Raw genomic sequence first — 72089 nt, 5'->3', positions numbered from 1 at the left:
TTTTGGGCTCCCCCTGTGGCCACTGGTGGAATTGAACTGGTGTGCATCATCCTCTCTGTTCACCTGTTTCCATCAGGAGGTGGGAGTCGCTATTTAGCCTTGCTCCTCTGTCACTTCCATGCCGGTCAACATTGTAATCAGAAGCCTTTCTGTGCATGTTCCTGCTGCTAGACAACTCCCAGCTAAGTTGGACTTTAGTCCTTGTTTGTTTTTGCATTTTGTTCCAGTTCACAGCTGTAGTTTTGTTTCTGTGTCTGGAAAGCTCTTGTGATCTGAAATTGCCACTCTGATGTTATGAGTTAATACTAGAGTCTTAAAGTAATTTCAGGATGGTGTCTTGATAGGGTTTTCAGCTGACCATGAAAGTGCCCTTTCTGTCTTCCTGCTATCTAGTAAGCGGACCTCAATTTTGCTAAACCTATTTTCATACTACGTTTGTCATTTCATCTTAAATCACCGCCAATATTTGTGGGGGCCTCTGTCTGCCTTTCGGGGAAATTTCTCTAGAGGTGAGCCAGGACTATATTTTCCTCTGTCAGGATTAGTTAGTCCTCCGGCCGGCGCTGGGCGTCTAGGGATAAAACGCAGGCTACGCTACCCGGCTACTGTTAGTTGTGCGGCAGGTTTAGTTCATGGTCAGTTTAGTTTCCATCCTTCCAAGAGCTAGTTCTTATGTTTGCTGGGGCTATGTTCTCTTGCCATTGAGAACCATAACAGTTTGACCGGCCAAAAAAGGGTTAAATTAATTAACAGAGAAAGGAGAGAAAAGAGAAGTCTGCTGAAGATTTTTTTTTTTTTTTTTTTTTTCCTCAGTTCTGAGTGTGCTTGTAATTGAATCTCTTGCAAGTCTGCCTATATTGCAGCTTTTCTCTCTCTCTCTCCTTCTAATCCTGGAATGGCTCTGTGTTCACCTGTTTAAAATGGATATTCAGAGTTTAGCTGCAGGTTTGAATAATCTCGCCACGAAAGTTCAAAATTTACAAGATTTTGTTGTTCATGTTCCTATATCTGAACCTAGAATTCCTTTGCCTGAATTTTTCTCGGGGAATAGATCTTGCTTTCAAAATTTCAAAAATAATTGCAAGTTGTTTTTGTCCCTGAAATCTCGCTCTGCTGGAGATCCTGCTCAGCAGGTCAGGATTGTGATTTCCTTGCTCCGGGGCGACCCTCAGGATTGGGCTTTTGCATTGGCTCCAGGGGATCCTGCGTTGCTCAATGTGGATGCGTTTTTTCTGGCCTTGGGGTTGCTTTATGAGGAACCTCAGTTAGAACTTCAGGCGGAAAAGGCCTTGATGTCCCTATCTCAGGGGCAAGACGAAGCTGAAGTATACTGCCAGAAATTCCGTAAATGGGCTGTGCTTACTCAGTGGAATGAGTGCGCCCTGGCGGCGAATTTCAGAGAGGGTCTCTCTGATGTCATTAAGGATGTTATGGTGGGGTTCCCTGTGCCTGCGGGTCTGAATGAGTCCATGACAATGGCTATCCAGATCGATAGGCGTCTGCGGGAGCGCAAACCTGTGCACCATTTGGCGGTATCTACTGAGAAGACGCCAGAGAATATGCAATGTGATAGAATTCTGTCCAGAAGTGAACGGCAGAATTTTAGACGAAAAAATGGGTTGTGCTTCTATTGCGGTGATTCAACTCATGTTATATCAGCATGCTCTAAGCGTACTAAGAAGCTTGATAAGTCTGTTTCAATTGGCACTTTACAGTCTAAGTTTATTCTTTCTGTGACCCTGATTTGTTCTTTATCATCTATTATCGCGGACGCCTATGTCGACTCTGGCGCCGCTTTGAGTCTTATGGATTGGTCCTTTGCCAAACGCTGTGGGTATGATTTGGAGCCTCTTGAAACTCCTATACCCCTGAAGGGGATTGACTCCACCCCATTGGCTAGTAATAAACCACAATACTGGACACAAGTAACTATGCGGATTAATCCGGATCACCAGGAGATTATTCGCTTTCTTGTGCTGTATAACCTACATGATGTGTTGGTGCTTGGATTGCCATGGCTGCAATCTCATAACCCAGTCCTTGACTGGAAAGCTATGTCTGTGTTAAGCTGGGGATGTAAGGGGACGCATGGGGACATACCTGTGGTTTCCATTTCATCATCTATTCCCTCTGAGATTCCTGAATTCTTGACTGAATATCGTGACGTTTTTGAAGAACCTAAGCTTGGTTCATTACCTCCGCACCGGGAGTGCGATTGTGCCATAGATTTGATTCCGGGTAGTAAATACCCTAAGGGTCGTTTATTTAATCTGTCTGTGCCTGAGCATGCTGCTATGCGAGAATATATAAAGGAGTCCTTGGAAAAGGGACATATTCGTCCTTCGTCATCTCCCTTAGGAGCCGGTTTTTTCTTTGTGGCTAAGAAAGATGGCTCTTTGAGGCCGTGCATTGATTATCGGCTTTTGAATAAAATCACGGTTAAATATCAATATCCGTTGCCACTGCTGACTGATTTGTTTGCTCGCATAAAGGGGGCCAAGTGGTTCTCTAAGATAGATCTCCGTGGGGCGTATAATTTGGTGCGAATTAAGCAGGGGGATGAGTGGAAAACCGCATTTAATACGCCCGAGGGCCACTTTGAGTATTTGGTGATGCCTTTTGGTCTTTCAAATGCCCCTTCAGTCTTTCAGTCCTTTATGCATGACATTTTCCGTGATTATTTGGATAAATTTATGATTGTGTATCTGGATGATATTTTGATTTTTTCGGATGACTGGGACTCTCATGTCCAGCAGGTCAGGAGGGTTTTTCAGGTTTTGCGGTCTAATTCCTTGTGTGTGAAGGGTTCTAAGTGCGTTTTTGGGGTTCAAAAGATTTCCTTTTTGGGATATATTTTTTCCCCCTCTTCCATCGAGATGGATCCTGTCAAGGTTCAGGCTATTTGTGATTGGACGCAACCCTCTTCTCTTAAGAGTCTTCAGAAATTTTTGGGCTTTGCTAACTTTTATCGTCGATTTATTGCTGGTTTTTCTGATGTTGTTAAGCCATTGACTGATTTGACTAAGAAGGGTGCTGATGTTGCTGATTGGTCCCCTGCTGCTGTGGAGGCCTTTCGGGAGCTTAAGCGCCGCTTTTCTTCCGCCCCTGTGTTGTGTCAGCCTGATGTTGCTCTTCCTTTTCAGGTTGAGGTTGACGCTTCTGAAATCGGAGCTGGGGCGGTTTTGTCGCAGAGAAGTTCCGATTGCTCCGTGATGAGACCTTGTGCTTTTTTCTCGCGTAAATTTTCGCCCGCCGAGCGGAATTATGATATTGGGAATCGGGAGCTTTTGGCCATGAAGTGGGCTTTTGAGGAGTGGCGTCATTGGCTTGAGGGGGCTAGACATCAGGTGGTGGTATTGACTGACCACAAAAATCTAATTTATCTTGAGTCCGCCAGACGCCTGAATCCTAGACAGGCGCGCTGGTCGTTGTTTTTCTCTCGGTTTAATTTTGTGGTGTCCTACCTGCCGGGTTCTAAGAATGTTAAGGCGGATGCCCTTTCTAGGAGTTTTGAGCCTGACTCCCCTGGTAATTCTGAACCTACAGGTATCCTTAAGGATGGAGTGATATTGTCTGCCGTTTCTCCAGACCTGCGGCGGGCCTTGCAGGAGTTTCAGGCGGATAGACCTGATCGTTGCCCACCTGGTAGACTGTTTGTTCCTGATGATTGGACCAGTAAAGTCATTTCTGAGGTTCATTCTTCTGCGTTGGCAGGTCATCCTGGAATCTTTGGTACCAGGGATTTGGTGGCAAGGTCCTTCTGGTGGCCTTCCCTGTCTCGAGATGTGCGAGGCTTTGTGCAGTCTTGTGACGTTTGCGCTCGGGCCAAGCCTTGTTGTTCTCGGGCTAGTGGATTGTTGTTGCCCTTGCCTATCCCGAAGAGGCCCTGGACGCACATCTCGATGGATTTTATTTCGGATCTTCCTGTTTCTCAGAAGATGTCTGTCATCTGGGTGGTGTGTGATCGTTTCTCTAAGATGGTCCATTTGGTTCCCCTGCCTAAGTTGCCTTCTTCTTCCGAGTTGGTTCCTCTGTTTTTTCAAAATGTGGTCCGTTTGCATGGTATTCCGGAGAATATCGTTTCTGACAGAGGTACCCAATTCGTGTCTAGATTTTGGCGAGCATTCTGTGCTAGGATGGGCATAGATTTGTCTTTCTCGTCTGCTTTCCATCCTCAGACTAATGGCCAGACCGAGCGGACGAATCAGACCTTGGAGACATATTTGAGGTGTTTTGTGTCTGCAGATCAGGATGATTGGGTTGCTTTTTTGCCTTTAGCGGAGTTTGCCCTCAATAATCGGGCCAGCTCTGCCACCTTGGTGTCTCCCTTTTTCTGTAATTCGGGGTTTCATCCTCGATTTTCTTCTGGTCAGGTGGAATCTTCGGATTGTCCTGGAGTGGATGCTGTGGTGGAGAGGTTGCATCAGATTTGGGGGCAGGTAGTGGACAATTTGAAGTTGTCCCAGGAGAAGACTCAGCTTTTTGCCAACCGCCGGCGTCGGGTTGGTCCTCGGCTTTGTGTTGGGGACTTGGTGTGGTTGTCTTCTCGTTTTGTCCCTATGAGGGTTTCTTCTCCCAAGTTTAAGCCTCGGTTCATCGGCCCGTACAAGATATTGGAGATTCTTAACCCTGTGTCCTTCCGTTTGGACCTCCCTGCATCTTTTTCTATTCATAATGTTTTTCATCGGTCATTATTGCGCAGGTATGAGGTACCGGTTGTGCCTTCCGTTGAGCCTCCTGCTCCGGTGTTGGTTGAGGGCGAGTTGGAGTACGTTGTGGAAAAAATCTTGGACTCCCGTGTTTCCAGACGGAAACTCCAGTATCTGGTCAAATGGAAGGGATACGGTCAGGAGGATAATTCTTGGGTGACTGCCTCTGATGTTCATGCCTCCGATTTGGTCCGTGCCTTTCATAGGGCTCATCCTGATCACCCTGGTGGTTCTGGTGAGGGTTCGGTGACCCCTCCTTGAGGGGGGGGTACTGTTGTGAAATTGGATTTTGGGCTCCCCCTGTGGCCACTGGTGGAATTGAACTGGTGTGCATCATCCTCTCTGTTCACCTGTTTCCATCAGGAGGTGGGAGTCGCTATTTAGCCTTGCTCCTCTGTCACTTCCATGCCAGTCAACATTGTAATCAGAAGCCTTTCTGTGCATGTTCCTGCTGCTAGACAACTCCCAGCTAAGTTGGACTTTAGTCCTTGTTTGTTTTTGCATTTTGTTCCAGTTCACAGCTGTAGTTTTGTTTCTGTGTCTGGAAAGCTCTTGTGATCTGAAATTGCCACTCTGATGTTATGAGTTAATACTAGAGTCTTAAAGTAATTTCAGGATGGTGTCTTGATAGGGTTTTCAGCTGACCATGAAAGTGCCCTTTCTGTCTTCCTGCTATCTAGTAAGCGGACCTCAATTTTGCTAAACCTATTTTCATACTACGTTTGTCATTTCATCTTAAATCACCGCCAATATTTGTGGGGGCCTCTGTCTGCCTTTCGGGGAAATTTCTCTAGAGGTGAGCCAGGACTATATTTTCCTCTGTCAGGATTAGTTAGTCCTCCGGCCGGCGCTGGGCGTCTAGGGATAAAACGCAGGCTACGCTACCCGGCTACTGTTAGTTGTGCGGCAGGTTTAGTTCATGGTCAGTTTAGTTTCCATCCTTCCAAGAGCTAGTTCTTATGTTTGCTGGGGCTATGTTCTCTTGCCATTGAGAACCATAACATGGCCCTATCTCAAGGGCAAGATGAAGCTGAAATATACTGCCAAAAATTTCGTAAATGGTCTGTGCTTACTCAGTGGAATGAGTGCGCCCTGGCGGCGAATTTCAGAGAGGGTCTCTCTGATGCCATTAAAGATGTTATGGTGGGGTTCCCTGCGCCTACAGGTCTGAATGAGTCCATGACAATGGCTATTCAGATTGATCGGCGTTTGCGGGAGCGTAAACCTGTGCACCATTTGGCGGTGTCTTCTGAGAAGGCGCCAGAGAATATGCAATGTGATAGAATTCTGTCCAGAAGCGAACGGCAGAATTTTAGGCAAAAAAATGGGTTGTGCTTCTATTGTGGTGATTCAACTCATGTTATATCAGCATGCTCTAGACGCACAAAGAAGGTTGATAAGTCTATTTCAATTGGCACTTTACAGTCTAAGTTTATTCTATCTGTGACCTTGATTTGTTCATTATCGTCAATTACCGCGGACGCCTATGTCGACTCTGGCGCCGCTTTGAGTCTTATGGATTGGTCCTTTGCCAGGCGCTGTGGGTTTAATCTAGAACCTCTGGAAGTCCCTATACCTCTGAAGGGTATTGACTCTACACCATTGGCTAGTAATAAACCACAATACTGGACACAAGTGACTATGCGTATGAATCCAGACCATCAGGAGGTGATTCGCTTCCTTGTGTTGTATAATCTACATGATGTTTTGGTGCTCGGATTGCCATGGTTACAATCTCATAACCCAGTCCTTGACTGGAAAGCAATGTCTGTGTTAAGCTGGGGATGTCAGGGGGCTCATGGGGACGTACCTTTGGTTTCCATTTCGTCATCTATTCCCTCTGAGATTCCGGTATTTTTGTCTGATTATCGTGATGTTTTTGAGGAGCCTAAGCTTGGTTCACTCCCTCCTCACAGAGATTGCGATTGTTCCATAGATCTGATTCCGGGCAGTAAATTTCCAAAGGGTCGTTTGTTTAATTTATCTGTACCTGAACATGCTGCTATGCGAGAGTATATTAAGGAGTCCCTGGAAAAGGGACATATTCGTCCTTCTTCATCTCCCTTAGGAGCCGGTTTTTTCTTTGTATCTAAAAAAGATGGCTCTTTGAGGCCGTGTATTGATTATCGACTCTTGAATAAAATTACAGTCAAATATCAGTATCCTTTGCCACTGCTGACTGATTTGTTTGCTCGAATAAAGGGGGCTAAGTGGTTCTCTAAGATTGATCTTCGTGGGGCGTATAATTTGGTGCGAATTAAGCAGGGGGATGAGTGGAAAACCGCATTTAATACGCCCGAGGGCCATTTTGAGTATTTAGTAATGCCTTTTGGTCTTTCAAATGCCCCTTCAGTCTTTCAGTCCTTTATGCATAACATTTTCCGTGAATATTTGGATAAATTTATGATTGTGTATCTGGATGATATTTTGATTTTTTCGGATGACTGGGACTCTCATGTCCAACAGGTCAGGAGGGTTTTTCAGGTTTTGCGGGCTAATTCCTTGTGTGTGAAGGGTTCTAAGTGTATTTTTGGGGTTCAAAAGATTTCTTTTTTGGGGTACATTTTTTCCCCCTCTTCCATTGAGATGGATCCTGTCAAGGTTCGGGCTATTTGTGATTGGACGCAACCTACTTCTCTTAAGAGCCTTCAGAAATTCTTGGGCTTTGCTAATTTTTATCGTCGATTTATAACTGGTTTTTCTGATGTTGCTAAACCTTTGACTGATTTGACTAAAAAGGGTGCTGATGTTGCTGATTGGTCCCCTGCTGCTGTGGAAGCCTTTCGGGAGCTTAAGCGCCGCTTTTCTTCCGCCCCTGTGTTGCGTCAGCCTGATGTTACTCTTCCTTTTCAGGTTGAGGTCGACGCTTCCGAGATCGGAGCTGGGGCGGTTTTGTCGCAGAAAAGTTCCGACTGCTCCGTGATGAGACCTTGTGCGTTCTTTTCTCGAAAATTTTCGCCCGCCGAGCGAAATTATGATATTGGTAATCGGGAGCTTTTGGCTATGAAGTGGGCTTTTGAGGAGTGGCGTCATTGGCTTGAGGGGGCTAGACATCAGGTGGTGGTATTGACCGATCACAAGAATTTGATTTATCTTGAGTCTGCCAGGCGCCTGAATCCTAGACAGGCGCACTGGTCGTTGTTTTTCTCTCGGTTTAAATTTGTGGTCTCATACCTACCAGGTTCTAAAAATGTGAAGGCAGATGCCCTTTCTAGGAGTTTTGAGCCTGATTCCCCTGGTGATTCTGAACCTACAGGTATCCTTAAGGATGGGGTGATATTATGTGCTGTTTCCCCAGACCTGCGACGGGCTTTGCAGGAGTTTCAGGCGGATAGACCTGATCGTTGCCCGCCTGGTAGACTGTTTGTTCCTGATGATTGGACCAGTAGAGTCATCTCGGAGGTTCATTCTTCTGCGTTGGCAGGTCATCCTGGAATCTTTGGTACCAGGGATTTGGTGGCTAGGTCCTTCTGGTGGCCTTCCCTGTCTCGAGATGTACGAGTTTTTGTGCAGTCTTGTGATGTTTGTGCTCGGGCCAAGCCTTGTTGTTCTCGGGCTAGCGGATTGTTGTTATCCTTGCCTATTCCGAAGAGGCCTTGGACTCACATCTCTATGGATTTTATTTCTGATCTCCCTGTTTCTCAGAAAATGTCTGTCATCTGGGTGGTGTGTGACCGTTTTTCAAAGATGGTTCATTTGGTACCCTTGCCTAAGTTGCCTTCCTCATCCGAATTGGTTCCTCTATTTTTTCAAAATGTGGTTCGCTTGCATGGTATTCCGGAAAATATCGTTTCTGACAGGGGGACCCAGTTCGTGTCTAGATTTTGGCGGGCATTCTGTGCTAGGATGGGCATTGATTTGTCTTTTTCGTCTGCGTTCCATCCTCAGACTAATGGCCAGACTGAGCGAACTAATCAGACCTTGGAGACTTATTTGAGGTGTTTTGTGTCTGCGGATCAGGATGACTGGGTTGCCTTTTTGCCGTTGGCAGAGTTTGCCCTCAATAATCGGGCTAGTTCTGCCACTTTGGTTTCTCCTTTCTTTTGCAATTCGGGGTTTCATCCTCGTTTTTCTTCCGGTCAGGTGGAATCTTCGGATTGTCCTGGAGTGGATACTATGGTGGATAGGTTGCATCGGATTTGGGGACAGGTGGTGGACAATTTGAAGTTGTCCCAGGAGAAGACTCAGCATTTTGCTAACCGCCGTCGTCGTGTTGGTCCTCGTCTTCGTGTTGGGGACTTGGTGTGGTTGTCTTCTCGTTTTGTCCCTATGAGGGTTTCTTCTCCTAAGTTTAAGCCTCGGTTCATCGGTCCGTATAAGATTTTGGAGATTCGTAACCCTGTGTCCTTTCGTTTAGACCTTCCGGCATCTTTCGCTATCCATAATGTCTTCCATCGGTCGTTGTTGCGGAGGTATGAGGTGCCGGTTGTTCCTTCTACTGAGCCTCCTGCTCCTGTGCTGGTTGAGGGTGAATTGGAGTATGTTGTAGAGAAGATCTTGGACTCCCGTATTTCCAGACGGAGACTTCAGTATCTGGTTAAGTGGAAGGGCTATGGTCAAGAAGATAATTCTTGGGTAACTGCTTCTGATGTTCACGCCTCTGATTTGGTTCGTGCCTTTCATAGGGCTCATCCTGATCACCCTGGTGGTTCTTGTGAGGGTTCGGTGCCCCCTCCTTGAGGGGGGGGGTACTGTTGTGAATCTGCTTTTGGGCTCCTTCTGGTGGTGGCTGGTGGTACTGGTGACTTGGGTGTGTTTTCTGTCTCAGTTCACCTGTTTCCATCAGTAGTGGGGAGTTCCTATTTAAACCTGCTCTTCAGTCATTGCCTTGCTGGCCATCAATGTAACCAGAGCCTTTCTGTTGCATGTTCCTGCTCCTAGTCTACTGATCAGCTAAGTTGGACTCTTAGTCCTAACTTTGTTTGTATTTTTGTTCCAGTTCACAGTTATGTTATTCTCTGTAGCTGGAAGCTCTTGTGGGCTGAAATTACCACTCCGGTGTCATGAGTTGACACATGAGTCTTAAAGTAATTTCAGGATGGTTTTTTAAAAGGGTTTTCAGCTGACCGTGAAGTTCCCTTTTGTATCTTTCTACTATCTGGTAAGCGGACCTCGCTTTGCTGAACCTACCTTCATACTGCGTATGTCTTTTCCTCTGAACTCACCGTCAATATATGTGGTAGGTTTAGCTCACGGTCAGCTTGAGATTCCATCACCCAAGAGCTCGTCCGTTATTTATGTTGCCTGACGTTTCCCTGCCATTGGGAACCATGACAGGCAGGAGCTGTTCTGTCTCAGAGAAGTTCTGATGGCTCTGTGTTGAAACCGTGTGCTTTCTTCTCCAGAAAGTTTTCGCCTGCTGAGCGTAATTATGATGTCGGCAATCGGGAGTTGTTGGCTATGAAGTGGGCATTTGAGGAGTGGCGACATTGGCTTAAGGGAGCTAAGCATCGTGTTGTGGTCTTGACTGATCATAAGAATCTGATTTACCTTGAGTCTGCCAAGCGGTTGAATCCTAGACAGGCTCGGTGGTCTTTGTTTTTCTCCCGTTTTGATTTTGTGGTCTCGTATCTTCCGGGATCTAAGAATGTGAAGGCTGATGCCCTGTCTAGGAGTTTTTTTGCCTGATTCTCCGGGAGTCCTTGAGCCGGCTGGTATTCTCAAGGAGGGGGTGATTCTTTCTGCTATCTCCCCTGATTTGCCCCGGGTGCTTCAGGAGTTTCAGGCTGATAGACCCGACCGCTGTCCTGTGGGGAAATTGTTTGTTCCTGATAGATGGACAAGTAAGGTGATTTCTGAGATTCATTGTTCTGTATTGGCTGGTCATCCTGGGATTTTTAGTACCAGAGATTTGGTTGCAAGGTCCTTTTGGTGGCCTTCTTTGTCACGGGATGTGCGTTCCTTCGTGCAGTCCTGTGGGACTTGTGCCTGGGCTAAGCCCTGCTGTTCTCATGCTAGTGGGTTGCTTTTGCCTTTGCCTATCCCTGAGAGGCCCTGGACGCATATTTCCATGGATTTTATTTCTGATCTTCCTGTTTCTCAGAAGATGTCTGTCATCTGGGTGGTTTGTGACCGGTTTTCTAAAATGGTCCATTTGGTACCTTTGCCTAAGTTGCCTTCCTCCTCTGATTTGGTTCCTTTATTTTTTCAGCATGTGGTTCGTTTGCATGGCATTCCGGAGAATGTTGTGTCTGACAGAGGTACCCAGTTTGTTTCTAGGTTTTGGCGGTCCTTTTGTGTTAGAATGGGCATTAATTTGTCTTTTTCTTCGGCATTTCACCCACAGACAAATGGACAGACTGAGCGAACCAATCATACTTTGGAAACCTATTTGAGATGCTTTGTGTCTGCTGATCAGGATGATTGGGTTACCTTCTTGCCGTTGGCCGTGTTTGCCCTTAATAATCGGGCTAGTTCGGCTACTTTGGTTTCGCCTTTTTTTTGTAACTTTGGTTTTCATCCTCGTTTTTCTTCAGGGCAGGTTGAGCCTTCGGACTGTCCTGGGGTAGATTCTGTGGTGGACAGGTTGCAGCGGATTTGGACTCATGTGGTGGACAATTTAACATTGTCTCAGGAAAAGGCTGAACATTTTGCTAACCGCCGTCGGTGCGTTGGTCCCCGGCTTCGGGTTGGGGATTTGGTCTGGTTGTCTTCTCGTCATGTTCCTATGAAGGTCTCTTCCCCTAAGTTCAAGCCTCGTTTTATTGGTCCTTATTGGATTTCGGAAATTATCAATCCGGTGTCTTTTCGTTTGGCCCTTCCAGCTTCTTTTTCCATTCATAATGTGTTCCATAGATCTTTGTTGCGGAGATATGTGGTGCCCATGGTCCCCTCCGTTGACCCTCCTGCTCCGGTGTTGGTTGAGGGGGAGTTGGAATATGTGGTGGAGAAGATTTTGGATTCTCGTCTTTCGAGGCGGAAACTTCAGTATCTGGTCAAGTGGAAGGGTTATGGCCAGGAGGATAATTCTTGGGTTTTTGCCTCCGATGTCCATGCTGCCGATTTGGTACGTGCTTTTCATTTGGCTCATCCCAATCGGCCTGGGGGCTCTGGTGAGGGTTCGGTGACCCCTCCTCAAGGGGGGGGGGTACTGTTGTGAATTCCGTTCTTGGGCTCCATCCTGTGGTTATGAATGGTATTTTTGGGAGTTCTGCTCTTGGGCTCCCTCTGGTGGTTTCGAGTGGAACTTAGCAGCTGCTTTCACTAATCGGTTCCCTGGCCTTGTTATTTAACTGGGCTCTAGTCTGTAGTCCATGCCAGCTGTCAATGTTTTCCTGTTGGATTCAGTTCTCTCCTGGAAGTTCTCTGTTGGCCAGTCCATTTCAGCTTAAGATAAGTTCTGCTAGTTCTTGGGTGTATCCCTGCTTTTGACCTTCTGTTCAGGTTTAAGTTATGTCTCTTTTGTCCAGCTTGTCATTATGAAATATTCAGGCTAGTTGGAAGCTCTGGGGTAGCAGATTTGCTCCTCCACACCGTGAGTCGGTGTGGAGGTTATTTTTGTAAACTCTGCGTGGATATTTAGTTTTTTATACTGACCGCACAGTATCCTTTTCTATCTCTGTCTATTTAGATAGTATTGGCCTCCGTTGCTAAAATATATTTTAATTTCTGAGTTTGACATTTCCCTCTCCACTCACCGTCAATATTTGTGGGGGGCTATCTTTCCTTTTGGGGGTTTCTCTGAGGCGAGATAGTTTTCCGTTTCCATCTTCAGGGGTAGTTAGTTCTTAGGCTGTGACGAGGCGTCTAGGCAGAGATAGGAATGTCCCACGGCTATTTCTAGTGTTGGTGTTAGGAGTAGGGATTGCGGTCAGTAAAGCTACCACCTCCTCAGAGCTTATACATTATTTGTTTTACCCACTAGGTCATTTCAGTGCTGCTCCGTAATCACCAGGTCATAACAGTGATTGCTGTCGGTGGAGCTGCCACCTCCTCGGAGCTTGTCCATGATTGGTTTTACCCACCAGGTCATCTCAGTGCTACTCCGAAACCACCAGGTCATAACACGTTCTGCTCTAGTCAAAATCCTATCACATTGCATAGGCTCAGGACTCTGCTCAGAGGATACTGCCATATGGTGCACAACTTTGCGCTCGCGCAGGCGCCGATCAATCTGAATGGCTAGAGACATAGATTCGCTCAAACCAGCAGGCATGGGGAACCCCACCATAACATCTTTAAGGGCTTCAGAAAGACCCTTTCTGAAAATTGCTGCCAGAGCCTCCTCATTCCATTTAGTAAGCACAGACCTTTTTTTTTTCCTTCCTTTGAGATGTATCTAATTCATTTTTGGCCACTTGTACTGTTATGAACTGGTGGTTTAGGAGCGACATGGGACGTGCTCTGGAGGAGGTGGTATCTGTATTGACCGCAGTTCCTGAGCTTAACACAACACTAGAAGTAGCCGTGGGATGTTCCTGTCACTCCCTAGACACCTCGTCACAGCTGGAGGACTAACTACCCCTAAAGATAGAAACAGGAAAGCTATCTTGCCTCAGAGAAAAACCCCAAAGGATAGAACAGCCCCCCACAAATATTGACTGTGAGTGGAGAGGGAAATTACATAAGCAGAATGAAACCAAGATGCAGCAAAGGAGGCCAGTCTAGCTAGATAGATAGAACAGAACAGAATACTGTGCGGTCAGTATTAAAAACTAGAAAAATCTACCACAGAGTTTACAAAAATCTCCACACCTGACTAAAGGTGTGGAGGGTAAATCTGCTTCCCAGAGCTTCCAGCTTAACTGAATAAATCCATACTGACAAGCTGGACTAGAAAAAACATAGAAAGTGCAGAACGATTAAGTCCACAACAAGTGGACTGCAAAAGAACAAAGCAAGGACTTATCTTTGCTGAACTGGTCAGAATATCAGGGAAATCCAAGCAGAGATGTGAATCCAAGCAGGAACCATAGACAAGTGGCACTGGCTGAAGGATAGAGCCAGGCTAAATAGCCGAGCCAGAATAGATGATCAGTGGAAGCAGCTGCTGACTACTAGATCCAAGGAGCAGCCGTACCACTTAAAACCACCGGAGGGAGCTCAAGAGCAGAACTCACAAAAGTGCCACTTACAAACACCGGAGGGAGCCCAAGAGAGGAATTCACAACAGGGACCCCCCTGAATCTTCCCCTGCAACACCCTCTGCCACAGGATGTTGCCTGGTTCCAGTCAGCTTTCTGTATAACTTCCTATCCAACCCTCAGTTTTACCAGATTGTGAGGAGTGGCCTAATACATAGCACCCTTAGCTCCCCCTGGAGGCCAGACTGTGAAGTGTATTGGTGTCTGTGATACCTGGTCAGGTGAACTCCTTCAGTGCCATCAGACATACCATAGCCCCCCTTAGCGGCGGAGAATCAGTACTGCAACGACCAGGACTCTGGGGCACTGCACTTGTCTGAGCTTCAACCTTCAGGCTCTCATTAAGTAGTTGTTAATGTAACACTGCAGTTGCCCCACTACTTTGATTGGGGCCTAGTAATGGTGTCTGCCACTCCTTGGTGTTCTCCTCCTCCTTGGTGTTCTCCTCCAGGTTTCCTTGTCTGAGCTTCAACCTTCAGGCTCTCATTAAGTAGTTGTTAATGTAACACTGCAGTTGCCCTACTAATTTGGTTGGGGTCTAGTAATGGTGTCTGCCGCTCCTGGGTTTCCTCCTGTTTGGTTTTCTTGAGCTTCAACCTTCAGTGTTATGATTTTCCCAATGGCAGGGAAATCAAAATAACAACGGACTAGCTCTCGGGTGATGGGAACTAAAGTGACCGTGACCTGAACCTGACACAACACTGGAAGTAGCCGGGGAGTGTTTCCTACGATGCCCTAGACACCACGCGCCAGCCGGAGATCTAACTACCCCTATCAGAGGAATATACAGGCCTGCCTTACCTCCAGAGACGAACCCCAAAAGGAGATAGCAGCCCCCCACAGATATTGACGGTGAGTCAAGAGGAAAAGACATACATAGGATGAACAGCAGATTTAGCACAGTGAGGTCCGCTTACTAGATAGCAGAAGTACAGGAAAGAGTCACTTCACGGTTAACTTCAAAACACTACTCAAAAACACCATCCTGAAATTACTTTAAAACTCCAGTGACAACTCATGCCACTGGAGTGGCAATTTCAGTCCACGAGAGCTTCCAGCTACAGAGAGTCACATTGCAAATAGCTGGACAAAAATAGCATTAACTAGAACAAAATTCAACTTAGCTGAACAGGATCTTGAGGCAGGAGAATGCAACAGAATGCTACTGATACATTGTTGGCCGGCATCGGACCAGCAGCCAAGCAGCCTTAAATAGGAAACTCCCCTAATAGGTGTCAACAGGTGATCAATGATAGAAGAAGGCAAATAAGTGGCACTACCATAAAACACCACCGGGGGAGCCCACAAACAGAATTCACAACAGTACCCCCCCCTTAAGGAGGGGGCACCGAACCCTCACCAGAACCACCAGGGCGATCTGGATGAGCACTATGAAATGCACGAACCAAATCAGGAGCATGAACATCAGATGCTGTCACCCAAGAATTATCCTCCTGACCATAGCCTTTCCACTTAACCAGATACTGAAGTCTCCGTCTGGAAACACGGGAGTCCAAGATCTTTTCCACCACATACTCCAACTCACCCTCAACCAGCACAGGAGCAGGAGGATCAGCAGACGGAACAACCGGCACCTCATACCTCCGCAATAATGACCGATGAAAAACATTATGAATAGTAAAAGATGCTGGGAGGTCCAAACGAAAGGACACAGGATTGAGAGCCTCCAGAATCCTATAAGGGCCGATAAACCGAGGCTTAAACTTAGGAGACGAGACCTTCATAGGAACAAATCGAGAAGACAACCAAACCAGGTCCCCAACACAAAGACGAGGACCGACACGCCGATGACGATTAGTGAACTGTTGAGTCTTCTCCTGGGACAACTTCAGATTGTCCACAACCTGTCCCCAAATCTGATGCATTCTATCAACCACAGCATCTACTCCAGGACAATCCGAAGACTCCAATTGACCGGACGAAAAGCGAGGGTGAAACCCTGAATTACAAAAAAATGGAGAAACCAAAGTGGCAGAACTGGCCCGATTGTTAAGGGCAAACTCTGCCAATGGCAAAAAATCAAGCCAATCGTCCTGATCAGCGGACACAAAACACCTCAAGTAAGTCTCCAAGGTCTGATTAGTACGCTCAGTCTGGCCATTAGTCTGAGGATGGAATGCAGACGAAAAAGACAAGTCGATGCCCATCCTGGCACAGAACGCCCGCCAAAATCTAGACACAAACTGAGTACCCCTGTCAGACACTATATTCTCAGGAATACCATGCAAACGCACAACATTCTGAAAAAATAGAGGGACCAGCTCAGAGGAGGAGGGCAATTTGGGCAAAGGTACCAAGTGAACCATCTTGGAAAAACGGTCACACACCACCCAGATGACGGACATCCTACGAGAAACAGGAAGGTCAGAAATAAAGTCCATAGAGATGTGCGTCCAAGGCCTCTTAGGAATAGGCAAGGGCAACAACAACCCGCTGGCCCGGGAACAGCAGGGCTTAGCCCGAGCACAAACATCACAAGACTGCACAAAAATACGTACATCTCGAGACAAGGAAGGCCACCAGAAGGACCTAGACACCAGATCCCTGGTGCCAAAAATTCCAGGATGACCTGCCAACGCGGAAGAGTGAACCTCCGAGATAACTCTACTGGTCCAGTCATCAGGGACAAACAGTCTACCAGGCGGACAGCGATCAGGCCTATCCACCTGAAACTCCTGCAAAGAGCGCCGCAGGTCTGGGGAGACAGCTGACAATATCACCCCATCCTTCAGGATGCCAGTAGGTTCGGAATCACCAGGCGAGTCAGGCTCAAAACTCCTAGAGAGGGCATCCGCCCTCACATTCTTAGACCCAGGCAGATATGAAACCACAAAGTTAAATCGAGAGAAAAACAACGACCAGCGCGCCTGTCTAGGATTCAGACGCCTGGCTGACTCAAGATAAATTAGATTCTTGTGGTCAGTCAAGACCACCACCTGGTGTCTAGCACCCTCAAGCCAATGACGCCACTCCTCAAATGCCCACTTCATGGCCAAGAGCTCCCGATTTCCAACATCATAATTTAGCTCAGCGGGCGAAAACTTTCGAGAGAAAAACGCACATGGTCTCATCACTGAGCAGTCAGGACCTTTCTGCGACAAAACTGCACCTGCTCCGATCTCGGAAGCATCTACTTCAACCTGGAACGGGAGCGAAACATCAGGCTGGCGCAACACAGGAGCAGAAGAAAAGCGGCGCTTAAGCTCCCGAAAGGCCTCCACAGCCGCAGAGGACCAATTAGCAACATCAGCACCCTTCTTGGTCAAATCAGTCAAAGGTTTAGCAATGGCAGAAAAACCCGCTATGAATCGGCGATAGAAATTAGCAAATCCCAAGAATTTCTGAAGACTCTTTAGAGAAGTAGGTTGTATCCAATCACAAATAGCCTGAACCTTAACAGGGTCCATCTCCATAGATGAAGGGGAAAAAATATATCCCAGAAAGGAAATTCTCTGAACCCCAAAAATACACTTTGAGCCCTTCACAAATAGAGAATTAGCTCGTAAAACCTGAAAAACTTTCCTGACCTGTTGAACATGAGATTCCCAGTCCTCCGAAAAAATCAAAATATCATCCAAATACACAATCATAAATTTATCCAGATATTCACGGAAAATATCGTGCATAAAGGACTGAAAAACAGAAGGGGCATTCGCGAGACCGAAAGGCATTACCAAATACTCAAAATGGCCTTCAGGCGTATTAAATGCGGTCTTCCACTCATCCCCCTGCTTAATCCGCACCAAATTATACGCACCACGTAGATCGATCTTAGTGAACCACTTCGCCCCCTTTATGCGAGCAAAAAGATCAGTCAGTAAAGGTAACGGGTACTGGTATTTAACTGTAATCTTATTCAGAAGTCGATAGTCGATACAAGGTCTCAATGAACCATCCTTTTTACCCACAAAGAAAAACCCTGCCCCCAGTGGAGACAAAGAGGGGCGAATATGACCCTTTTCCAAAGATTCTCTGATATACTCCCGCATAGCAGTATGTTCAGGTACAGACAAATTAAACAAGCGACCCTTAGGAAATTTACTACCGGGAATCAACTCAATAGCGCAGTCACACTCTCTGTGAGGGGGGAGAGAATCAGTTTTAGGCTCCTGAAAGACATCATAAAAATCTGACAGAAATGCTGGGATCTCAGAGGGGGTAGATGAAGAAATGGGAACCAAAGGTGCATCCCCATGAATCCCCCGACATCCCCAGCTCAACACAGACATTGATCTCCAGTCCAAGACTGGATTATGAATTTGTAACCATGGTAATCCAAGTACTAATACGTCATGTAGATTATATAACACAAGGAAACGAATAATCTCCTGATGGTCTGGGGTAAGATGCATAGTCACTTGTGTCCAATATTGTGGTTTATTGCTAGCCAAAGGTGTAGAATCAATACCCTTTAAGGGAATAGAAACCTCCAGAGGCTCTAAATCAAACCCACAACGCTTGGCAAAGGACCAATCCATGAGACTCAGAGCGGCGCCAGAATCCACATAAGCATCCACAGTAACAGATGATAAAGTACAAATCAATGTCACGGACAAAAGAAATTTAGACTGCAAGGTACCCATAGAAAAAGATTTATCAACCTTTTTATCAACCTTCTTTATGCGTTTAGAGCATGCTGATATAACATGAGCTGGATCTCCACAATAGAAGCACAACCCATTTTTGCGCCTGTAATTCTGTCGTTCGCCTCTAGACAATACACTATCGCATTGCATATGCTCTGGTGCCTTTTCAGAGGTCACCGCCAAATGATGCACAGGTTTTTGCTCAGAAGATACCGCCATATGGTGCACAGGTTTTTGCTCAGTAGATACCGCCATATGGTGCACAGGTTTTTGCTCAAAAGATACCGCCATATGGTGCACAGATTTTTGCTCAGAAGATACCGCCATATGGTGCACAGATTTGCGCTCCCGTAAACGCCGATCAATCTGGATAGCCAATTTCATGGCATCATTCAGACCTGTAGGCACAGGGAACCCCACCATGACATCCTTCACGGCATCAGAGAGACCTTCTCTGAAATTAGCTGCTAGAGCGCACTCATTCCATTTAGTAAGCACCGACCATTTACGAAATTTTTGGCAGTATATCTCAGCTTCATCTTGCCCTTGGGAAAGAGCTATCAAGGCTTTCTCAGCCAAAATCTCTAAATTAGGTTCTTCATAAAGCAACCCCAAAGCCAGAAAAAACGCATCTACATTTAATAACGCAGGATCCCCTGGCGACAATGCAAATGCCCAACTTTGTGGGTCACCCCGCAATAGAGAAATAACAATTTTAACCTGTTGCGCAGGATCACCAGCAGAGTGAGATTTCAGAGACAAAAACAATTTACAATTCTCTCTGAAATTCAAAAAACGGGATCTGTCTCCGGTAAAAAATTCAGGCATAGGGATCTTAGGTTCAGACATTGGAGCACGTATAACAAAATCTTGTAAGTTCTGGACTTTTGTAGCCAGGTTATTCAGACCTACAACCAAACTCTGTGGATCCATGATTCAAACAGGTGTAACCAAAGCCATTCAGAGATTAAGAGGAGAGGAAAAAAAAAAAGGCTGAAGACTGCAGTTTAAGCAAGGAGTACAAATAAGCAACTAAGGTGCACTTTCAAACACAGAGAAAAAAAAAAAAAACCTTTTCATATCCTTTCCTGCTTTAGTGCATAGTTTTAACACATGACGGCCGGCCAAACTGTTATGATTTTCCCAATGGCAGGGAAATCAAAATAACAACGGACTAGCTCTCGGGTGATGGGAACTAAAGTGACCGTGACCTGAACCTGACACAACACTGGAAGTAGCCGGGGAGTGTTTCCTACGATGCCCTAGACACCACGCGCCAGCCGGAGATCTAACTACCCCTATCAGAGGAATATACAGGCCTGCCTTACCTCCAGAGACGAACCCCAAAAGGAGATAGCAGCCCCCCACAGATATTGACGGTGAGTCAAGAGGAAAAGACATACGTAGGATGAACAGCAGATTTAGCACAGTGAGGTCCGCTTACTAGATAGCAGAAGTACAGGAAAGAGTCACTTCACGGTTAACTTCAAAACACTACTCAAAAACACCATCCTGAAATTACTTTAAAACTCCAGTGACAACTCATGCCACTGGAGTGGCAATTTCAGTCCACGAGAGCTTCCAGCTACAGAGAGTCACATTGCAAATAGCTGGACAAAAATAGCATTAACTAGAACAAAATTCAACTTAGCTGAACAGGATCTTGAGGCAGGAGAATGCAACAGAATGCTACTGATACATTGTTGGCCGGCATCGGACCAGCAGCCAAGCAGCCTTAAATAGGAAACTCCCCTAATAGGTGTCAACAGGTGATCAATGATAGAAGAAGGCAAATAAGTGGCACTACCATAAAACACCACCGGGGGAGCCCACAAACAGAATTCACAACACTTCAGGCTCTCATTAGGTAGTTGTTAATGTAACACTGCAGTTGGCCTACTAGTTTGGTTGGGGCCTAGTAACGGTGTCTGCCGCTGCTTGGTGTTCTCCTCCTCCTTGGTGATCTCCTCCAGGTTTCCTTGTCTGAGCGTCAACCTTCAGGCTCTCATTAAGTAGTTGTTTATATAAGACAGCAGTTGCCTTACTACTTTGGTTGGGGCCTAGTCACGGTGTCTGCCGCTTCTTGGTGTTCTCCTCCTCTTTGGTGATCTCCTCCAGGTTTCCTTGTCTGAGCTTCAACCTTCAGGCTCTCATTACGTAGTTGTTTATATAAGACAGCAGTTGCCCTACTACTTTGGTTGGGGCCTAGTCATGGTGTCTGCCGCTCCTTGATGTTCTCCTCCTCCTTAGTGTTCTCCTCCAGGTTTCCTTGTCTGAGCTTCAACCTTCAGGCTCTCATTACGTAGTTGTTTATATAAGACAGCAGTTGCCCTACTACTTTGGTTGGGGCCTAGTCATGGTGTTTGCCGCTCCTTGATGTTCTCCTCCTCCTTGGTGTTCTCCTCCAGGTTTCCTTGTCTGAGCTTCAACCTTCAGGCTCTCATTAAGTAGTTGTTAAAGGGCCACTGTCACCCCCTCCAGCCGTTATAAACTAAAAGAGCCACCTTGTGCAGCAGTAATGCTGCATTCTTACAAGGTGGCTCTTTTAGTTATTGTTTCTGATATTCCCTCAATAGAGCGTTTTATAATTTTCTCCAAATACCTATCTTTGTACCTGGAGGCAGGTCTGAAGCCTCCTCTGTGAAGCGCCCAACTGCCGTCTCTCATCTCTTCTGGGGCGATGGTCGCTGCCCCCTGCGCGCTGTTCTTCTTAAATCCGGCGCCTGCGCTGTGCGTTCCTGCCTGGGGCAGGCGCAGTGTTCATTGGCCGTCCTAGCGCTGATGCCGGGTTCCGTTCTGCGCCTGTGTGGGCGGTGTGGCCACCCTGTTGCTGAATCCCCGCCCCGCACTGTGTTATGCATTATGCATAGTGCAGGGCTGGGATTCCTGGGCATGCGCACTGCGCTTGTCAGACGCTCCCCCAGGTTCCCCGCCTTCCAGCGTCGGTCTGTGCAGGAATCTGCCCAGGAATCCCCGTACTGTGCATAATGCATAACACAGTGCGGGGCGGAGATTCAGCAACAGGGTGGCCGCACTGCCCGCACAGGCGCAGAACGGAACTCGGCATCAGCGCTAGGACGGCCAATGAACACTGCGCCGGCAGGCATGCACAGCGCAGGCGCCGGATTTAAGAAGAACAGCGCGCATGGGGCGGCGACCATCGCCCCAGAAGAGATGAGTGACGGAAGTTGGGCGCTTCACAGAGGAGGCTTCAGACCTGCCTCCAGGTACAAAGATAGGTATTTGGGGAAAATTATAAGACGCTTTATTGAGGGAATAACAGAAGCAAAAACTAAAAGAGCCACCTTGTTAAAATGCAGCATTACTGCTGCACAAGGTGGCTCTTTTAGTTTATAACGGCTGGAGGGGGTGACAGTGTCCCTTTAATGTAACACTGCAGTTGCCCTACTACTTTGGTTGGGGCCTAGTAACGGTGTCTGCTGCTCTTGGGTTCCCTCCTGTTTGGTTTTCTTGAGCTTCAACCTTCAGGCTCTCATTAGGTAGTTGTTAATGTAACACTGCAGTTGGCCTACTAGTTTGGTTGGGGCCTAGTAACGGTGTCTGCCGCTGCTTGGTGTTCTCCTCCACTGAACAAAGCAGTGCCGCCTGTTTCCTACTGTTACCAATTTAGAACTGCATTTAGCCTAGTTACTTATTTGGCCCTACTCACTGTGTCAGCCTCTCATTACAGTTGTCCTCCACTGAACAAAGCAATGCCGCCTGGTTAGTCCTGTTACCAATTTTGAACTGCATTTAGGCCACTTTATTATTTGGGCCTATATCTGTGTTTCCTCCTCATTCCTGCCCATTGCCCAGCCACGGCTAGATGAGCCCGCTGGTACATTGACCCAGACCACTACATTCCCCTTGCACTCTACACAGCCTGAATCTGACCCTGCTGAAAGTCTGGTTCCTCTTCCCGCATACTATACCACCTTACACGGGGACAAAGAGGAAGCTGCAGGTGAAAGTGCAGGTTCCTTCATAAGTTGGGGGGCCCACTCGTTGGCGACATCACTGGCACAGGGCCCCTCATAGTACGCAAAAGTGTCGCTGCCGGTGGGAGGCGCCCGGCCGTGCAAACACACCACCGTACTGTGAGGGGCCCTGTGCCAGTGCCAATGCGAACGAGTGGGCCCCCCCTGCTTGCTCAGGATCACAGCACTTGCAACATTGAAATACTTACCTATAACTGCTCCACCGCCGTGACGTAGTCCACGTTTCCTGGGCCCACTAAAAACTTGAACCAGCCCTACCCCCCACAACTTTAACCAAATGACCCCCAATTTCCAATGCCTAACTATTATTATAAAGTAAATTAATATTGACAAGCTTCTGTAACAAGAATGGATGTTTTTGCCATTAAAATGGGCACTGTAGGTGTTTTCCTGGCCTCCACTCACTGCCGACTATGCTTCCTCATTGACTTGCATTGGGTTTCATGTTTCGGTCGATCCCCGACTTTTCGCGATAATCGGCCGATTTCACTCGACTCGACTTTTGACAAAGTCGGGTTTCGCAAAACCCGACTCGACCCCAAAAAAGGAAAAGTCGCTCAACCCTAAACAATGAAGTTGCCCTACTAGTTTGGTTGGGGCCTACTAACGGTGTCGGCCGCTCTAAGGTGTTCTCCAGGTTTACTTGCCTGAACTTTAATCTTCAGGCTCTCATTAAGTAGTTGTTTATATAACACTGCAGTTGCCCTACTATTTTGGTTGGGGCCTACTAACGGTGTCTGCCGCTCCTTGGTGTTCTCCAGGTTTACTTGCCTGAGCTACAATCTTCAGGCTCTCATTAAGTAGTTGTTTATATAACACTGCAGTTGCCCTACCATTTTGGTTGGGGCCTACTAACGGTGTCTGCCACTCCAAGGTGTTCTCCAGGTTTACTTGCCTGAGATACAATCTTCAGGCTCTCATTATGTAGTTGTTTATATAACACTGCAGTTGCCCTACTAGTTTGGTTGGGGCCTACTAATGGTGTCTGCCACTCCTTGGTGTTGTCCTCCACTGATTAAAGCTGAGCTTCAATCTTCAGGCTTTCGGCCTATATTTACAAATTTTAAACTGCATTTGGCCTACTAGTTTTGTTGTGGCCTACTAACGGTGTCTGCCACTCCTTGGTGTTGTCCTCCACTGAACAAAGCTGAGCTTCAATCTTCAGGCTTTCGGCCTATATTTACAAATTTTTAACTGCTTTTGGCCTACTAGTTTGGTTGGGGCCTACTAACGGTGTCTGTCGCTCCTTGGTGTTGTCCTCTACTGAACAAAGCTGAGCTTCAATTTTCAGGCTTTCGGCCTATATTTACAAATTTTTAACTGCATTTGGCCTACTCGTTTGGTTGGGGCCTACTAACGGTGTCTGCCTCTGCTTGGTGTTCTCCTCCACTGAACAAAGCAGTGCCACCTGTTTCCTACTGTTACCAATTTAGAACTGCATTTAGCCTAGTTACTTATTTGGGCCTACTCACTGTGTCAGCCTCTCATTACAGTTGTCCTCCACTGATCAAAGCAATGCCGCCTGGTTAGTCCTGTTACCAATTTTGAACTGCATTTAGCCCACTTTATTATTTGGGCCTATATCTGTGTTTCCTCCTCATCCTGCCCATTGCCCAGCCAGTGCTAGATGAGTCTTGTGGTACATTGACCCAGACCACTACATTCCCCTTGCACTACACAGCAGAATCTGATCCTGCTGAAAGTCAGGTTCCCTGTTATGATCCGGTGACCTGGGAGCTGCATGGAACTTTCTCAGGAGAGGGGGAATCTGTACTGACCACAATCTTTGAACTTAACACTGCAACTAGAAGTAGCCGTGGGGTGTACCTAAGAAACCTAGACACCTCGACACAGCCGGAGAACTACATACCCCTATAGATGGAAATGGGAAAACTAACTTGCCTCAGAGCAGAACCCCAAAGGATAGGCAGCCCCCCACAAATATTGACTGTGAATAGGAGAGGAAAAGACACACACAAGCGGAAAACAGATTTCAGCAAAAGAGGCCACTCTAACTAAACAGGGAAAGATAGGACAGAATACTAAGCGGTCAGTATTTAAACACTTCAAAAATACCACAGCAGAGAAATACAAAAAGCTCCACAAACTAACTAAAGTCATGGAATGTACATCTGCATCTCCTGAGAATCCAACAAGACTGTGAAAACACTGACACAATCAAAGCTGGACAAAAACACAATGAATAGTACTGAATAATCAAGCACACCGCCTGTGTGCACAAGGAAACCAGACACTTATCTTGCAGATTTGGCAGCAAGGCAGAAGGAACCAGGAAAGGACTCAACCTCCAAAAACAATGGACAACTGGCAAGGACTAATGAATCCTGCAAGCCTAAATACCTGTTATGGTCTGGTGGCTTAGGAGCAGCATGAGACGAGCTCTGGAGGAGATGGTACCTATACTGACCGCAGACCCTGAACTTAACACAACAACTAGAAGTAGCCGTGGGATGTTCCTAACATGGCCTAGACACCTCAACACAGCCGGAGAACTAGATACCTCTAAAGATAGAAACAGGAGAGCTATCTTGCCTCAGAGAAAATCCCCAAAGGATAGACAGCCCCCCACAAATATTGACTGTGAGAGGAGAGGAAAATAACATACGTAGCATGAAACCAGGATTTAGCAAAGGAGGCCAATCTAGCTAGATAGAAAGGACAGGACAGAGTACTGTGCGGTCAGCATTAAAATACTAAAAATATCCACCACAGATTATACAAAAATCTCCACACCTAACCAAAGGTATGGAGGGTAAATCTGCTTTCCAGAGCTTCCAGCTTGACTGAATAAATCCACACTGACAAAGCTAGACAAGAAAAAACATAGACATGCAAAGAGCTATTAATACCACAGCATGTGGACAGCAAAAAATCAAGCCAGGACTTATCTTTGAAGACTTGGACAGAATAGCAGGAGAATCCAGGCAAGATGGGAATCCACCAAGTAACAATGGGCAACTGGCACTAAGTAAAGGATCTAGCCAGATTAAATAGACCAGTCCGAATTGGTAATAAGTGGAAGCACCTGATTACTGCTGAAATCCAAAGGAGCAGCCGTACCACTTATAACCACCGGAGGGAGCCCAAGAGCAGAACTCACAACATTACCACTTATAACCACCGGAGGGAGCCCAAGAGCAGAATTCACAACAAATACCCCAGTCAGAACTGAAATAAGTAGATTCACCTGACCATGTCTGCAAACTAGGGACCACTGCATTACCATCTACAACCACCGGAGGGAGCCAAAAAGCAGAATTCACAACAGTACCCCCCCCCCCTTGAGGAGGGGTCACCGAACCCTCACCAGAGCCCCCAGGCCGATCGGGATGAGCCAAATGAAAAGCATGAACCAAATCAGCAGCATGGACATCGGAGGCAAAAACCCAAGAATTATCCTCCTGGCCATAACCCTTCCATTTGACAAGATACTGAAGCCTCCGCCTCGAAAAACGAGAATCCAAAATCTTCTCAACCACATACTCCAACTCCCCATCAACCAATACAGGGACTGGAGGATCAACAGAGGGAAAAACGGGTACCACATATTTCCGCAATAAAGATCTATGGAAGACATTATGGATAGAAAAAGAGGCAGGAAGCGCCAAACGAAAAGACACCGGATTAATAATCTCAGAAATCCTATAAGGACCAATAAACCGAGGCTTAAACTTAGGAGAAGAAACCTTCATCAGAACATGACGGGAAGACAACCAGACCAGATCCCCAACCCGAAGCCGGGAACCAACACCCCGACAACGGTTAGCAAAACGTTGAGCCTTCTCCTGAGACAACACCAAATTGTCTACCACATGAGTCCAAATCTGCTGCAACCTGTCAACCACAGAATCTACACCAGGACAGTCAGAAGGCTCAACCTGCCCAGAAGAAAAACGAGGATGAAAAACAAAATTACAAAAAAAGGCAAAACCAAAGTAGCCGAACTAGCCCGATTATTAAGGGCAAACTTGGCCAATGGCAAAAAGGTCACCCAATCATCCTGATCAGCAGACACAAAGCATCTCAAATAAGTCTCCAAGGTCTGATTAGTTCGCTCGGTCTGGCCATTTGTCTGAGGATGAAATGCAGAGGAAAAAGATAAATCAATGCCCAGCCTAGCACAAAAGGCCCGCCAAAACCTAGAAACAAACTGGGAACCCCTGTCAGACAAAATATTCTCCGGAATACCATGCAAACGAACCACATGCTGAGCAATTTAGGCAAAGGCACCAAATGAACCATCTTAGAGAACCGGTCACAAACAACCCAGACAACCGACATCCTCTGGGAAACAAGAAGATCAGAAATAAAATCCATAGGAATATGCGTCCAAGGCCTCTCAGTGACCGGCAAAGGCAAAAGCAACCCACTAGCATGGGAACAACAAGGCTTGGCCCGCGCACAAGTCCCACAGGACTGCAGAAAAGAACGCACATCCCGTGACAAAGAAGGCCACCAAAAGGACCTACCAACCAAGTTTCTGGTACCAAAAATACCAGGATGACCAGCCAACACAGAACAATGAACCTCAGAAATCACTCTACTAGTCCATCTGTCAGGAACAAACAATTTCCCCACTGGACAGCGGTCAGGTCTGTCAACCTGAAATTCCTGAAGAACCCATCGTAAATCAGGGGAAATGGCAGAAAGAACAACCCCTTCTTTCAGTATGCCGACCGGTTCAAGGACCTCAGGAGAATCAGGCAAAAAACTCCTAGAAAGAGCATCAGCCTTAATATTCTTAGAACCTGGAAGATACGAGACCACAAAATCAAAACGGGAAAAAAAAAAAGACCACCGAGCCTGCCTAGGATTCACCCGCTTGGCAGACTAGAGGTAGATCAGATTCCTATGATCAGTCAGAACCACAAAACGGTGCTTAGCTCCCTCAAGCCAATGTCGCCACTCCTCAAACGCCCACTTCATAGCCAACAACTCACGATTGCCGACATCATAATTGCATTCAGCAGGCGAAAATTTACGGGAAAAGAAGGCACATGGTTTCAACAAGGAACCACTAGGATCCCTCTGAGACAAAACGGCCCCTGCGCCAATCTCAGAAGCGTCAACCTCAACCTGAAACGGAAGAGAAACATCTGGTTGATGCAACACAGGAGCAGAAGTAAATCGGCGCTTAAGCTCCTGAAAAGCAGATACCGCCACAGAGGACCAATTCGCCACATCAGTGCCTTTCTTCGTCAAATTGGTCAAGGGTTTAACCACACTGGAAAAGTTAGCAATGAAACGGCGATAAAAATTTGCAAAACCCAAAAATTTCTGAAGGCTCTTTATGGACGTAAGCTGAATCCAATCATGAATGACCTGAACCTTAACTGGATCCATCTCAACAGATAAAGGAGAAAAAACAAAACACAAAAAAGAAACCAAGGCAGAAGGAACCAGGAAAGGACTCAACCTCCAAAAACAATGGACAACTGGCAAGGACTAATGAATCCTGCAAGCCTAAATACCCCAGTCAGAACTGCAATCAGTAGATTCACCTGACCATGTCTGCAAACTAGGGACCACTGCATTACCATCTACAACCACGGAGGGAGCCAAAAAGCAGAATTCACAACAGTTCCCCTTCCCGCATACTATACCACCTTACACGGGGACAAAGAGGAAGGTGCAGATGAAAGTGCAGGTTCCTTCATCATGTGGGGGGGCATACTCGTTGGCGACGTCACTGGCACAGGGCCCCTCATAGTACGCAAAAGTGTCACTACCGGTGGGAGGCGCCCCCGCCGTGCAAACACACCGCCGTACTTTGAGGGGCCCTGTGCCAGTGCCAATGCGAATGAGTGGGCCCCCCTGCTTGCTCAGGATCACAGCACTTGCAAAGTTGAAATACTTATGTCTCCCTGTTCCACCGCCATGACGTAGTCCACGTTTCCTGGGCCCACTAAAAACTTGAACCAGCTCTACCCCCCACAACTTCAGCCAAATGACCCCCAATTTTCAATGCCTAACTATTTTTATAAAGTTAATTAAGATTGACAAGCTTCAGTAACAAGAATGGATGTTTTTGCCATTAAAATGGGCACTGTAGGTGTTTTCCTGGCCCCCACTCACTGCCGACTATGCTTCCCCATTGACCTGCATTGGGTTTCGTGTTTCGGTCGATCCCCGACTTTTCGCGATAATCAAAAAAGTAAAAGTCGCTCAACCCTAGTTGAGACTTTTGTTCATGTGCGTACTAACTAGAGTGCCAACCTCCGCTGGTAGGAAGGGTTCAATAGGGTCCATTAGAGCCATATATAGGGGTATTTTTCATATTAGACAGCATCAAATTACTTTGTTTGCAGGCCTAGGGCCTTTGTGTGTGTTTTTGTCTTTTCTATATCATTTAATAAAGATTATAGTTTTAGGTATTATCATATGTGAGTTTGACATCACACACCAGTTGGTGAGCCAGAAGCTGCAAATGCTGCTGAAGCACGGCAAGGGTGGCTGAAGTTGTAGCTGACTATCTAAAATGGGAAGACAGATGGCGTACTTTCACTAGCTAATCCGGCAGCTCCGGGTAGCTTTTCCAATGGGCCAGGCAAGGTATGTGTGTGAGCTCATCTTGCCTCATAGCCACCACCAGGTTACAGCCATTGTCACACATGAACATGCCTGGCTGTAGGTTCAGCGGTGTCATGTAAATATCTGACTGCTCTTTCAGTGCTGTCCACAACTCTTCAGCATTGTGCAGTTTGTCACTTATGCAGATTAGCTTCAGCACAGCCTGTTGCCGCTTGGCTGAGGCAGTGCTGCAGTGCTTCCAGCTTCTGACTGATGTGTTGATTTCAGAGATGGAGGCTAAAGAGGAGGAGGTGCAGGGGCTGTACACTGTGGGGGCAACCCTGATTGAAGTAGGGCCCGCAATCCTTGGAGTGGGGAGGTAGTGTTCCATCCAAAGGTCCGACTGGGTCCCAGCTTCCACTATGTTAACCCAGTGAGCCGTCAGTGATATGTACCTTGTCCACTTGTCCGTAGTTAGTTGGACTTTCCCAATAACAGCACTGTTGAGGACACAGGAAATGTTGTAGGACACATGCTGGTGTAATGCCGGTATGTCACACTGGGAGAAATAATGGTCACTGGGGACGGAGTACCTTGGGATTGCCGCAGCCATCAGGTTGCGGAATGCTTCCATCTCAATGAGCCTTAAAGGCAACACTTCGAGCACAAGCAGAAGAGAAATGTTAGAATTTAGTATTGTGGCCTGTTGGGCATTGGCTGGGTATTTCGGTTTACGTTCCAATGACTGGGGTATAGACAACTGAAGGCTGTGCTGGGACAAGGGCATGAACGGGCTTGATGATGGTGCTGCTTGACTTTAGGCAACAACAGATGCAGGGCTAGAGTCCTCTTAACATGCACGGTGGAATGGGGATTTGCTTCTATGCAAAACAGTGGAAAAAGCAGTGGTGTCACATGGAGACAGTGTTCCTGGAGCCTTGGGTTCGGCCCACAATGTCAGGTGATTTGCTGCAATGTGCTTGATCATGTGTAATAATTATAGGGGATAACTCAGGAGACTCTTTGCATGGAACAAGACAACTACAGGACACAGTTTTATAATTGGTAAAGTCTATATTATCACACGGTGATTCAAACAGGTGCAGAGAGAAACTCAAGTCCACAACACTTGGTGCAAATATCAAATGCAGCTCAGCAGTCTATAGGAAACTTCAGAGGAAAATGCAATCACGCAGAAAGTCTATGAAGCACAATTATTCTTGAAGATACTTGACACGAATAAGTCCTTGCTTAGTCCACAACACAGATAGATATGCTTATAAGGCAGTTCAAATAATATCTTAGCTCAACCAGGGAGGTCTGGGTAATAGTCTCAGGTTCTTGCAGAGCAGAAACAGCTTACATGTCCAGCAAATGCAGATGGAAGAAAACACGAGCAGCAAATGAAGGAGGATTACTGGAACTGGTGTATGCAGCAGGAACTCAGAGCAGAGTAGCAGGATAACCTCACAGGTTCACAGGAGCAGGTATATAGCCAGGGAGTAACCAGAGGTCAGGAGCTGGATGCAAGGCAGAATACTCTAGCACAGAATGAAGGCTGGGGTGGAGGTTTATAGCAGGAAGACACAGTGCACATGTGTTATGAGCTGGTGGTTTAGGAGCAACATGGGACGTGCTCTGGAGGGGGTGGTACCTGTACTGACCGCAGTTCCTGAGCTTAACACAACACTAGAAGTAGCCGTGGGATGTTCCTGTCACTCCCTAGACACCTCGTCACAGCCGGAGGACTAACTACCCCTAAAGATAGAAACAGGAAAGCTATCTTGCCTCAGAGAAAATCCCCAAAGGATAGACTGCCCCCCACAAATATTGACTGTGAGAGGAGAGGGAAATGACATACGCAGAATGAAACCAGGATGTAGCAAAGGAGGCCAATCTAGCTAGATAGATAGAACAGGACAGAATACTGTGCGGTGAGTATTAAAAACTAGAAAAATCCACCACAGAGTTTACAAAAATCTCCACACCTGACTAAAGGTGTGGAGGGTAAATCTGCTTCCCAGAGCTTCCAGCTTAACTGAATAAATCCATACTGACAAGCTGGACTAGAAAAAATATAGAAAGAGCAGAAAGATTAAGTCCACAACAAGTGGACTGCAAAAGAACAAAGCAAGGACTTATCTTTGCTGAACTGGTCAGAATATCAGGGAAATCCAAGGAGAGATGTGACTCCAACCAGGAACCATTGACAACTGGTACAGGCTGAAGGATAGTACCAGGCTAAATAGCCGAGCCAGAAAGACAATCAGTGGTAACAGCTGCTGACTACTAAATCCAAGGAGCAGCTGTACCACTTAAAACCACCGGAGGGAGCCCAAGAGCAGAACTCACAAAAGTGCCACTTACAAACACCGGAGGGAGCCCAAGAGTGGAAACAGCTGCTGACTACTAAATCCAAGGAGCAGCCGTACCACTTAAAACCACCGGAGGGAGCCCAAGGGCAGAACTCACAAAAGTGCCACTTACAAACACCGGAGGGAGCCCAAGAGCGGAAACAGCTGCTGACTACTAAATCCAAGGAGCAGCCGTACCACTTAAAACCACCGGAGGGAGCTCAAGGGCAGAACTCACAAAAGTGCCACTTACAACCACCGGAGGGCGCCCAAGAGCGGAATTCACAACAGTAACCCCCCATTGAGGAGGGGTCACCGAACCCTCACCAGAACCCCCAGGCCGATCAGGACGAGCCAAGTGAAAAGCACGAACCAAATCGGCGGCATGGACATCGGAGGCAACAACCCAAGAATTATCCTCCTGGCCATAACCCTTCCACTTGACAAGATACTGAAGCCTCCGCCTCGAAAAACGAGAATCCAAAATTTTCTCCACCACATATTCCAACTCCCCATCAACCAACACTGGGGCAGGAGGATCAACAGAGGGAACAAAGGGCACCACATATCTCCGCAACAAAGATCTATGGAAAACATTATGGATGGCAAAAGAGGCTGGAAGGGCCAAACGAAAAGATACCGGATTGATAATCTCAGAAATCTTATAAGGACCAATAAACCGAGGCTTGAACTTAGGGGAAGAAACCTTCATAGGAACATGACGAGAAGATAACCAGACTAAATCCCCCACCTGAAGCCGGGCACCAACACACCGACGGCGGTTAGCAAAACGTTGAGCCTTTTCCTGACACAACATCAAATCGTCTACCACATGAGTCCAAATCTGCTGTAACCTGTCCATCACAGAATCCACACCAGGACAATCAGAAGGCTCAACCTGCCCCGAAGAAAAACGAGGATGAAAACCAAAATTACAAAAGAAAGGCGAAACCAAAGTAGCCGAACTAGCCCGATTATTAAGGGCAAACTCGGCCAACGGCAAGAAAGCCATCCAATCATCCTGGTCAGCAGACACAAAGCATCTCAAATAGGTTTCCAAGGTCTGATTAGTTCGCTCAGTTTGGCCATTTGTCTTAGGATGAAACGCCGAAGAAAAAGACAAATCAATGCCCATCCTAGCACAAAAGGCCCACCAAAACCTAGAAACAAACTGGGAACCTCTGTCAGACACAATATTCCCCGGAATGCCATGCAAACGAACCACATGCTGAAAAAACAATGGAACCAAACCAGAGGAGGAAGGCAATTTAGGCAAAGGTACCAAATGGACCATTTTAGAAAACCCGTCACAAACCAACCAGATAACAGACATCTTCTGGGAAACAGAAAGATCCAAAATAAAATCCATGGAAATATGCGTCCAGGGCCTCTCCGGGACCGGCAAAGGCAAAAGCAACCCACTAGCGCGGGAACAGCAAGGCTTGGCCCGGGCACAAGTCCCACAGGACTGCACAAAAGAAAGCACATCCAGCGACATGGAAGGCCACCAAAAGGACCTAGCAACCAAATCTCTGGTACCAAAAATCCCAGGATGACCAGCCAACACAGAACAATGAACCTCAGAAATTACCTTACTTGTCCATCTATCAGGAACAAACAGCTTCCCCACAGGACAGTGGTCAGGTTTATCAGCCTGAAATTCCTGAAGCACCCGCCATAAATCAGGGGAGATGGCAGAAAGGATCACCCCTTCCTTAAGAATGCCAACCGGCTCAAGGACTCCAGGAGAATCAGGCAAAAAACTCCTAGAGAGGGCATCAGCCTTAACATTCTTAGATCCCGGAAGATACAAGACCACAAAATCAAAACGGGAGAAAAACAGGGACCATTGAGCCTGTCTAGGGTTCAGCCGCTTGGCCGACTCGAGGTAAATCAGATTCTTATGATCGGTCAAGACCACAACGCGGTGTTTGGCTCCCTCAAGCCATTGTCGCCACTCCTCAAATGCCCACTTCATAGCCAACAACTCCCGATTGCCGACATCATAATTGCGCTCCGCAGGCGAAAACTTTCTGGAAAAAAAGGCACACGGTTTCATCAAAGAACCATCAGAACTCCTCTGAGACAAAACGGCCCCTGCCCCAATCTCAGAAGCGTCAACCTCAACCTGAAAAGGAAGAGAAACATCCGGCTGACGCAACACAGGGGCAGGAGTAAATCGGCGTTTAAGCTCCGGAAAGGCCTCAACAGCCGCAGAGGACAAATTTGTCACATCAGCGCCTTTCTTCGTCAAATCGGTCAGGGGCTTAACCACACTGGAAAAGTTGGCAATAAAACGGCGATAAAAATTAGCAAAGCCCAAAAATTTCTGAAGGCTCTTCACAGATGTGGGTTGAATCCAGTCATGAATGGCTTGAACCTTAACAGGATCCATTTCTATAGATGAGGGAGAAAAAATAAAACCCAAAAAAGAGACCTTCTGAACTCCAAATAGGTACTTAGACCCCTTCACAAATAAAGCATTATCACGAAGGATCTGGAATACCATCCTGACCTGCTTCACATGAGACTCCCAATCATCGGAAAAAATCAAAATATCATCCAAATACACAATCATGAATTTATCAAGATAATTGCGGAAAATATCATGCATGAAGGACTGAAACACAGAAGGAGCATAAGAGAGCCCGAAAGGCATCACAAGGTATTCAAAATGGCCTTCGGGCGTATTAAATGCAGTTTTCCATTCGTCACCCTGTTTAATACGAACAAGATTATATGCCCCTCGAAGGTCAATCTTAGTAAACCAACTAGCCCCCTTAATCCGAGCAAACAAATCAGAAAGCAAAGGTAAAGGGTATTGGAATTTGACCGTTATCTTATTAAGAAGGCAATAATCAATACAGGGTCTCAAGGAGCCATCCTTCTTGGCAACAAAAAAGAGTCCCGCTCCCAATGGTGACGAAGACGGCCGAATATGCCCCTTCTCCAAACACTCCTTAACATAACTCCGCATTGCGGCATGCTCTGGCACAGACAGATTGAAAAGTCGGCCCTTAGGGAACTTACAGCCAGGAATCAAGTTAATAGCACAATCACAGTCCCTATGTGGAGGAAGGGAACTGGACTTGGGCTCATCAAATACATCCTGGAAATCCGACAAAAACTCAGGAACTTCAGAAGAGGGGGAAGAGGAAATTGACATCAAAGGAACGTCACTATGTATCCCTTGACAACCCCAACTAGTCACAGACATAGATTTCCAATCCAGCACCGGATTATGTAGCTGTAACCATGGAAAACCCAGTACAACAACATGGTGCAAATTATGCAACACCAGAAAACGGCAATCTTCCTGATGTGCTGGAGCCATGCACATGGTCAGGTGAGTCCAATACTGAGGTTTATCCTTGGCCAACGGTGTAGCATCAATGCCCCTCAAAGGAATAGGGCTCTGCAAAGGCTGCAAGGAAAAACCACAGCGCCTGGCGAATTCCAAGTCCATTAAGTTCAGGGCAGCGCCTGAATCCACAAATGCCATGACAGAAAAGGATGATAATGAGCAAATCAGGGTCACAGATAAGAGAAATTTAGGCTGTACAGTACTGATGGTAATAGACCTAGCGACCCTCTTAGTGCGCTTAGGGCAATCAGAAATAACATGAGCAGAATCACCACATTAAAAACACAGCCTATTCTGGCATCTGAATTCCTGCCGTTCTGCTCTAGTCAAAATCCTATCACATTGCATAGGCTCAGGACCCTGCTAAGAGGATACTGCCATATGGTGCACAACTTTGCGCTCGCGCAGGCGCCGATCAATCTGAATGGCTAGAGACATAGATTCGCTCAAACCAGCAGGCGTGGGGAACCCCACCATAACATCTTTAAGGGCTTCAGAAAGACCCTTTCTGAAAATTGCTGCCAGAGCCTCCTCATTCCATTTAGTGAGCACAGACCATTTTCTAAATTTCTGGCAGTATAATTCTGCCGCTTCCTGACCCTGACACAGGGCCAACAAGGTCTTTTCTGCATGATCCACAGAATTAGGTTCGTCATACAATAATCCGAGCGCTTGAAAAAATGTGTCTACATTAAGCAATGCTGGATCCCCTGATTCAAGGGAGAATGCCCAGTCCTGAGGGTCACCACGCAGCAGAGAGATGACAATTTTAATCTGCTGAATGGGATCACCAGAGGAACGGGGTTTCAAGGCAAAAAACAATTTGCAGTTATTTTTAAAGTTCAAAAACTTAGATCTGTCCCCAAAAAACAAATCAGGAGTTGGAATTCTAGGCTCTAAAGCCGGAGTCTGGACAACATAATCTTGGAAACTCTGTGCTTGGGCAGCAAGTTGATCCACACGAGAAAACAAACCCTGAACATCCATGCCAGCGCCAAAATCCTGAACCACCCAGAGATTAAGAGGAAAAAAAAAGACAAAACAGACTGCAGAAAAAAAAATGTCTCAGAACTTTTTTTTCCTGCTTTTGAGATGCATTTAATTCATTTTTGGCCAGTTGTACTGTTATGAGCTGGTGGTTTAGGAGCAACATGGAACGTGCTCTGGAGGGGGTGGTACCTGTACTGACCGCAGTTCCTGAGCTTAACACAACACTAGAAGTAGCCGTGGGATGTTCCTGTCACTCCCTAGACACCTCGTCACAGCCGGAGGACTAACTACCCCTAAAGATAGAAACAGGAAAGCTATCTTGCCTCAGAGAAAATCCCTAAAGGATAAACTGCCCCCCACATATATTGACTGTGAGAGGAGAGCGGAATGACATACACAGAATGAAACCAGGATGTAGCCAAGGAGGCCAATCTAGATAGATAGATAGAACAGGACAGAATACTGTGCGGTGAGTATTAAAAACTAGAAAAATCCACCACAGAGTTTACAAAAATCTCCACACCTGACTAAAGGTGTGGAGGGTAAATCTGCTTCCCAGAGCTTCCAGCTTAACTGAATAAATCCATACTGACAAGCTGGACTAGAAAAAATATAGGAAGAGCAGAACGATTAAGTCCACAACAAGTGGACTGCAAAAGAACAAAGCAAGGACTTATCTTTGCTGAACTGGTCAGAATATCAGGGAAATCCAAGGAGAGATGTGACTCCAACCAGGAACCATTGACAACTGGTACAGGCTGAAGGATAAAACCAGGCTAAATAGCCGAGCCAGAAAGACAATCAGTGGAAACAGCTGCTGACTACTAAATCCAAGGAGCAGCTGTACCACTTAAAACCACGGGAGGGAGCTGTCATGGTTCCCAATGGCAGGGACTCAGGCAAAAACGGACTAGCTCTAGGAATGATGGAATCTCAGATGACCGCGACGCTGAACCTAACACGCAACTAATAGTAGCCAGGGGGTGTGCCTACGATTATCCCTAGACACCTCGCACCAGCCGGAGATCTAGCTACCCCTAGTAGAGGAATACACAGACCTTGCTTGCCTCCAGGGAAACCCCAAAAGTGATAGTAGCCCCCCACATATAATAACGGTTAGGTAAGAGGAAAACACGTACGCAGTATGAATATAGATTCAGCAAAGAGAGGCCCTCTGACTAGATAGCAGAAAATACAAAAGAGGACTTCGCGGTCACCTCAAAACCCTAAACAGCCATCCTGAAATTACTTTAACTCCGTTCTCAACTCATGATACCGGAGTAGTAATTTCAGATCACTAGAGCTTCCAGCAGCAAGAGTAATATAAATGCATGCTGGACAAACAAACACAAAAAATGCCAAAGATCCAACTTAGCTGAATTGCAGACTTGGAGCAGGTAGCAAGCAACAGAGGTGCTCTGGTAACATTGATTGCCGGCACTAGAATGACTGAGAAGCCAGACTAAATAGGAAACTCCCAGTTTCCTGATGGGAACAAGTGCAAGACAAAAGTCAGCCAGTACCACCAGTAACCACCAGAGGGAGCCCAAAAACAGAATTCACAACAGTACCCCCCCCCTTAAGGAGGGGGCACCGAACCCTCATGACAACCACCAGGGCGATCTGGGTGCGCCCTATGAAAGGCGCGAACCAAATCAGAGGCATGAACATCGGAGGCAGTCACCCAAGAATTATCCTCCTGACCGTATCCCTTCCATTTAACCAAATATTGAAGTCTCTGTCTGGAAACGCGAGAGTCCAAAATCTTCTCCACAACATACTCCAACTCACCCTCCACCAGCACAGGAGCAGGAGGCTCAACAGAAGGAACAACCGGTACCTCGTACCTCCGCAACAACGACCGATGGAAGACATTATGAATGGTGAAAGATGCTGGTAGGTCCAAACGAAAAGATACAGGATTAAGAATCTCCAAAATCTTATAAGGACCTATGAACCGAGGTTTAAACTTAGGAGAAGAGACCTTCATAGGGACAAAACGAGAAGATAACCACACCAAGTCCCCAACGCGGAGATGATGACCCACACGACGATGACGATTAGCAAACTGCTGAGTCTTCTCCTGAGACAACTTCAAATTGTCCACCACATGACTCCAAATCCAGTGCAGTCTATCCACCACCGTGTCCACTCCAGGGCAATCCGAAGATTCCACCTGGCCAGATGAAAAACGAGGGTGAAACCCTGAATTGCAAAAGAAAGGAGAAACCAGAGTGGCAGAACTGGCCCGATTATTGAGGGCAAACTCTGCCAACGGCAAAAAGGCGACCCAATCATCCTGATCAGCAGACACAAAACACCTCAAATAAGTCTCCAAGGTCTGATTAGTTCGCTCCGTCTGGCCATTAGTCTGAGGATGGAATGCAGACGAAAAAGACAAATCAATGCCCATCCTGGCACAGAACGCTCGCCAGAACCTAGACACAAATTGAGACCCCCTGTCAGAAACGATGTTTTCCGGGATACCATGTAAACGAACCACATTCTGAAAAAATAAAGGAACCAACTCAGATGAAGAAGGCAATTTGGGCAAGGGTACCAAATGAACCATCTTAGAAAAACGGTCACACACCACCCAAATGACGGACATTTTCTGAGAAACCGGGAGGTCCGAGATAAAGTCCATAGAGATGTGCGTCCACGGCCTCTTCGGAATAGGCAAGGACAACAACAATCCACTAGCCCGAGAACAGCAAGGCTTGGCCCGAGCACAAACATCACAAGACTGTACAAAGGCACGCACATCCCGAGAAAGGGAAGGCCACCAGAAGGACCTGGCCACCAAATCTCTGGTACCAAAAATTCCAGGGTGACCTGCCAACACAGAAGAATGAACCTCCGAGATGACTCTACTGGTCCACTCATCTGGAACAAACAGTCTCCCAGGCGGACAACGATCAGGCCTATCAGTCTGAAACTCCTGCAAAGCACGTCGCAAGTCTGGGGAGACAGCAGACAAAATCACTCCATCCTTAAGGATACCCGTAGGCTCAGAATCACCAGAGGAGTCAGGCTCAAAACTCCTAGATAGGGCATCTGCCTTCACATTTTTTGAACCCGGCAAGTATGAAACCACAAAATTAAACCGGGAGAAAAACAACGACCAGCGCGCCTGTCTAGGATTCAGACGCCTGGCAGACTCAAGGTAAATCAGATTCTTGTGATCAGTCAAGACCACCACCTGATGTCTAGCACCCTCAAGCCAATGACGCCACTCCTCAAATGCCCACTTCATAGCCAAGAGCTCCCGATTACCGACATCATAATTTCGCTCGGCGGGCGAAAACTTTCGAGAGAAGAATGCACATGGTCTCATCACTGAGCAATCGGGACTTCTCTGCGACAAAACCGCCCCCGCTCCAATCTCGGAAGCATCAACCTCGACCTGAAAAGGGAGCGAAACATCAGGCTGGCGCAACACAGGGGCGGAAGAAAAGCGGCGCTTAAGCTCCCGAAAGGCCTCCACAGCCGCAGAGGACCAATTGGCAACATCAGCACCCTTCTTAGTCAAATCAGTCAGAGGTTTAGCAACACTTGAAAACCCAGTTATAAATCGACGATAGAAATTAGCAAAGCCCAAGAACTTCTGAAGACTCTTCAGGGAAGTAGGCTGCGTCCAATCACAAATAGCCCGAACCTTGACAGGATCCATCTCAACAGAAGAAGGGGAAAAAATATACCCCAAAAAGGAGATCTTCTGAACCCCAAAAATACACTTTGAACCCTTTACAAACAAAAAATTGGCCCGCAAAACCTGAAAAACCTTCCTAACCTGTTGAACATGCGACTCCCAGTCATCCGAAAAAATCAAAATATCATCCAAATACACAATCATAAATTTATTCAGTTATTTACGGAAAATATCGTGCATAAAGGACTGAAAGACTGAAGGAGCATTAGAAAGACCAAAAGGCATTACCAAATACTCAAAATGGCCCTCGGGCGTATTAAATGCAGTTTTCCACTCATCTCCCTGCTTAATCCGCACCAAATTATACGCACCCCGAAGATCAATCTTAGAGAACCACTTTGCCCCTTTAATACGAGCAAATAAATCAGTCAATAGTGACAAAGGATACTGGTATTTGACTGTAATCTTATTCAACAGGCGATAATCAATACAGGGCCTCAGGGAGCCATCTTTTTTACCCACGAAAAAAAAAACCTGCTCCTAAAGGGGATGAGGATGGACGGATATGTCCCTTTTCCAAGGACTCCTTAATATACTCTCGCATAGCAGCATGCTCAGGCACAGACAGATTGAACAAACGACCCTTGGGAAACTTGCTGCCAGGAATCAAGTCTATAGCACAATCACAATCCCTGTGAGGGGGGAGAGAACTAAGTTTAGGCTCCTCAAAAACATCACAATAATCAGACAAAAATGCCGGAATTTCAGAGGGAGTAGATGAAGCAATGGAAACCAAAGGTACTTCCCCATGAGCCCCCTGACATCCCCAGCTTAACACAGACATTGTTTTCTAGTCAAGGACTGGATTAAGAGGTTGCAACCATGGCAATCCAAGCACTAAGACATCATGCAAGTTATGCAACACAAGGAAGCGAATCACCTCCCGATGGTCAGGAGTCATACACATAGTAACTTGTGTCCAGTATTGTGGTTTATTCCTAGCCAATGGTGTGGAGTCGATACCCTTCAGAGGGATAGGAACTTCCAAAGGCTCTAGGCTAAACCCACAGCGTCTGGCAAAGGACAAATCCATAAGACTCAAGGAAGCGCCAGAATCCACATAGGCATCCACAGTAATAGATGATAATGAACAGATCAAAGTTACAGACAAAATAAACTTAGACTGTAAAGTGCCAATTGCCAAAGACTTATCAACCTTTTTTGTGCGTTTAGAGCATGCTGATATAACATGAGCAGAATCACCACAGCAGAAGCACAACCCATTTTTACGCCTATAATTCTGCCGTTCACTTCTGGACAGAATTCTATCACATTGCATAATCTCCGGTGTCTGCTCAGAAGACACCGCCAAATGGTGCACAGGTTTGCGCTCCCGTAAACGCCGATCAATCTGAATAGCCATAGTCATGGATTCATTCAGACCTGTGGGCGTAGGAAACCCCACCATGACATCTTTAACGGCGTCAGAGAGACCTTCTCTGAAATTCGCCGCCAGGGCGCACTCATTCCACTGAGTAAGCACAGACCATTTTCGAAACTTTTGACAATATATTTCAGCGTCATCATGCCCTTGAGAGAGGGCTATCAAGGCCTTTTCAGCCTGAATCTCCAAATTAGGTTCCTCATAGAGCAACCCCAGTGCCAGAAAAAACGCTTCCACATTGAGCAGCGCAGGATCCCCTGGTGCCAATGCAAATGCCCAATTCTGGGGGTCACCTTGCAACAAGGAAATCACAATTTTAACCTGCTGAGCGGAGTCTCCAGCGGAGCGAGATCTCAGAGAAAGATAGAATTTACAATTGTGCTTAAAATTCAAAAAACGAGATCTATCTCCAGAAAAGAACTCAGGTATAGGAATCTTGGGTTCTGTCATAGGAGCATGTATAATATAGTCCTGGATATTTTGAACCTTAGAAGCAAGAGTATTCAGGTTTGTAGCTAAACTCTGGATATCCATTTCTTAACAGCTGAGATCTGAGCCATTCAGGGGTTAAGAGGAGAGAAAAAAGCAGCAGATTGCAATTATGGCTAGACAGAACTTCTGAGTAAAAAAAAAAAAAAAAAAGTGTCAGAAACTTCTTTTTTCTCTCTTTCTTCAGCCAATACCTTTAATACATTGGGGCCGGCAATACTGTCATGGTTCCCAATGGCAGGGACTCAGGCAAAAACGGACTAGCTCTAGGAATGATGGAATCTCAGATGACCGCGACGCTGAACCTAACACGCAACTATTAGTAGCCAGCGGGTGTGCCTACGATTATCCCTAGACACCTCGCACCAGCCGGAGATCTAGCTACCCCTAGTAGAGGAATACACAGACCTGGCTTGCCTCCAGGGAAACCCCAAAAGTGATAGTAGCCCCCCACATATAATAACGGTTAGGTAAGAGGAAAACACGTACGCAGTATGAATATAGATTCAGCAAAGAGAGGCCCTCTGACTAGATAGCAGAAAATACAAAAGAGGACTTCGCGGTCACCTCAAAACCCTAAACAGCCATCCTGAAATTACTTTAACTCCGTTCTCAACTCATGATACCGGAGTAGTAATTTCATATCTCTAGAGCTTCCAGCAGCAAGAGAAATATAAATGCATGCTGGACAAACAAACACAAAAAATGCCAAAGATCCAACTTAGCTGAATTGCAGACTTGGAGCAGGTAGCAAGCAACAGAGGTGCTCTGGTAACATTGATTGCCGGCACTAGAATGACTGAGAAGCCAGACTAAATAGGAAACTCCCAGTTTCCTGATGGGAACAGGTGCAAGACAAAAGTCAGCCAGTACCACCAGTAACCACCAGAGGGAGCCCAAAAACAGAATTCACAACAGGGAGCCCAAGAGCAGAACTCACAAAAGTGCCACTTACAACCACCAGAGGGAGCCCAAGAGCGGAATTCACAACAACATGAGACCAAAGACGCCATCTTGGAAAAGGGCAGTAATGCACAAAAAGGTAATAAAAAATGTTCAGAGTCCTGACATTACTCCCTCCTTAGAAGGGGCCTCAGAACGATCCTGGACCTGGTTTCTCAGGGAATCTCTGATGAAAACGAGAAATCTTCTGTTGGGCATTGATGTTTTCCACAGGTTCCCAAGAGTCTTCCTCAGGTGGATATCCCTGCCATCTTATCAGATATTGGAGCCGATTCCTGCGAATCCTGGAATCAACAATTTCCTCCACTACAAATTGTTCTTGCCCATCAATCACCACAGGCTGCAGAGGTGGCACAACACATCCCTGGAAGGTATTAGGAGATACAGGCTTTAGTAAAGATACATGAAAAACTGGGTGTACCTTCATAGTCCTAGGCAGCTTCAGCCGGCAGGCCACAGAGCTCACAATTCCGTTGATCTTGAAAGGGCCAATGAATTTCTGTCCAAGTTTTTGTGAAGGAACGTTTAACTTCAGATTCTTAGCTGCAAACCACATGGAATCTCCTACCTTGAACATGGGTGCAGGTTTACGGAATCTATCAGCCGATCTCTTATAACGTTCTTGAGCTGTGGTCAGGGATTTCTTCAGAACCCCCAGATATTGCCTCATCGCCGTCAGCCTTTCCTCCACTGCCAGAACCGGAGAATTAATTGGAGACCTAGGTAAGATACACGGATGATAACCCAGATTGGCAAAGAAAGCTGTAAATTTAGTGGAGTCGCTGTGAGAAATGTTATCTGAAAATTCAGCTAACGGCAGCAACTCCAACCAATCATCCTGGAGATGGCTGACATAGCATCTTAGATATTGTTCGAGCGTCTGGTTGGTACGCTCAGTCTGACAATTTGTCTGTGGATGGTAAGCGGAAGAGAGACAGACATTAATATTGAGTGCAGAGCAAAAACCCTTCCAGAATCTTGAAGTGAACTGCACTCCACGGTCAGAGATGATCTCATCCGGAACCCCATGCAACCAAAAGACATTCTGTATAACCAAGTTCACTGTATCTTTAGCTGAGGGGAGGCCGGTGCATGGAACAAAATGAGCAGCTTTAGTCAGGCGATCAACTACCACCATGATTATATTCATGCCCCCAATGTAGGCAGCTCCACAATAAAATCCAGTGACATATACCCCCAAGGGAGGGACGGAACAGGTAATGGTTGTAGAAGACCCGTAGGTGCCACAAGAGGAGTCTTGAAATGAGCACATACCTCGCAAGAGAGAACATAGTCCTTGGTATCCTGCAGGCAAGTTGGCCACCAGAAGAATCGGCTCAGAAACTCTTGTGTCTTCTGTACCCCCCTGTGACCAGCCAACTTGGAGTCATGTACCAACTTGAGGATCTGGAGACGGACGACCTCAGGGACGTAGATACGTTGATCTCTGAACCACATGCCACCCTTAAAGACAAGATTAATATCCACAGGTGGGTTGGCCAGAAATACATCACCATCATAGGCCTCCCTGCACTCCTTCCACAAGTCCTGATCGTGGATAACTCTGATGAAATTGGCATCAGATAGAATGGTCTTGGACGGGGCTCCAGGAACGGAATCTGCAGCATGGATTCAGGATAAAGCATCAGCCTTCCCATTATGAGAACCTGGATGGTACGAGATAACAAAGTTAAATTGATTTAAAAATAAGTATCAACGAGCCTGACGAGGAGAAAGACATCTAGAGGATCTAAGGAACTCTAAATTGCGATGCTCTGTTAGCACTATGATCTGTTGTGCAGCTCCTTGCAGATGATGCCTCCATTCTTTGAAATCCGCAATAATAGCCAGCAATTCCTTGTCTCCCACGTCGTAATTCTTCTCTGCTGGGGTTAGTCTATGGGAAAAGAAAGCACAAGGATGTAGCAGACCCTTCTCTCCAGTTCTTTGGGAGAGAATAGCCCTCAAAGCATTATCAGAAGTGTCTACCTCCACAATGAAAGAAAGTGTTGGATCTGGGTGTATCAACAGCGGTGCTGATGTGAAACAGATCTTAAGCCAATCAAAAGCTCCTTGAGCCTGTGATAACTAGGGTTGAGCGAAACGGATCGGTCATTTTCATAAGTCGCCGACTTTTTGAAAAGTCGGGTTTCATGAAACCCGACCCGATCCCTGTGTGGGGTCGGCCTCGCGGTATGCGACTTTCACGCCAAAGTCGCATTTCAATGATGCTAAAAGCGCCATTTCTCAGCCAATGTAGGTGGACGCAGAGTGTGGGCAGCGTGATGACATAGATCTCAGTCCACACCATCTTAGAGAAGGGCATTGCAGTGATTGGCTTGCTTTCTGCGGCATCACAGGGGCTATAAAGGGGCATTCCCGCCGACCGCCATCTTACTGCTGCTGATCTGAGCGTGGGGAGAGGTGCCGCTTCGTCAGAAGCAGGGATAGTGTTAGGCAGGGTACATTCACCCCCAAACCGCTTGTGCTGTAGCGATTTCCACTGTCCAACACCACCTTTTGTTTGCAGGGACAGTGGAAGCTACATTTTTTTTCCTCAGCGCTGTAGCTCATTGGGCTGCCCTAGAAGGCTCCCTGATAGCTGTGTTGCTGTGTTTACGCCGTTGTGCAAACCAACTGCTTTTTTCAAAGCACAAATCCTGTTGTTCCTTCCTTTCTGCACAGCCATCTTGTTTGTTTGTCCACACTTTAGTTTTTTTTGTGCAGCTGTCCACTTCTTGTTATTGCTGCCTGCCATACCTTGCTGAGATTACTGCAGGGAGATAGTAATTGTAGGACAGTCCTTTTTTTTTTTTTTTTAAATTCTAGCCTGTCAAAAAAAAATTGTGGGAGATTAAGATTGGCATTTCTGCTTGAGTGCCGATCCTGTGTGTGCCATATGTCTCAAATTATTGGTGCACAGAAAACCTAGTGTGTCATACTGGGAATATATATATTTTTTTAAAAAATTCTCCCTGAAAATAAAAATTGTGGGAGATTAAGATTGGCATTTCTGCTTGAGTGCCGGTCCTGTGTGTGCCATCTGTCTCAAATTATTGGTGCACAGAAAACCTAGTGTGTCATACTGGGAATATTTTTTTTTTTAAATTCTCCCTGAAATAAAAAAATTGTGGGAGATTAAGATTGGCATTTCTGCTTGAGTGCCGGTCCTGTGTGTGCCATCTGTCTCAAATTATTGGGGCACAGAAAACCTAGTGTGTAACATTGGGCCTGATTTTCCTTTCAGTGTCAGCCACCTATAAAGGTATATTTAAATCCTACAGAATTTTAAGTTCACCTTATAAGTTGTTTTACAGTAACAAATACCGTTACTTTGGTTACGTTTTGCAAACAATGAGGAAGTCTGGTGGAAGAGGTCGTGGCCGTGGGCGGTTATTGTCAGCTGGTAATGATGGTAGTGGTGGTGGAGCATCAGGTGGTCGTGGTAAAATCAATACAGCACCTAAGTCTCGAGTTGTTGAGCCAGGTTCGTCGTCTGGCTACACAAGGCCTCGAACGCTCCCTTTTCTGGGAGTAGGAAAACCGCTTTTAAAGCCGGAGCAGCAAGAACAAGTTTTGGCTTTCCTTGCTGACTCAGCCTCTAGCTCTTTTGCCTCCTCTACTGAAAGTGCTAAATGTAAAAGCAGCGCGTCATTAGTGGATGTTCACGGTCAGGGACAAGTCACTTCCTTGTCTTCTTCACCCAGAACAAGAGATAAGGATGCGTCAGGCGACACAATGGGTTACTCCATGGAGCTCTTTACACATACCGTTCCTGGGTTAGACAGTGAAACAGTTAACAGGCCATGCCCATTAGAAGTTGAATCGGACATGGAGTGCACAGATGCACAGCCACAGCCAGATTACTATGCTGTTCCTTTGACTCAGGCCAGAACGTTGCCCTCGCAGTGTACTGAGCCAGAATCAAACCCAGCTGACACTATGGTGCCCCGTCACGAATGCTATACCACCGGCTTACACGGTGACACAGATGAAGTTGCACACGAGATAGAAGAGGAGGTCATAGATGACCCAGTTGTTGACCCCAATTGGCAGCCATTGGGAGAACAGGGTGCAGGCAGCAGTAGTTCTGAAGCGGAGGAGGAGGAGCCTCAGCAGGCATCAACTTCACAACAGGTTCCATCTGCCGGGCACGTATCTGGCCAAAAATGCGTTGCAAAACCAAAACCAGTTGGAGGACAGCATGGCCATCTAGTTAAAGAAGCTCAGTCTGCAATGCCTGAAAAGGTGTCTGATAGTAGAAAGAGTGCAGTCTGACATTTTTTTAAACAACATCCAAATGATCAGCGCAAAGTCATCTGTCAAAAATGTTCAACTACCTTAAGCAGAGGTCAGAATCTTAAAAGTCTAAATACAAGTTGCATGCATAGACATTTAACCACCATGCATTTGCAAGCCTGGACTAACTACCAAACGTCCCTAAAGGTTGCAGCACCCTCGGCCAATGAAGCTAGTCAGCAATGCTACATCCCTTCCCTCACTGTAAGCCCACCATTTCCCGCACCACCTGCAGAATCTGTGCAGCTTTCGTCGCCAGGCCAAAGCAGTCAGGGAATCACCAGGTTCGTAGTAGGAAACACTGCATGTAGGGCACCGGCAAGAATACCATCTCCAACCCTCTCTCAGTCTGCCATGTCCACCGGCACCCCCGCTAGTTCTACGATCTCCAGCTCTCCATTCCAGCTCACCCTACATGAGACTCTTGTTAGGAAAAGGAAGTACTCATCCTCGCATCCGCGTACACAGGGTTTGAACGCCCACATTGCTAGACTAATCTCATTAGAGATGATGCCCTACTGGTTAGTTGAAAGCGAAGCTTTCAAAGCGCTGATGGACTACGCTGTACCATGCTACGAGCTACCCAGTCGACACTTCTTTTCGAGAAAAGCCATCCCAGCCTTCCAACAGCATGTAAAAGACCGCATCGTCCATGCACTCAGCCAATCTGTGACTACAAAGGTGCACCTGACAACAGATGCATGGACCAGTAGGCATGGGCAGGGACGTTACGTGTCCATCACGGCACACTGGGTTAATGTGGCGGATGCAGGGTCCACAGGGGACAGCAATATTGGGACATTTCTGCCTAGCCCATGGTCTAGGAAACAGTTGGCTGTTGGCATTCGCCCCCCCTCCTCCTCCTCCTCCTCGTCCTCCTGCAGAAGTGAGCGGTCGTCCACAGACCGCAGTCGCACAATCACTCCATCCGCACTGTTGCACACCAGGTGTCCCATTATGGGACAGCTATTGGCAAGAGTCAGCAGGCTGTATTGGCAATGAAGTGTTTGGGCGACAACAGACACACCGCGGAAGTTCTGTCCGAGTTCTTGCAGAAAGAAACTCAGTCATGGCTGGGCACTGTACATCTTGAGGCAGGCAAGGTAGTGAGTGATAACGGAAGGAATTTCATGGCTGCCATAGCCCTTTCCCAACTGAAACACATTCCTTGCCTGGCTCATACCTTAAACCTGGTGGTGCAGTGCTTCCTGAAAAGTTATCCAGGGTTACCCGACATGCTCCTCAAAGTGCGCAGACTTTGCTCTCACATCCGCCGTTCGCCCGTACACTCCAGCCGTATGCAGAACCATCAGCGGGCTTTGAACCTTCCACGTCATCGCCTAATCATCGACGTTGCAACAAGGTGGAACTCCACACTGCACATGCTTCAAAGACTGTGCGAACAGAGGCGTGCTGTTATGTATTTGTGGGAGGATACACATACATGAGCCGGCAGTTGGATGGCAGACATGGAGTTGTCATCTGTGCAGTGGTTGAAGCTCCAAGACCTGTGTCAAGTCCTTCAGTGTTTTGAGGAATGCACACGGCTGGTTAGTGCAGACAACGCCATAATAAGCATGAGCATCCCCCTAATGCGTCTGCTGATGCAAAGTTTGACGCACATAAAGGAGCAGGCGTCTGCAGCCGAGGAAGAGGAAAGCCTGGACGACATTTAGCCATTGTCTGGTCAGGGCAGTGTAGAGGACGCGTTAGCGGGCGAAGAGGAGGAGGAGGACGAGGAGGATGATGGGGATGAGTATTTTTTTAATGAAGCTTCTCCTGGGCCAATAGAAATTGGTGGCATTGCAAGGCCGGTTCTGTTTTTTTGAGGGAGGCAAGTGACGTAGATTTGCCTGTAACTGCCCCTCAACCCAGCACAACCGCAGATTTGATAACTGGAACTTTGGCCCACATGCCGGATTACGCCTTACGTATCCTCAAAAAGGACCCACGCATTACTAAAATGATGACTGATGACGATTACTGGTTGGCCTGCCTCCTTGATCCTCGCTATAAAGGCAAATTGCAAAATATTATGCCCCATGAAAACCTCGAACAAATTTTAGCAACCAAACAAGCAACTATTGTAGAACGTTTGATTCAGGCATTCCCAGCACACAGCGCCGGTGATGGTTCTCACACGAGCTGCAGGGGGCTACAGGGCAGAGGTGTTCGAGGTGCACAGATCAGAAGTGGTGTTGGACAGAGGAGTTTTCTGACCAGGTTGTGGAGTGATTTCGCAATGACCGCAGACAGGACAGGTACTGCAGCATCTATTGAAAGTGACTGGAGACAACATTTGTCCAGTATGGTTACTAACTATTTTTCATCCCTTATCGATGTTCTCCCTCAACCGTCATTCCCATTTGATTACTGGGCATCCAAATTAGACACCTGGCCTGAATTGGCAGAATATGCATTGCAGGAGCTTGCTTGCCCAGCAGCTAGTGTGCTATCTGAAAGAGTATTCAGTGCTGCTGGTTCAATATTAACCGAAAAAAGGACTCGTCTGGCTACCTAAAATGTTGATGATCTAACCTTCATTAAAATGAACCACTCCTGGATTTCGAATTATTTTGCCCCACCTTTCCCGGCTGACACCTAGCTTTCCAATAAAAAGGTCTTGCTTGTGGACTGGTCTTACTGAGTGTTCCAATCTCTTACTTTGCAGCAGCTGTTTGTCCTGCATACGACATGTTTACACCTCCCTAAATGGAAAAACTCCCCCCACGGGGCCGTGGTCTCGCCACTTGGCGCAAGCACCCGTTAGAGTGCCGTTTGTCTGAAAAGGTGGGTGTGCCCGCTTTTGGTCGACGGCACTGCCACTGGGTCCCTCATAGTACAATAAAGTGTCTCTGCCGGTGGTGGCGCGCACCCAACGTCAGACACACCGTTGTAACATGAGGGGCCCTGGGCCTGTACCGCCGGCCACAAGAGAGTTTTCCCCCCCAGCTCAAACTGTGCTCTACCACGTGCAAAATTATCTCTCACAGCTCCACCAATGTTTAGTCTATGCGCTGACATCCTTCAATGCCTGGCACTGACAATACCAATTTGTTGACATGTATGATGCTAGTTAAAATAGTCAGGGTCAGTGTCCTATATTGACACCAGTAAATACTTAGCGCCAAATAACTATGTCTGAAACTCAGGAGAGGAGCCCACCACTGTACCTAAGTATGCCACACTTTTTTTGTTTTTGTTTTGTAGTTTTGCGAGACATTAACATCTATTTATTGTTTGGGAGTACTAACTGTGTCAGACACTCCTTCCAATCGTCCTCCGCTGACCACACCAATGCTGCCTGTGTACCCATGTAACCTAATAGAACCTGCATAGAGCCTAATTTATTATTTTAGGCCTAGGAAGTCTGTCTGCGGTCCCACCTTCCAATTGTCCGCCACTGACCACACCAATGCTGCCTGTGTACCCATGTAACCTATTTAAAACTGCATAGAGCCTAATTTATTATTTTAGGCCTAGGAAGTCTGTCTGCGGTCCCTCCTTCCAATTGTCCGCCACTGACCACACCAATGCTGCCTGTGTACCCCTGCCACATAATGGAACCTGCATAGAGCCTAATTTATTATTTTAGGCCTAGGAAGTCTGTCTGCGGTCCCACCTTCCAATTGTCCGCCACTGACTACACCAATGCTGCCTGTGTACCCATGTAACCTATTTAAAACTGCATAGAGCCTAATTTACTATTTTAGGCCTAGGAAGTCTGTCTGTGGTCCCACCTTCCAATTGTCCGCCACTGACCACACCAATGCTGCCTGTGTACCCATGTAACCTATTTAAAACTGCATAGAGCCTAATTTACTATTTTAGGCCTAGGAAGTCTGTCTGCGGTCCCACCTTCCAATTGTACGCCACTGACCACACCAATGCTGCCTGTGTACCCATGTAACCTATTTAAAACTGCATAGAGCCTAATTTATTATTTTAGGCCTAGGAAGTCTGTCTGCGGTCCCACCTTCCAATTGTCCGCCACTGACCACACCAATGCTGCCTGTGTACCCATGTAACCTATTTAAAACTGCATAGAGCCTAATTTATTATTTTAGGCCTAGGAAGTCTGTCTGCAGTTCCTCCTTCCAATTGTCTGCCACTGACCACACCAATGCTGCCTGTGTGCCCATGTAACCTATTTAAAACTGCATAGAGCCTAATTTATTTTTTTAGGCCTAGGAAGTCTGTGATGCGGTGCCACCTTCCAATTGTCGGCCACTGACCACACCAATGCTGCCTGTGTACCCATGTAACCTATTTAAAACTGCATAGAGCCTAGTTTATTATTTTAGGCGTAGGAAGTCTGTCTGTGGTCCCTCCTTCCAATTGTCCGCCACTGACCACACCAATGCTGCCTGTGTACCCATGTAACCTATTTAAAACTGCATAGAGCCTAATTTATTATTTTAGGCCTAGGAAGTCTGTCTGCGGTCCCTCCTTCCAATTGTCCACCACTGACCACACCAATGCTGCCTGTGTACCCCTGTAACCAATTTAAAACTGCATAGAGCCAACTTTTTTAGTTAACACATACTACCTTTGTCTGTCTGCGCAACTAAATCACTCTGTCCTCCACTGAAAAAGCTGAGCTTCAACCTTCAGGCTCTCATTGAGTCTTTTTTAATGTCACACTGCAGTTGGCCTACTACTTGGGTTGGGGCCTAGTAACTGTGTCTGCCGCTCCTTGGTGTTCTCCTCCAGGTTTCCTTGTCTGAGCTTCAACGTTCAGGCTCTCATTGAGTATTTTTTAATGTCACACTGCAGTTGGCCTACTACTTGGGTTGGGGCCTAGTAACGGTGTCTGCCGCTCCTGGGTTTCCTCCTGTTTGGTTTTCTTGAGCTTCAACCTTCAGGCTCTCATTGAGTCTTTTTTAATGTCACACTGCTGTTGGCCTACTACTTGGGTTGGGGCCTAGTAACGGTGTCTGCCGCTCCCTGGTGTTGTCCTCCACTGAAAAAGCTGAGCTTCAACCTTCAGGCTCTCATTGAGTCTTTTTTAATGTCACACTTCAGTTGGCCTACTACTTGGGTTGGGGCCTAGTAATGGTGTCTGCCGCTCCTTGGTGTTCTCGTCCAGGTTTCCTTGTCTGAGCTTCAACCTTCAGGCTCTCATTGAGTATTTTTTAATTTCACACTGCAGTTGGCCTACTACTTGGGTTGGGGCCTAGTAACGGTGTCTGCCGCTCCTTGATGTTCTCCTCCAGGTTTCCTTGTCTGAGCTTCAACCTTCAGGCTCTCATTGAGTCTTTTTTAATGTCACACTGCAGTTGGCCTACTACTTGGGTTGGGGCCTAGTAACGGTGTCTGCTGCTTCTTGGTGTTCTCCTCCAGGTTTCCTTGTCTGAGCTTAAACCTTCAGGCTCTCATTGAGTGTTTTTTAATGTCACACTGCAGTTGGCCTACTACTTGGGTTGGGGCCTAGTAACGGTGTCTGCGGCTCCTGGGTTTCCTCCTGTTTGGTTTTCTTGAACTTCAACCTTCAGGCTCTCATTGAGTCTTTTTTAATGTCACACTGCAGTTGGCCTACTACTTGGGTTGGGGCCTAGTAACGGTGTCTGCCGCTCCTTGGTGTTCTCCTCCAGGTTTCCTTGTCTGAGCTTCAACCTTCAGGCTCTCATTGAGTATTTTTTAATGTCACACTGCAGTTGGCCTACTACTTGGGTTGGGGCCTAGTAACGGTGTCTGCCGCTCCTGGGTTTCCTCCTGTTTGGTTTTCTTGAGCTTCAACCTTCAGGCTCTCATTGAGTCTTTTTTAATGTCACACTGCAGTTGTCCTACTACTTGGGTTGGGGCCTAGTAACGGTGTCTGCCGCTCCTTGGTGTTCTCCTCCAGGTTTCCTTGTCTGAGCTTCAACCTTCAGGCTCTCATTGAGTATTTTTTAATGTCACACTGCAGTTGGCCTACTACTTGGGTTGGGGTGAACTAGGCCGTTGGTGCAGGGGTAGGTTCCCACACCATATAGCTAATAAATATAACAAAACCCGGCACTCAACTTCAATATGAGATGCTGAATACTGTCTGCCGGAATGAAGGAGACCGGCTTGTGCGCCCTTTTCTGTGTGGCATGAGAGGCCGGAAATGACGCACCGGAAGTGCCTCTCCCGATTGCCATGACTGACAGATATGAGGCGTCCAATAGAAAACCCCGTGCTGGTGATAGGCAGGTCTAGGGGTAGTTATGGCTGGTGTACAGCTAGTCCAATAGAGGGACAGATCCTTTGAGGTGGGTGGAGCTAAGGGGCGACGCTGCACTTATGGTGAAAGCAGATCGTGGAATAAGATACAAGCTACAAAGTGCTATTAAAGTGGTGACCGTATCGGTGTCCATCGCGGTGGTTGAAGGTGGTGAATAAACACGATTCAATACAGGCGGCTCTGGAAAAACAGACAAAAGTATTAGTATTTATACAGTGATATGTTTGTTCAAAGAAGTCATTGCAATGTACAATCTTATTTCGTAAAAAAACTGCACAGCTAGACATTTAGGCTATCTGAGAAAAAAAGGTCTGTAAATAAAGAGAACCAAAAAGAAGCCATCTACCATTATGCATATTGTCCATAAGGGAGGAAATGTAATTGTATACAATAGGAATGGCCAGACTGAAAGTATTGAATTGCCAAGTATGTCCTTATGGCAATGGATCTCCAGTAAAGGTAATTATGTGAAGGTCAAGAGGTCATAGTCTCTGTTAAGACCTCTGGGATGTAGGGTATCCAAAGTATGGATCCAAAACGCCTCGCGGCGTTTCAGTATGGCTACCCTGTCCCCCCCTCTTCTTGGTGTTTCAACCTGTTCTATTACCAAGAATTTGAGTTGGGAGATATTGTGTCCTTTGGAGATGAAATGTTGAGGGATAGGTAGTAGTGTATTCCTACATCTGATGGTTGACTTGTGTTTGGAGATCCGCTCTCGGATCTGCTGTGTGGTCTCTCCTACGTATAATAGTCCACAGGGACATTTTATGAGGTAGATGACATGTGTGGAATCACATGTGTAGTAATGTTTAATGGGAAAGTTTTTGCCCGAGTATGGGTGGTTGAAGGAGCTGCCTCTGAGTACATTACTGCATTGGGAGCAGTGTAGGCATGGGAAAGTGCCATATTTCGGGTTCTGTAGAAAGCGTTGTCTAGGATGGTGTTTTGCTGTACCCATGTCTGCTCTAATAAGTGTATCACGGATGTTCCTCGCCCTCCTAAAACAGGGAAGGAAGGGCTCCCTAAACTCTCGGATGTTGGGATAGGCGGTGGCCAATAGATGCCAGTGCTGATGGATTTTCCTATGTAGGATATATGCATACGGGTGGAAAGAATGCACGAATGGAATGCGGTCCTTATTCCATCTGGTTCCAATGGGTGTCTGATCCGTATCGTCCAGGACAGACGATGGGTAACCCCTAGTCTGCAATTTAGTTTTCATTTCAGATACCCGTTGTTCTCGCAGATTAACATCCGATACTATGCGGGACACCCTTTGAATTTGAGATTTAGGGATCGAACGTTTGACCGCATGTGGATGTAGACTGTCAAAGTGAAGTAGGCTATTGGGGTCTGTATCTTTTATGTGAAGATCTGTGCTCAGAGCACTGTTCAGGTCTTTGATCACGACCGTGTCCAGGAAATTCATCCTGTGTAGATCGTGGGACATTGTGAATGTGATACCCGGCCATGTTGAGTTGAGAAATTCCAAAGAATGATAGCAGGGACTCCAATGTGCCGCCCCTAATGCAGAATATGTCGTCGATATATCTTTTCCATAACAACACGTTCTCCTGGAACCGTGTGTCAGGGTAAATATGACTCCTCGAAATCTGCCATGTAGCAGTTTGCGTACGGAGGCGCCACATTGGAGCCCATTGCGGTCCCGCGTATCTGTAGGAAAAACTGGTCTTGGAACAGGAAATGGTTAGAGTCCAGCACCACAGTGAGGAGTTCAATACATAGGTATATCTGTCTGTGGTCTGTCCCTGCTGTTGTCAGAAGTTTTTTCACAGAATTTATCCCTTCTACATGTGGTATGGAGGTGTAAAGATCTGTCACGTCTAGGGATACCAATATAGCGTTGGGTGGAATGTGCCCCATGGAATGTATAATGTTGAGGAAGGCTCCTGTGTCTAAGAGATATGATCTTGTGAAGCGGATATGTGGAGTCAGGACTTTTTCCAGGAAGATGGCGATGGGGGATAAGATTGAGTTCGTGGCGGCCACTATGGGCCGCCCCGGAGGGTGTTCCAAACTGTTATGGATCTTCGGGAGTATGTAGAACACCGGGGTGACCGGGTGGTCATTGGTGAGATAGACACATGTTTTCATATCTAGGACCCCGACTTCTGTGTATCTCCTGAGGATGTTAGAGATTCTATTTTTAATGGAGTCAGTGGGGTTGGAGTCTAGTTTGTGGTAGATAGTAGGGTTATCAAGTTGTCTTAGTACTTCTTTAAGATACTCGCTCTTGTCCTTGATAACTATGGCCCCACCCTTATCCGCTGGTTTTATTATCAGACTGGTGTCCGATTGTAGTGTTCGGAGGGCTTGTTGCTCAGTGTTAGTGAGATTAGGTGGATAGTGAAGGTGGCCCAGTTGGACTTGTCCCCGGAGCTCCTGAAAGGAATTTTTGATAAACTCAATGAATGTCTCTACTGCATGAGAGCCCCGTGGGGGTCTAAAGTGACTTTTAGAGCGTAGGCCCAGGCTCTCAGCGGTAAGAAGTTGGGGTGGATTATCTACACTCGTGGGGACTGGTGGGATGTTATGTTGGGGTTCAGAGAAATACACTTTCAGACGTAAGGTCCGATAGAACCTCTGAAGGTCAATATCAAGGTCAAATGTGCGATACTGGTACGCAGGACAAAAAGAAAGTCCCTTTTGTAGGACGCTATACTCTGATGTCCCCAAAGTTTTTGAAGAAATGTTCACGATTAAGGACTCCATACCTGTGACCGTGTGATCCGCCCTTGTTCCATGTCCTTTCTGGCCTCCATGGCCCCTCCGCGTCCTCTTTTTCTCCCGCGTGAGCCCCTTTGTCCTAAAAAACGGGAGGTGTTCGGAATGGAGGATCCCCTGTCCATTTCGGATTCCGAATTGGAGTAGTCTGTTGATGAGCGATGTCCAGTTCTTGAATTGATGCGACGAGAAGTATAGCTGTCCTGCCATTTGTAAACACGATTGAGTTCGTAGTCCTCTGTATCTCTGGCGAACTTTTGGCGCTTCCTACTTTCTGTATCCCTTCGGTGTTGATCTGTTCTGGTCTTGATTTCCGATTTCAGTGAGCTAAGTTCCTCTGGGGTACCTGTGGATGAGAGCTGAGCCTCAATAGCGTTGATTTGTTCTAAACTTGCCGTTATGGCCCTATGTAGGAGTTCGATGGTTAGAGTGATCAAGTCCTGTGAGCATTTATTTAAAATGTGCTCAAACCTCGTGCAGTACTCTTGAGAGTCCCGAAACAGAGTGGGGCGAAGGGGAACTCTAAGGCCCCTCGGGATGCGTTGTGTACGCAAATATTCCGAGAGAGTGGCGCAATGTAACTCAACGTTAATGTGGTGCCTCAGTTCAGCTCAGTTTTTTACGAAATAAGATTGTACATTGCAATGACTTCTTTGAACAAACATATGACTGTATAAATACTAATACTATTGTCTGTTTTTCCAGAGCCGCCTGTATCGAATCATGTTTATTCACTGTCGTGATTCCCAATGGCAGGGACTCAGGCAAAAACGGACTAGCTCTAGGAAGATGGAATCTCAGATGACCGCGATGCTGAACCTAACACGCAAATAATAGTAGCTGGGGGGCGTGCCTACGTTTTATCCCTAGACGTCTCGCACCAGCCGGAGATCTAGCTACCCCTAGTAGAGGAATACACAGACCTGGCTTGCCTCCAGGGAAACCCCAAAAGTGATAGTAGCCCCCCACATATAATAACGGTTAGGTAAGAGGAAAACACGTACGCAGTATGAATATAGGTTCAGCAAAGAGAGGCCCTCTGACTAGATAGCAGAAAATACAAAAGAGGACTTCGCGGTCACCTCAAAACCCTAAAAAGCCATCCTGAAATTACTTTAACTCCGTTATCAACTCATGACACCGGAGTAGTAATTTCAGATCACTAGAGCTTCCAGCAGCAAGAGTCATATAAATGCATGCTGGACAAACAAACACAAAAATCCAAAGATCCAACTTAGCTGAATTGCAGACTTGGAGCAGGTAGCAAGCAACAGAGGTACTCTGGTAACATTGATTGCCGGCACTAGAATGACTGAGAAGCCAGACTAAATAGGAAACTCCCAATTCCTGATGGGAACAGGTGCACTGGAAATAAAAGACAAAAGTAAGCCAGTACCACCAGTAGCCACCAGAGGGAGCCAAAAACAGAATTCACAACAGTACCCCCCCCTTAAGGAGGGGGCACCGAACCCTCATGAGAACCACCAGGGCGATCTGGATGCGCCCTATGAAAGGCGCGGACCAAATCAGAGGCATGAACATCAGAGGCAGTAACCCAAGAATTATCTTCCTGACCGTATCCCTTCCATTTAACCAAATATTGAAGTCTCCGTCTGGAAACGCGAGAGTCCAAAATCTTTTCCACAACATACTCCAATTCACCCTCCACCAGCACAGGAGCAGGAGGCTCAACAGAAGGAACAACCGGTACCTCGTACCTCCGCAACAACGACCGATGGAAGACATTATGAATGGCGAAAGATGCTGGTAGGTCCAAACGAAAAGATACAGGATTAAGAATCTCCAAAATCTTATAAGGACCTATGAACCGAGGTTTAAACTTAGGAGAAGAGACCTTCATAGGGACAAAACGAGAAGATAACCACACCAAGTCCCCAACACGAAGACAATGACCCACACGACGATGACGATTAGCAAACTGCTGAGTCTTCTCCTGAGACAACTTCAAATTGTCCACCACATGACTCCAAATCCAGTGCAGTCTATCCACCACAGTGTCCACTCCAGGGCAATCCGAAGATTCCACCTGACCAGATGAAAAACGAGGGTGAAACCCTGAATTGCAAAAGAAAGGAGAAACCAGAGTGGCAGAACTGGCCCGATTATTAAGGGCAAACTCTGCCAACGGCAAAAAGGCGACCCAATCATCCTGATCAGCAGACACAAAACACCTCAAATAAGTCTCCAAGGTCTGATTAGTTCGCTCCGTCTGGCCATTAGTCTGAGGATGGAATGCAGACGAAAAAGACAAATCAATGCCCATCCTGGCACAGAACGCTCGCCAGAACCTAGACACAAATTGAGATCCCCTGTCAGAAACGATGTTTTCCGGGATACCATGTAAACGAACCACATTCTGAAAAAACAAAAGAACCAACTCCGATGAAGAAGGCAATTTGGGCAAGGGTACCAAATGAACCATCTTAGAAAAACGGTCACACACCACCCAAATGACGGACATTTTCTGAGAAACCGGGAGGTCCGAGATAAAGTCCATAGAGATGTGCGTCCACGGCCTCTTCGGAATAGGCAAGGACAACAACAATCCACTAGCCCGAGAACAGCAAGGCTTGGCCCGAGCACAAACATCACAAGACTGTACAAAAGTACGCACATCCCGAGACAGGGAAGGCCACCAGAAGGACCTGGCCACCAAATCTCTGGTACCAAAGATTCCAGGGTGGCCTGCCAACACAGAAGAATGAACCTCCGAGATGACTCTACTGGTCCACTCATCTGGAACAAACAGTCTCCCAGGCGGACAACGATCAGGCCTATCAGTCTGAAACTCCTGCAAAGCACGTCGCAAGTCTGGGGAGACAGCAGACAAAATCACCCCATCCTTAAGGATACCCGTAGGCTCAGAATCACCAGAGGAGTCAGGCTCAAAACTCCTAGAAAGGGCATCTGCCTTCACATTTTTTGAACCCGGCAAGTATGAAACCACAAAATTAAACCGGGAGAAAAACAACGACCAGCGCGCCTGTCTAGGATTCAGACGCCTGGCAGACTCAAGGTAAATCAGATTCTTGTGATCAGTCAAGACCACCACCTGATGTCTAGCACCCTCAAGCCAATGACGCCACTCCTCAAATGCCCACTTCATAGCCAAGAGCTCCCGATTACCGACATCATAATTTCGCTCGGCGGGCGAAAACTTTCGAGAGAAGAATGCACATGGTCTCATCACTGAGCAATCGGGACTTCTCTGCGACAAAACCGCCCCCGCTCCAATCTCGGAAGCATCAACCTCGACCTGAAAAGGGAGCGAAACATCAGGCTGGCGCAACATAGGGGCAGAAGAAAAGCGGCGCTTAAGCTCCCGAAAGGCCTCCACAGCCACAGAGGACCAATTGGCAACATCAGCACCCTTCTTAGTCAAATCAGTCAGAGGCTTAGCAACACTTGAAAACCCAGTTATAAATCGACGATAGAAATTAGCAAAGCCCAAGAATTTCTGAAAACTCTTCAGGGAAGTAGGCTGCGTCCAATCACAAATAGCCCGAACCTTGACAGGATCCATCTCAATAGAAGAAGGGGAAAAAATGTACCCCAAAAAAGAGATCTTCTGAACCCCAAAAATACACTTTGAACCCTTTACAAACAAAGTATTGGCCCGCAAAACCTGAAAAACCTTCCTAACCTGTTGAACATGCGACTCCCAGTCATCCGAAAAAATCAAAATATCATCCAAATACACAATCATAAATTTATCCAGATATTCACGGAAAATATCGTGCATAAAGGACTGAAAGATAGGGTTGAGCGAAACGGGTCGTTCATTTTCAAAAGTCGCCGACTTTTGGCTAAGTCGGCGTCTCATGAAACCCGATCCGACCCCTGTGCTTGTCGGCCATGCGGTACGCGACTTTCGCGCCAAAGTCGCGTTTCAATGACGCGAAAAGCGCCATTTCTCAGCCAATGAAGGTGAACGCAGAGTGTGGGCAGCGTGATGACATAGGTCCTGGTCCCCACCATCTTAGAGAAGGGCATTGCAGTGATTGGCTTGCTGTCTGCGGCGTCACAGGGGCTATAAAGGGGCGTTCCCGCCGACCGCCATCTTACTGCTGCTGATCTGAGCTTAGGGAGAGGTTGCTGCCGCTTCGTCAGAAGCAGGGATAGCGTTAGGCAGGGTCCACTAACCACCAAACCGCTTGTGCTGTAGCGATTTCCACTGTCCAACACCACCTTCGGTGTGCAGGGACACTGGAAGCTACATTTTTTTTTTCCCTCAGCGCTGTAGCTCATTGGGCTGCCCTAGAAGGCTCCGTGATAGCTGTATTGCTGTGTGTACGCCACTGTGCAAACCAACTGCTTTTTTCAAAGCACATATCCTCTTGTTCCTTCCTTTCTGCACAGCTAACTTTTTTGTTTGTCCACACTTTTTATTTAATTTGTGCATCAGTCCACTCCTATTGCTGCCTGCCATACCTGGCTTACATTACTGCAGGGAGATAGTAATTGTAGGACAGTCCCTGTTTTTTTTTTTTTTGTGGAAGATTAAGATTGGCATTTCTGCTACAGTGCCATCCCTGTGTGTGCCATCTCTCACTGAGTGGGCCATAGAAAGCCTATTTATTTTTTTCCTTGATTTGTGTTCTAAAATCTACCTCAACACAAAAACACTACATCAATCAGTGGGAGAAAAATATTGGCCTCAGTCAGGGCTTGTGTGCCACTCCTGTGTGTGCCATCTCTCATTCAGTGGGCCATACAAAGCCTATTTATTTTTTTGTTTTTTTTAATATTATTGGGTTTCTAAAGTCTCCGTAAAAAAAAAAAAATACATAAAAAAACAGTGGGAGAGTAATATTGCCCTTTCAGCTTGTGTGCCAGTCTTGACTCCTGGGTGTGCCACCTCTCTCTCTCTAATTGTGGGCCATAGAAAGCCTATTTATTTTTTTGCTTTTTTTAATATTATTTGGTTTCTAAAGTCTCCCTGAAAAAAAAAAAATACATAAAAAAACAGTGGGAGAGTAATATTGCCCTTTCAGCTTGTGTGCCAGTCTTGACTCCTGGGTGTGCCACCTCTCTCTCGCTAATTGTGGGCCATAGAAAGCCTATTTATTTTTTTGCTTTGTTTAATATTATTTGGTTTCTAAAGTCTCCCTGAAAAAAAAAATACATAAAAAAACAGTGGGAGAGTAATATTGCCCTTTCAGCTTGTGTGCCAGTCTTGACTCCTGGGTGTGCCACCTCTCTCTAATTGTGGGTCATAGAAAGCCTATTTATTTTTTTGCTTTGTTTAATATTATTTGGTTTCTAAAGTCTCCCTGAAAAAAAAAAATACATAAAAAAACAGTGGGAGAGTAATATTGCCCTTTCAGCTTGTGTGCCAGTCTTGACTCCTGGGTGTGCCACCTCTCTCTCTCTAATTGTGGGCCATAGAAAGCCTATTTATTTTTTTGCTTTGTTTAATATTATTTGGTTTCTAAATTCTCCCTGAAAAAAAAAAATACATAAAAAAACAGTGGGAGAGTAATATTGCCCTTTCAGCTTGTGTGCCAGTCTTGACTCCTGGGTGTGCCACCTCTCTCTCTCTAATTGTGGGCCATAGAAAGCCTATTTATTTTTTTGCTTTGTTTAATATTATTTGGTTTCTAAAGTCTCCCTGAAAAAAAAAATACATTAAAAAACAGTGGGAGAGTAATATTGCCCTTTCAGCTTGTGTGCCAGTCTTGACTCCTGGGTGTGCCACCTCTCTCTCTCTAATTGTGGGCCATAGAAAGCCTATTTATTTTTTTGCTTTTTTTAATATTATTTGGTTTCTAAAGTCTCCCTGAAAAAAAAATACATAAAAAAACAGTGGGAGAGTAATATTGCCCTTTCAGCTTGTGTGCCAGTCTTGACTCCTGGGTGTGCCACCTCTCTCTCTCTAATTGTGGGCCATAGAAAGCCTATTTATTTTTTTGCATTGTTTAATATTATTTGGTTTCTAAAATCTCCCTGAAAAAAAAAAATACATAAAAAAACAGTGGGAGAGTAATATTGCCCTTTCAGCTTGTGTGCCAGTCTTGACTCCTGGGTGTGCCACCTCTCTCTCTCTAATTGTGGGTCATAGAAAGCCTATTTATTTTTTTGCTTTTTTTAATATTATTTGGTTTCTAAAGTCTCCCTGAAAAAAAAAAATACATAAAAAAACAGTGGGAGAGTAATATTGCCCTTTCAGCTTGTGTGCCAATCTTGACTCCTGGGTGTGCCACCTCTCTCTCTCTAATTGTGGGCCATAGAAAGGCTATTTTATTTATTTTTTTTTTTTATTAGTATTTGGTTTCTAAATTGTCCCTGAAAAAAACATTTTATCTTATTTGGTTTCTAAAGTCTCCCTGAGAAAAAAAAAAAAAAAAAAATTAGGTGGGAGAATAATATTGACATTAGTGCTTGAGTGACAGTCCTGCGTGTGTGTCATCTCTGTGATTTTGTGCCACAGAAAACAGAGTGTGTAACATTGTGCCTGATTTTCCTTGTGGTCACACCAACCTGTTAAGGGATATAGAAATCATACTGAAGTTATAGCTCACCGTGTAAGTTGTTTGACAGCAACAAATAAAGTTACTTTGGTTAATTTTTAAAAACAATGAGGAAGTCTGGTGCAAGAGGTCGTGGCCGTGGGCGTTCATTGTCAGCTGGTAATGATGGTAGTGGTAGTGGAGCATCAGGTGGTCGTGGGGATAAAAATATTCCACCTAAGTCTGGAGCTGTGGAGCCAGTTTCGTCGTCTGGCTACACAAGGCCTCGAACGCTCTCTTTTCTGGGAGTAGGAAAAACGCTTTTAAAGCCGGAGCAGCAACAGCAAGTTTTGGCTTACATTGCAGACTCAGCCTCTAGCTCTTTTGCCTCCTCTTCTGAAACTGGTAAATGTAAAAGCAGTGCGTCGCTTGTGGATGTTCACGGTCAGGGACAAGTCGCTTCCTTGTCCTCCTCAGCAAAAACTACAACAAGAGAGAAGGATGCAGCAGGCGACACAACGGGTCACTCCATGGAGCTCTTTACACATACCGTCCCTGGCTTAGAAAGTGAAACACTTAACAGGCCATGCCCATTACAAGTAGATTCTGACATGGAGTGCACTGATGCACAGCCACAGCCAGAGTACTATGCTGCTCCTTTGACTCAGACCACCACATTGCCCTCTCAGGGTACAGATCCACAATCAGACCCTGATGAGACTATGTTGCCCCGCCACGAACGCTATACCACAGACCGACACAGTGACACAGACGAAGTTGCACACGAGCTCGAAGAGGAGGTAATAGATGACCCGGTTGTTGACCCCGATTGGCAGCCATTGAGGGAACAGGGTGCAGGCAGCAGTAGTTCAGAAGCGGAGGTGGAGGAGGGGCCGCAGCAGGCATCAACATCGCAACAGGTTCCATCTGCCGGGCCCCTATCTGGCCCAAAACGCGTGTCAAAGCCAAAACCTGTTGGAGCACAGCGTTGCCATCCGGTTAAAGCTCAGTCTGCAATCCCTGAAAAGGGATCCGATGCTAGGAAGAGTGCAGTCTGGCATTTTTTTAAACAACATCCAATTGATCAGCGCAAAGTCATCTGTCAAAAATGTTCTACTAGCTTAAGCAGAGGTCAGAATCTGAAAAGTCTCAATACTAGTTGCATGCATAGACACTTAACCACCATGCATTTTCAAGCCTGGACTAACTACCAAACGTCCCTTAAGGTTGTAGCACCCTCGGCCAATGAAGCTAGTCATCAACGCAACATCCCTTCCGTCACTGTAAGGCCACCATTTTCCGCACCACCGGCAGTATCTGTGCAGGTTTCTTTGCCAGCCAAAAGCAGTCAGGGTCAGGGAATCACCAGTTTTGTAGGCGGAAATATTGCATCTAGGGCACCGGCGGAAACAATACCGTCTCCAACCGTCTCTCAGTCTGCCATGTCCACCGGCACACGCGCAAGTTCCACGATCTCCATCTCTCCAGTTCAGCTCACACTACATGAGACTCTGGTTAGAAAAAGGAAGTACTTATCCTCGCATCCGCGTACACAGGGTTTTAACGCCCACATAGCTAGACTAATCTCGTTAGAGATGATGCCCTACCGGTTAGTTGAAAGCGAAGCTTTCAAAGCCCTGATGGAGTACGCTGAACCACGATACGAGCTACCCAGTCGACACTTTTTTTCCAGAAAAGCCATCCCAGCCCTGCACCAGCATGTTAAACAGAGCATCGTCCATGCACTCAGGCAATCTGTGAGTACAAAGGTGCACCTGACTACAGATGCATGGACCAGTAGGCATGGCCAGGGACGTTATGTGTCCATCACGGCACACTGGGTGAATGTGGTGGATGCAGGGTCCACAGGGGACATCAATTTCGGGACAGTTGTGCCTAGCCCACGGTCTAGGAAACAGTTGGCTGTAGGCGTTCGCACCCCCTCCTCCTCCTCCTCCTCGTCCTCCTGCAGAAGCTACAGCTCTTCCACAGACCGCAGTCGGCCAACCACTCCATCGGCAGATGACACTGTTGCACACCAGTTGTCCCATTATGGGCCAGCTACTGGCAAGCGTCAGCAGGCTGTATTGGCTATGAAGTGTTTGGGCGACAACAGACACACCGCGGAAGTTCTGTCCGAGTTCTTGCAACAAGAAACGCAGTCGTGGCTGGGCACAGTAGATCTTGAGGCAGGCAAGGTAGTTAGTGATAACGGAAGGAATTTCATGGCTGCCATCTCCCTTTCCCAACTGAAACACATTCCTTGCCTGGCTCACACCTTAAACCTGGTGGTGCAGTGCTTATTGAAAACTTATCCTGGGTTCTCCGACCTGCTCCTCAAAGTGCGTGGACTTTGCTCACATATCCGACGTTCGCCTGTACACTGCAGCCGTATGCAGACCTATCAGCGGTCTTTGAACCTTCCCCAGCATCGCCTAATCATAGACGTTGCAACAAGGTGGAACTCAACACTGCACATGCTTCAGAGACTGTGCCAACAGAGGCGGGCTGTTATGTTTTTGTGGGAGGATACACATACACGGGCAGGCAGTAGGATGGCAGACATGGAGTTGTCAGGTGTGCAGTGGTCGAAGATACAAGACATGTGTCAAGTCCTTCAGTGTTTTGAGGAATGCACACGGCTGGTTAGTGCAGACAACGCCGTAATAAGCATGAGCATCCCCCTAATGCGTCTGCTGATGCAAAGTTTGACACACATAAAGGAGCAGGCGTCTGCACCAGAGGAAGAGGAAAGCCTTGATGACAGTCAGCCATTGTCTGGTCAGGGCAGTGTACAGGACGAGGTAGCGGGCGAAGAGGAGGTGGAGGACGAGGATGATGATGGGGATGAGTATATTTTTAATGCGGAACCTTTCCCGGGGGCACTGGAAATTGGTTGCGTGTCAAGGCCGGGTTCTGGTTTTTTGAGGGACACAAGTGACGTAGATTTGCCTGCAACTGCCCCTCACCCAATCACAACCGGAGATTTGACAACTGGAACTTTGGCCCACATGGCGGATTATGCCTTACGTATCCTAAAAAGGGACACACGCATAACGAAAATGATGAACGATGACGATTACTGGTTGGCCTGCCTCCTTGATCCACGCTATAAAGGCAAATTGCAAAATATTATGCCACATGAGAACTTGGAACTAATATTAGCAACTAGGGTTGAGCGACTTTCATTTTTTTAAGATCGAGTCTGGTTTTGTGAAACCCGATTTAGTCCAGAGTCGAGTCGAGTGAAGTCGGCCGATTATCGCTAAAAGTCGGGGATCGACCGAAACACGAAACCCAATGCAAGTCAATGGGGAAGCATAGCCGGCAGTGAGTGGAGGCCAGGAAAAAACCTACAGTGCACATTTTACTGCCAAAAACATCCATTCTTGTTTTCTGAAGCGTGTCAATCTTAATTAACTTTATAATAATAGTTGGGCACTGGAAATTGGGGGTCATTTGGCAAAAGTTGTGGGGGGGTAGGGCTGGTTCAAGGTTTTAGTGGGCCCAGGAAACATGGACTACGTGTCATGGCGGTGGAGCAGGGAGAGGTAAGTATTTCAACGTTGCAAGTGCTGTGATCCTGAGCAAGCAGGGGGGGGGCCACTCGTTCGCATTGGCACTGGCACAGGGCCCCTCAAAGTACAGCGATGTGTGTTTGCATGGCGGGGGCGCCTCCCACCAGCAGCGACACTTTTGCGTACTCTGAGGGGCCCTGTGCCAGTGACGTCGCCAACGAGTATGCCCCCCCCACCTGATGAAGGAACCTGCACTTTCATCTGCACCTTCCTCTTTGTCCCTGTGTAAGGTGGTATAACATGCGGGAAGGGGAACCTGACTTTCAGCAGGGTCAGATTCTGGCTGTGTAGAGTGCAAGGGGAATGTAGTGGTCTAGGTCAATGTACCAGCAGACTCATCTAGCAGTGGCTGGGCAATGGGCAGGATGAAGTGGAAACAGATATAGGGCCAAAGAATAAAGTAGGCTAAATGCAGTTCAAAATTGGTTACAGGACTAAACAGGCGGCATTGCTTTGTTCAGTGGAGTAGCAAACCCAAGAGCAGCAGACACTGTTTCAAGGGCCCAACCACACTACTAGGCCAAATGCAGTTTAATATCTGATAGTATAGGCCGAAAGCCAGAAGATAGAAGCTCAGCTTTATTCAGTTGAGGACAACACCAGGCAGGGGCAGACACCGTTAGTAGGCCGGAACCATCAATTTTTAAAAAAACAGCAGTTAATCAGAGCCAGAAGGTAGAAGCTCAGCTTTATTCAGTTGAGGACAACAGAAGGCAGGGGCAGACACCGTTAGTAGGCCGGAACCACAAATGTGTTTAAAAACTGCAGTTAATCAGAGCCGGAAGGTAGAAGCTCAGCTTTATTCAGTTGAGGACAACACCAGGGAGGGGCAGATACCATTAGTAGGCCGGAACCACCATTTTTTTTTTAAAAACAGCAGTTAATCAAAGCCAGAAGGTAGAAGCTCAGCTTTATTCAGTTGAGGACAACAGAAGGCAGGGGCAGACACCGTTAGTAGGCCGGAACCACCATTTTTTTTTTAAAAACAGCAGTTAATCAAAGCCAGAAGGTAGAAGCTCAGCTTTATTCAGTTGAGGACAACAGAAGGCAGGGGTAGACACCGTTAGTAGGCCGGAACCACCAATGTGTTTAAAAACAGCAGTTAATCAAAGCCGGAAGGTAGAAGCTCAGCTTTATTCAGTTGAGGACAACACCAGGCAGGGGCAGACATTCACCTTTAGTAGGCCGGAACAGCCAATTTTATAAAAAAAAAAGCAGTTAATAAGAGGCAGAAGGTAGAAGCTCAGCTTTATTCAGTTGCAGCTTCTTGGCAATAATATAAAGAAGACGCGACAGGACAACACTCGGTGGATGCCATATCTGTGTTTTCAATGGAAAAAAACCTTTCAGTTAACTACTTGCAGGAGAAAGTTTTTGTAGCTGGTGGCCAATTTTTGTACTGTACCAGTTTTTTGTTGTATGTGTTTTTGTTTTTAATGTTAAAATGTCTGCATTTGATATCTCTCCAGTATTTTCTTTTTTATAAGCAAAATACTGCAGTTTTACATCGGTTACATGGATACACAGGCAGCTTGGTGGTGAGTGGAGGAGTATTTCAAGTAGGGACCGCAGACAGGCTATCAAAGGCCTAAAATAACAAACAATAGGCTCATGGCAGTTTTACATCGGTTACATGGATACACAGGCAGCTTGGTGGTGAGTGGAGGAGTATTTAAAGTAGGGACCGCAGACAGGCTATCAAAGGCCTAAAATAACAAACAATAGGCTCATGGCAGTTTTACAGCGGTTACATGGATACACGGGCAGGCAGCTGGTGGTGAGTGGAGGAGTATTTCAAGTAGGGACCGCAGACAGGCTATCAAAGGCCTAAAATAACAAACAATAGGCTCATGGCAGTTTTACATCGGTTACATGGATACACAGGCAGCTTGGTGGTGAGTGGAGGAGTATTTCAAGTAGGGACCGCAGACAGGCTATCAAAGGCCTAAAATAACAAACAATAGGCTCATGGCAGTTTTACAGCGGTTACATGGATACACGGGCAGGCAGCTTGGTGGTCAGTGGAGGAGTATTTAAAGTAGGGACCGCAGACAGGCTATCAAAGGCCTAAAATAACAAACAATAGGCTCATGGCAGCTTTACAGCGGTTACATGGATACACGGGCAGGCAGCTGGTGGTGAGTGGAGGAGTATTTCAAGTAGGGACCGCAGACAGGCTATCAAAGGCCTAAAATAACAAACAATAGGCTCATGGCAGTTTTACATCGGTTACATGGATACACAGGCAGCTTGGTGGTGAGTGGAGGAGTATTTAAAGTAGGGACCGCAGACAGGCTATCAAAGGCCTAAAATAACAAACAATAGGCTCATGGCAGCTTTACAGCGGTTACATGGATACACAGGCAGCTTGGTGGTGAGTGGAGGAGTAGTGCAAGGAGTGTCTGTCCCAGTACTCCCAAAATATAAATAGATGTTAATGTCTCGCAAAACAACCAAAACAAAAAAAAAGGTGGCATACTTAGGTACAGGGGTGGGCTCATCTACTGAGTTTCTGACATAGTAATTTGGCAGTAACTATTTAATGGTGCCAATATAGGACACAGACACAGACTACTTTAAGTTGCATCATAGATGTCTACAAATTTGTATTGTCAGTGCCAGACATTGAATGATGTCAGCGAATAGACTAAAGATTGGTGGAGCTGTGCGACATAATTTTGCACGTGGTAGAGCACATTTTGAGCTGGGGTAGGGGGGAACTCTCTTGAGGCCGGCGGGACCGCCCCAGGGCCCCTCATGTTACAACGGTGTGTCTGACGTTGGGTGCGCACCACCACCGCCAGAGACACTACATTGTACTATGAGGGACCCAGTAGCAATGCCGTCAACCAAAAGCGAGCACACCCACCTCTTCAGACAAACAGCAGTCTCACGGGTGCTTGCGCCAAGTCGCGATACCACGGCCCCGTGTGGGGAGTTTTGCCATTTAGGGAGGTGTAAACATGTCGTATGCTGTACAATCAGCTGCAGCAAATTAGACATTAGAAAAGTAATTCACAGGCAAGAGCTTTTCATAGGAAAGCTAGGTGTCGGCCGGGCAAGGTGGGGCAAAAGATTTTGAAATCCAGTTGTGGTTCATTTTAATGAATGTTAGATCGTCAACATTTTGGGTAGCCAGACGAGTCCTTTTTTCGGTTAATATTGAACCTGCAGCACTGAATACTCTTTCTGATAGGACACTTGCTGCCGGGCAAGCAAGCTCCTGCAATGCATATTCTGCCAATTCTGGCCAGGTGTCTAATTTGGAGGCCCAGTAATCAAATGGGAATGACGGTTGAGGGAGAACATCGATAAGGGATGAAAAATAGTTAGTAACCATACTGGACAAATGTTGTCTCCTGTCACTTTCAATTGATGCAGCAGTACCTGTCCTGTCTGCGGTCATAGCAAAATCACTCCACAACCTGGTCAGAAAACCCCTCTGTCCAACGCCACTTCTGATGTGTGCACCCCTAACACTCCTAGTCTGCTGCCCCCTGGAGCTCGTGTGAGAACGATCACGTGCGCTGTGTGCTGGGAATGCCTGAAGCAAACGGTCAACAAGAGTTGATTGTTTGGTTGCTAATATTAGTTCCAAGTTCTCATGTGGCATAATATTTTGCAATTTGCCTTTATAGCGTGGATCAAGGAGGCAGGCCAACCAGTGATCATCATCGTTCATCATTTTCGTAATGCGTGTGTCCCTTTTTAGGATACGTAAGGCATAATCCGCCATGTGGGCCAAAGTTCCAGTTGTCAAATCTCCGGTTGTGATTGGTTGAGGGGCAGTTGCAGGCAAATCTACGTCACTTGTGTCCCTCAAAAAACCAGAACCCGGCCGTGACACGCAACCAATTTCCTGTTCCCCCGGGAAAGGTTCGGCATTAAAAATATACTCATCCCCATCATCCTCCTCGTCCTCCACCTCCTCTTCGCCCGCTACCTCGTCCTGTACACTGCCCTGACCAGACAATGGCTGACTGTCATCAAGGCTTTCCTCTTCCTCTGGTGCAGACGCCTGCTCCTTTATGTGCGTCAAACTTTGCATCAGCAGACGCATTAGGGGGATGCTCATGCTTATTACGGCGTTGTCTGCACTAACCAGCCGTGTGCATTCCTCAAAACACTGAAGGACTTGACACATGTCTTGTATCTTAGACCACTGCACACCTGACAACTCCATGTCTGCCATCCTACTGCCTGCCCGTGTATCCTCCCACAAATAAATAACAGCACGCCTCTGTTCGCACAGTCTCTGAAGCATGTGCAGTGTTGAGTTCCACCTTGTTGCAACGTCTATGATTAGGCGATGCTGGGGAAGGTTCAAAGACCGCTGATAGGTCTGCATACGGCTGGCGTGTACAGGCGAACGTCGGATATGTGAGCAAAGTGCACGCACTTTGAGGAGCAGGTCGGAGAACCCAGGATAAGTTTTCAATAAGCACTGCACCACCAGGTTTAAGGTGTGAGCCAGGCAAGGAATGTGTTTCAGTTGGGAAAGGGAGATGGCAGCCATGAAATTCCTTCCGTTATCACTCACTACCTTGCCTGCCTCAAGATCTACTGTGCCCAGCCACGACTGCGTTTCTTGTTGCAAGAACTCGGACAGAACTTCCGCGGTGTGTCTGTTGTCGCCCAAACACTTCATAGCCAATACAGCCTGCTGACGCTTGGCAGTAGCTGGCCCATAATGGGACAACTGGTGTGCAACAGTGTCATCTGCCGATGGAGTGGTTGGCAGACTGCGTTCTGTGGAAGAGCTGTAGCTTCTGCAGGAGGACGAGGAGGAGGAGGAGGAGGAGGAGGGGGTGCGAACGCCTACAGCCAAGTGTTTCCTAGACCGTGGGCTAGGCACAACTGTCCCTAAATTGATGTCGCCTGTGGACCCTGCATCCACCACATTCACCCAGTGTGCCGTGATGGACACATAACGTCCCTGGCCATGCCTACTGGTCCATGCATCTGTAGTCAGGTGCACCTTTGTACTCACAGATTGCCTGAGTGCATGGACGATGCGCTGTTTAACATGCTGGTGCAGGGCTGGGATGGCTTTTCTGGAAAAAAAGTGTCGACTGGGTAGCTCGTATCGTGGTTCAGCGTACTCCATCAGGGCTTTGAAAGCTTCGCTTTCAACTAACCGGTAGGGCATCATCTCTAACGAGATTAGTCTAGCTATGTGGGCGTTAAAACCCTGTGTACGCGGATGCGAGGATAAGTACTTCCTTTTTCTAACCAGAGTCTCATGTAGGGTGAGCTGGACTGGAGAGCTGGAGATCGTGGAACTTTCGGGTGTGCCGGTGTACATGGCAGACTGAGAGACGGTTGGAGACGGTATTGTTTCCGCCGGTGCCCTAGATGCAATATTTCCTCCTACAAAACTGGTGGTTCCCTGACCCTGACTGCTTTTGGCTGGCAAAGAAACCTGCACAGATACTGCCGGTGGTGCGGAAAATGGTGGCCTTACAGTGACGGAAGGGATGTTGCGTTGCTGACTAGCTTCATTGGCCGAGGGTGCTACAACCTTAAGGGACGTTTGGTAGTTAGTCCAGGCTTGAAAATGCATGGTGGTTAAGTGTCTATGCATGCAACTAGTATTTAGACTTTTCAGATTCTGACCTCTGCTTAAGCTAGTTGAACATTTTTGACAGATGACTTTGCGCTGATCAGTTGGATGTTGTTTAAAAAAATGCCAGACTGCACTCTTCCTAGACTCGGATCCCTTTTCAGGGATTGCAGACTGAGCTTTAACCGGATGGCCACGCTGTCCTCCAACAGGTTTTGGCTTTGACACGCGTTTTGGGCCAGATACGGGCCCGGCAGATGGAACCTGTTGCGATGTTGATGCCTGCTGCGGCCCCTCCTCCACCTCCGCTTCTGAACTACTGCCGCCTGCACCCTGTTCCCCCAATGGCTGCCAATCGGGGTCAATAACTGGGTCATCTATTACCTCCTCTTCGAGCTCGTGTGCAACTTCGTCTGTGTCACTGTGTCGGTCGGTGGTATAGCGTTCGTGGCGGGGCAACATAGTCTCATCAGGGTCTGATTGTGGATCTGTACCCTGAGAGGGCAATGTGGTGGTCTGAGTCAAAGGAGCAGCATAGTACTCTGGCTGTGGCTGTGCATCAGTGCACTCCATGTCAGAATCTACTTGTAATGGGCATGGCCTGTTAAATGTTTCACTTTCTAAGCCAGGGACGGTATGTGTAAAGAGCTCCATGGAGTGACCCGTTGTGTCGCCTGCTGCATCCTTCTCTCTTGTTGTAGTTTTTGCTGAGGAGGACAAGGAAGCGACTTGTCCCTGACCGTGAACATCCACAAGCGACGCGCTGCTTTTACATTTAACAGTTTCGGAAGAGGAGGCAAAAGAGCTAGAGGCTGAGTCTGCAATGTAAGCCAAAACTTGCTGTTGCTGCTCCGCCTTTAAAAGCGGTTTTCCTACTCCCAGAAAAGAGAGCGTTCGAGGCCTTGTGTAGCCTGATGACGAAACTGGCTCCACAGCTCCAGACTTAGGTGGAATATTTTTATCCCCACGACCACCTGATGCTCCACTACCACTACCATCATTACCAGCTGACAATGAACGCCCACGACGACCTCTTGCACCA

This window comes from Ranitomeya variabilis, chromosome 1 (assembly GCF_051348905.1).
Source record: "Ranitomeya variabilis isolate aRanVar5 chromosome 1, aRanVar5.hap1, whole genome shotgun sequence".
Lineage (NCBI taxonomy): Eukaryota > Metazoa > Chordata > Amphibia > Anura > Dendrobatidae > Ranitomeya > Ranitomeya variabilis.
Note: the sequence above shows the minus strand (reverse complement) of the source record.